The sequence below is a fragment of the Saccostrea echinata genome, unplaced genomic scaffold (genome assembly GCF_033153115.1).
Source record: "Saccostrea echinata isolate AGI-Se365-2 ecotype Australia unplaced genomic scaffold, CSIRO_AGI_Sech_v1 ptg000084l, whole genome shotgun sequence".
NCBI lineage: Eukaryota > Metazoa > Mollusca > Bivalvia > Ostreida > Ostreidae > Saccostrea > Saccostrea echinata.
Genome location: NW_026889833.1, coordinates 203,766 through 275,854, shown reverse-complemented (window position 1 = coordinate 275,854; position 72,089 = coordinate 203,766). Strand labels below are relative to the sequence as shown.

General features: G+C 32.8%; 3 protein-coding genes and 1 long non-coding RNA gene across 5 annotated transcripts; all 4 read left to right on the top strand.

Moving 5' to 3' along the window:
• Window positions 1–5,651: 5,651 nt before the first annotated feature.
• Window positions 5,652–7,276, top strand: LOC133176907 (uncharacterized). Its single transcript, XM_061311965.1, has 2 exons — window positions 5,652–5,849; window positions 6,879–7,276. The coding sequence occupies exons 1-2, from the start codon at window positions 5,663–5,665 to the stop codon at window positions 7,274–7,276; spliced, it is 585 nt and encodes a 194-aa protein (XP_061167949.1). The 5' UTR covers window positions 5,652–5,662.
• Window positions 7,277–34,200: 26,924 nt separating this feature from the next.
• LOC133176880 (uncharacterized) lies at window positions 34,201–59,507 on the top strand. 2 transcript variants are annotated; one of them, XM_061311935.1, is made up of 7 exons: window positions 34,339–34,400; window positions 34,515–34,577; window positions 40,243–40,345; window positions 54,065–54,300; window positions 56,382–56,526; window positions 58,288–58,443; window positions 58,995–59,507. In XM_061311935.1, exons 3-7 carry the CDS (start codon window positions 40,264–40,266, stop codon window positions 59,297–59,299), a joined length of 924 nt encoding a protein of 307 aa, XP_061167919.1. In that variant the 5' UTR covers window positions 34,339–34,400; window positions 34,515–34,577; window positions 40,243–40,263; the 3' UTR covers window positions 59,300–59,507. The 2 variants fall into 2 exon arrangements, with proteins under 2 accessions (XP_061167920.1, XP_061167919.1); XM_061311936.1 differs by lacking the exons at window positions 34,339–34,400; window positions 34,515–34,577 and adding an exon at window positions 34,201–34,230.
• On the top strand, window positions 46,747–49,874 carry LOC133176884 (uncharacterized). The gene is made up of 3 exons (XR_009719577.1): window positions 46,747–46,844; window positions 48,589–48,671; window positions 49,315–49,874. It is a non-coding gene; the product is annotated as an uncharacterized LOC133176884 (long non-coding RNA).
• Window positions 59,508–67,562: 8,055 nt separating the features above from the next.
• On the top strand, window positions 67,563–71,384 carry LOC133176906 (uncharacterized). The gene is made up of 5 exons (XM_061311964.1): window positions 67,563–67,650; window positions 69,348–69,580; window positions 70,176–70,320; window positions 70,469–70,618; window positions 71,009–71,384. The coding sequence occupies exons 1-5, from the start codon at window positions 67,563–67,565 to the stop codon at window positions 71,245–71,247; spliced, it is 855 nt and encodes a 284-aa protein (XP_061167948.1). The 3' UTR covers window positions 71,248–71,384.
• The last annotated feature ends 705 nt before the right edge of the window (window positions 71,385–72,089 follow it).

Sequence of the window (72,089 nt, the reverse complement as noted above, 5' to 3'; positions counted from 1 at the left end):
ATCGTATACAAATACTCAGAAGCAATCTTTCATATTTAATGAACGTATAGGTGAATAAATTTCCTCTCATCACTATACGTAAACCCCCATCCTCGAAATAAATAGAATGTTTTCCTTCGCAGTCGGTTGGTTTTACCAGGTACATGTCAGTACAAGTGAGGATAGAGCTTTATAGAAGCAGGTGATGAATTCCGAGAGAAAGGCACTGCCTATTTTATATACATGTACATTCTTCATGTTCTTAGGGACCTGGTTTTCTGAACCCATCTCACTGTTATTCAAAGACCTAGCTAGAAATTCTCTCTCTCTCTCTCTCTCTCTCTCTCTTTGAAATGCAGGCCCGTCGATTGTAAAAAAAATGACAAAATAATTTCAATTTTTAATAAGTATCTCATCTCCCAAGCCAAAGACCCAAGTAAGCTTTTGCTGTTCATAATTCTTCATCTTTGTTTGCTATATTGGTGTATATAAGCATTATCGTCGTTGTTGTTCTAAAGCTACTCGTAAAGGATCACTTCTATATAAATAGGGATCTGACCTATAGGGCCGGGCTTGGTTTTTTTCTCTACAAAAAGCTTGTCGATTTCCGTTCCGATTAATGATATTAGGCTGAATACATGTAACAATTTGTTTTTCATAAATCTTTATTTCAGTGAGTAGAGGTAGGAGGAACATTGATATTCTGAGTTTGTTATTTCCAAATGTAACAATTGAATGATATTTTTCTTTACTTCTCATTGTACATAATGGTAATGTCTACTGTCTCTGGAACTCTGTTTTTTATGTCTAGGCTATTTATTTTACAACACATTTCCGTTGGATATAATAAAAACATGCAATTAATGTGTGCAAATCATATGGGCCTAAATGAAATCCAAGGGAGTACAGTTACTGATATATGTAGCCCTACTGTTTCAAAACTTAAGATCTTAAAACACTGACTGAAAACAAAAGTACATGTATGTTATTCTAAATATATTAAGCTCAAATAATTCAAGCAATGCGTAACATTCATGTACTACATGTAACCCAGACAAGCACTAGTAGCACATACAGAATAAAAGCAATGTGATTAAATTCTAAGGAATATAGATACAATTGAAATTCATCGCAGCTCAATGCTGCCGAGAATACCTGTATCTAGTAACATAGAGTGAGTTATTCTTGTCCTCGGGGAAAGTGTGCTATACTGAGACTTGTTCCGCCTGACTGACAACTGTATATTGGATTGTTAAGATTTGATCTCTCTCTAGTGTTTCTTATATCAAAAAATGGGAATGCATAAAGGATAGATAATTGAAGAAACATACACAAGCCTATAACAAAATTAAAATAGTCTTTGAAAAGGCAAAAATTTAAAACTATAAAAGTGTGGCAACAGGTGGATTCGAACCCCCGACTTTAAAAATAAAGTACCCACGATATAAAAGCCAGCGCAGCGCATATATCAAATGAGCTATTGTGACTACAAGATTGAACGGTATAAATTTGAAGCAGATTGTCAAAATCAAGTTTACTTATTTTTTGTAGGTTTTTTGTGAATTTCGACCCAAGGGCAGGGGTGCCCCTAAAAAAATCCTATCTTAAATTATTCCTTACATCCCAACCTATCAAAATATCACAATTTTATTTAGGGGCAGGCCTGCCCTGAAGGACTTCTAGGCCAAAATTTATGCAAAAATCAACGCTTTAACGGACGAAATGGTGTTTCGGCCAACTTTGGAGGTTTATTCTGAAGTTGTAAATAATAAATTTTAGTTGTAAAATTCAAATTTGAAAAATTTAGACATATATACGGTAGAAAACAACAAATAAAGATTGATTTTTAAATGTCACTTTTTCCGGGAAATTGTTCTCTCCTATAGGTCAATTCTTTTGTAATAGTGAATACATCCTTTTTCTCATTTTTATCTTATCAAGAACCACTGGACCATAACAACGAAAATTAACACAGAATATTTTTGGTAAAGTTTTGTTCAAATGAAGGGTCACATCCTCTTTTAACGGATACATGTAGAAAAAATTAGATGGGGTCCAGGCGCAGATCAAGGAATTTTTTTCCACGGGGGGGGGGGGGGGTAGGGGAGGGGATCCCAATAAAAAAAAATATTTCAACCCAGAAATTTCTTGACAAGCCAAAAAAAAAAAAGAAACTCTTTTCCCAAACGTGAAAAACCTATTTCGTGTGTGTGTTTGTGTGTGTGTGGGGGGGGAGGGGGGTCGTTGACTTTTAAAGCTTCATACCTAAGACTTTTCATACCATTTTAACACAGATCCGCGTTTTCGAGGAAGGGTCCGTGTTTTCTAAGGGGGGGGGCATGGTCAGTTTTACTTGTTAGCTCACCTGAGCTGAAAGCTCAAGTGAGCTTTTCTGATCACCCGTTGTCCGTCGTCCGTCCGTCTGTCTGTCTCCGTCCGTCTGTAAACTTTTCACATTTTCAGCTTCTTCTCAAGAACCACTGGGCCAATTTTAACCAAACTTGGTACAAAGTATCCTTGGGGGAAGGGGAGTTTAAATTTTTAAAATAAAGGACCAAGTCTCCTTACAAGGGGAGATAATCAAGAAAAGACAAAAATAGGGTGGGGTCATTAAAAAATCTTCTTCTCAAGAACCACTGGGCCAGAAAAGCTGAAACTTACGTGGAAGCATCCTGGTATAGTGAAAATTCTAAATTGTTAAAGTCATGACCCCCGGGGGTAGGGCGGGGCCACAATAGGAAATCCAAGTTTTACATTGAAATATATAGGAAAAATCTTTAAAAATCTTCTTCTCTAGAACCACTGAGCCAGAAAAGCTGAAACTTATGTGGAAGCATCCTGGGGTAGTGTAGATTCTAAATTGTTCAAATCATGACCCTTGGGGGTAGGGCGAGGCCACAATAGGGAATACAAGTTTTACATTGAAATATATAGGAAAAATCTTTAAAAATCTTCTTCTCAAGAACCACTGAGCCAGAAAAGCTGAAACTTATGTGGAAGCATCCTGGGGTAGTGTTGATTTTAAATTGTTCAAATCTTGACCCCCGGGGGTAGGGCGTGGCCACAATAGGAAATACAAGTTTTACATTGAAATATATAGGAAAAACCTTTAAAAATCTTCTTCTCAAGAACCACTGAGCCAGAAAAGCTGAAACTTATGTGGAAGCATTCTGGGGTAGTGTAGAATCTAAATTGTTCAAATCATGACCCCCGGGGGTAGGGCGAGGCCACAATAGGGAATACAAGTTTTACATTGAAATATATAGGAAAAATCTTTAAAAATCTTCTTCTCAAGAACCACTGAGCCAGAAAAGCTGAAACTTATGTGGAAGCATCCTCAAGTAGTGTAGACTCTAAATTGTTCAAATCATGACCCCGGGGATAGGGCGGGGCCACAATAGGGGGAATCTCAAGTTTAACATTGAAATATATAGGAAAGATCTTTAAAAATCTTCTCAAAAACCACTGGACTAGAAAAACTGAAACTTATGTGGAAGCATCCTGGGGTAGTGTAGATTCTAAATTGTTCAAATCATGGCCCCTGGGGGTAGGGAGGGGCCACAATAGGTATTACAAGGGGGGAAGTCTGGTAATGAACAGCATGGCCAAAGTTACTCAGGTGAGCGATGTGGCCCATGGGCCTCTTGTTTAGTATATACATTTAACTGCCCCCAACCCCCTCTAGATCCGCGCATGGGATCATTTGAAAATAGTATTCTCAAGAATCCCTGGACTAGAATGAGAAAATTTCCAACATAGCATACATTCATTTTTTTTTTTCAAATATTGATTCCAGGGAGAAGGTTTGGGCCGGAAAGAGTGTTCATAATTTAACAAAGGAATTTATATATCCCCCCAAACGAAGTGTGTGGGTTTGGGGTGGGGGTGTTTTGAGTCTTTTGGAATCACACTGTCCGTCTGCCTAGCAGTCCGTCTGTACGTGATAGTTCGCCAAGGATATTATAACTTTGTTATGAAGAAACTGGAAGGTCATACTTGGTACAAAGATTACTAATGATCCGAAGGTGTGTCATGGTTTTGATCCAACATCATTCCAGCAAGTTCAAGGTCATTGGAAAAAAAATAGCAAGTATCATACTTGATACAGAAATTGCTTATCACAAAATTAAAGGGTTTGACACGACTTTCATCCAAGGTCATTCCTGTAAGTTCAAGGTCACTGACAGAAAACTGTAAGATTACTGTATGTGTTATAACTTTTGAAGCTCATACTTGGAACAAAGATTGCTTATGATCCACCGGTTTGAGATAACATAGTACTAGACTGGCAGAAGAAGTGGCAAAATTCGTGCCTGGATTATAAATTTATGAGGGGTGGGAGGAACACAGGAAAATTTTTCTCAGATTGCTTGAGATGGGTTTTCCTGACCTTGAACAAAGGTTTTTCCGGCAAGTTCAAGGTCACTGGCAGATAAATATTATTTTTTTTTCACATGCTATAACTTTGTTATATAAAATCACTGGAAGCTTTTACTTGATACAGAGATTGCTTATGATCCAAGAATGTGTTTTAACCTTGATCCAAGGTCTTTCTGGCAAGTTCAAGGTCACTGACAGAAAAGTGCAATATTCTTTTTCAGGTATATCTTTGTCATTGGGTATCACTGGAAGCTCATAATTTGTTCAAAGGTTGTTTTTGACCTTAACATAGGTCATTTAGGCAAGTTCAAGGTCACTGATATAATAAGTGTAAAATTCAAAAAGGTCTAGTCGCCCAAGTGGCGCAGTGGTAAGAGTGTCTGCTCTAGAGTCGTGGATTATGGAGTTAATCCTTACGTCGCAGGTTCGAATCCCACTGTGGGACACAGAGACTGATCCTTCAGATGAGACCGTACAAACTGAGGTCCCGTCTGGCAGTAGGTGCTGGCACGAAAAAGATCCCTCACTGCTAAATGGCCATGTGTGCCGAGTATAGGTCAAAATTTGCAGATCTCCACCGGCAAATGGTGGCGTCTCCATATAATTGAAAAATTCTCGAAAGGGACGTTAAACAACATACAAACAAATAAACAAAAAGGTCTATACTTTTGTAATAGAAAAAATTGCAAGCATTTGCATTTCACTGAAAAGATGATAAATATATCATCCAGAGTGTGTAATGGCCTTGACTTAAATTCGAGGTCACTTAGAATATGATGTTTTGGATGAATAGTCTGAAAGAATACGTGACTGTGATTTTTTTTTATGTCGGTGACATAAAGATGGTGTTTGCTCTTAACCAGCTGCAGAATGTGTCATGGCTTGACGCAAAGTTATTTGGACAAGTTCAAGTTCACTGACAGGGGAATTTTACATTCCTTTACTGTCTTTCTACTGTTGAAACATTGAAAGTTGATGCCCCTTACAGGATTGTTTATAACCTTAAAATGTTGCATGACCTTGACTCAAGGTCGCTCTGTCCTGTCCGGAGCTCCGACGGAAGACCTATTCGTTGCATTGCAACGAGCTCGGCTCTAGTTTCATAGTATCTTTCTGGCCATTTTTTGACATTTAACCAAATAGTACAGTTTATTGATAATAGCGTTTAGGAATGACTTATCTGTCTTCGTTCGAAAATACCTTCAGTTACCATATTTGATAACAACCACGCACATTATACATGTACAGAGAGGCACAAGAGACCTTTAACCATTTATTCCTCGATCCTTATAAGATAAGTACCATGTTAGCTACAAATTTCGTTGTTCTAAGTACAATTGTCCTTTGTCACGGACAGAGAGTCCAACGTCTTCTGGTCACAGGTCCTCCGAATTCAAACGAAAGGATTTCTCATTTAGAGACTACTGTTCAGAATTTGGCGGCCACCGTTCAACAACTCACCCAAAGACTTGCAACAGTTGAAAAATACAGTATGTAACACCAACTGTACATTTGTAGTTTGAAGTATAAAAGAAAAAAGATAATTTGTTAGTATTACCAGTGTCTTATGAGATGTTTCTTTATGACGATTGAAAGCAGTACGGTACAGAGTAGATTGTTTTATACAAACCATTTTGACTTGAGAATAGTATGCCTTTCTATGTGTCTGTAATACCTCTTATCATTTGAACGAAATGAAAGAAAGATTTAATAATTTTCGAATGTATTTAATTGCACAAAAGGTTTTGTAGAAAGCTATGACTACTAACTTTATAACCCCTAACTTTACTTTTGATCTACTTTTCGATAATATTTCATGATGTACCATTATCTTTTGAGCAGAAGACCATCAAATAATACATTTTGTCTTATCTTGGAACATTAACCTTGACCTCTAACCAACATTTTGTTTCTTCAATAAAATGTTTTGCTGTAATTTTTTTTCCTAAAACACGTAAAATGATTTAGATTTTGGCATGTGTAATGCTAAGTACTAGACCTAACGACATTGTACTATACATATTTACCCTCACAAATTATAATGACATTCTACCTTTCTTAACGATAGTAATTATGATTTGATATCTACATGACGGTACTTTTAACATATAAAAATAGCATTTACAAAGTACGCGGATTACAGATCTCGTGACCTGGAACTTAATCTTTGACTTACTTACAAAAAACTATTCCTCACATCGTTCTTTGCTTATTCTTTGCTTTAAGACATGTTTTGAGTTTAATGATCATAATATGACTAACTTTAGATTTTGTTTAAATCAACTTTTTCATGTTTAACGCGCTGTTCATGTGATTTTTTTTATGACTTGTAAGCTCTAGTTTTTTAATACTGCTAGCAGCTACATGCCTCTTCATTGTGCTAATAGAAAGATGAAAATAAATTTGTTTGAACCTCTCATATAGTGAAGAGCATTGATTATGAGACGATAATTAGAGATTTCAATTCATATACTTTATTGGTCTGCATTATTTGGCATTGATTTCTCTTCACATTTTAGACTCCAATCCAATTTACTTTTCTGCATATCTAACCAACACATTCACCCCTCCTCGTGACCGCCAGACTAATGTGGTATATAATGGTGTTCACTTCGACAGTCATAAAACCTACAACCCATCCACGGGGTACTTCACGGCTCCTGTTACTGGATTATACGTCTTTAGTTGGGAGAATCTGACAGCGCCGGGAAAAGTGTTTGACACGGAATTGCTAGTAAATGGAGTTAGTAGAGAGCGAGACAACTGTAATAACGAAGGATCAACCGCCGGTTATCTCAGCTGTACCCAGGTTTTGCCGGTGAAACTTAACGCTGGTGACCTTGTGAATATAAGAACTACCTATGGGAATTATGCTCATGGTGGATGGTGTAGTTTCAGTGGCTGGCTTGTGCGTTGACTTAAATAAATTAATCCAAAAAAGTCATACAATGTTTTTGTGGTTTGGTTTTATTTGGTATTTTACATAATCATGATATGATCAAATTGTTATTTTTTCATCGTATTTAGTGACAATTGGTGCACATACAAAACAGCACAGCCTTACCTCTTATATGTCAAAAAATATGCTGTATATCGACATTATGAGTTATTTTGAAAAGTAGGTCATATGTCAAGGTCAAGGTCACAAGGTTGGTATCCATGGCAATTTACAAAACCCATAGTACCAAGCAATATATGTGCAAAATATCAAATCCATAGCCCTTACAGTTCTTGGGATACAAGGTGTGACCGACAGGTAGACAGACAGACAAACGCAGGGTAAAGTGATCTTTAAGTGTTGCTCTGCTCTGCAGGCGACACAAAAAAGAATATGTTAAGCGCAAGCGCATGGCACGATTGTTTTTTTTCTGTTTGTACCTTTAGAGCTGTTAACCATCACAGGCATCTAAGGTATTAATAGTGTTACACCTCCACTTTCTGTGAATTTTAGCAATTTATCAAAATAGATCAATTTCTAGAATATAATTCTGCTATAGTTTTGTTAATTTTCAGAGATTAATGTCCTTCTACCGTTGAAAAAAAAATTGAAACGTATGGATGGTGTATCCCCTACCAACATCACTGGCGGATTTAAGGGGGGGGCGTGGGGGGCGCACGCCCTCCCTAAAATTTTCAAAGTATGATATGACTAATATCAATAATGCCATACTTTGGTATATAACAAACCAATACCGCTATTTTTGTGCCTGGTTTTACTCTTAAAATACACGAAAACCCAGGAGCTTCCGGGGGCTTCGCCCCCTGGGCCCCCTATATTCAAAGTATGATATGACTAGTATTAATAATGCTAAACTTTGGTACATATAAACTAACCAATACCCCTATTATTGTGCCTGGTTTTACTCTTAAAATACACGAAAACCCAGGAGCATCCGGGGGCTTCGCCCCCTGGGCCCCCACCCAGGGCTTCGCCCTGGACCCACTGGGGGCCTTAAGGCGGCCCCCAGACCCCCTGCCTGAACAAAGTTATCCACGCCCCCCCTAATCACAAATCCTGTATCCGCCCATGAACATCTGATGAGTTTTTAAAGACATGATAACTTAATCCCCAGCTTAGAATGCCATAATTCTGACACTTTTTTGTAAGTTGAACTATGTTCAATCTCCCTTGGTCATCACGCACTTTCTCTGCGCAGTAATTTGTATTGATTATATAGTGGCCGTCGGTAGGGTTTCTGTGTCAGCTAATTTACTAATAATCAATATAAACATGAATAAACATCCGACATAAAGTAGTTTATGTCATTTTCTGAAATAATCCAGCTTTTATAAAAGACATGTAAGTGAATGCAATTGTATTTCATTTAACTTAATTTGAACATTATAATTTTATCAAATTAATATTAATTATACAGAACCAAAAACGATTGAAAATTGTCGTAATGGACCTCATTTGCAGCGCAGCTACACCCATAAACACCGAGAGGGATCTTTGCATTGTCTGAGGCGTAGTAAAAATGAGTTCACAAGCAATTTTTGTTTCATATTCTTCGCGGCTAGGATAAGACTGTCCGATAAATATCACAGTGTACCAGCCGTTGTTACTTCTCTGAACTACCCAGATATGACGTCATAATAGAATATGACGTCAAGTCACAGCAAACTTGAGCAGTCATGACGGGGAAAGTGTCATAACTTTTACATTCCTTCCCATGGCATGTAGATTTTATTTCGACGTTGATGTTTAAATCAGGTGTCTGAATTGTTGTTTAAAGTTTCTATGTGCTGTAATGATGGTGATTATTTGCAATACAATATCGTTATTCCTTTCTCTTTCTGATAATGTACGTATTCAGACAATAACAAAAATGAATATGAAACGTTCCTCCTTACACGTCCGTAGACAGAGTTAGAATTTATAAATCACTAGATGAAATCCCGCGCAAGCGCGGGGAATTGAATCTATACTACTACCGACAGAAAATATTTTGTAGTTTCTACTGACAGCCTACAGGCTTATAGCAGGAAGAAATACTTTGTTCAAAATCTCGCTTGAAGTAAATGTACGTCTCCACCCCCACCCCACCCCACCCCCACTCCCCTTTGTAAAAACTTGAAAATTAACAATTTCATTAATTGACGTTTATTGTGAAATCTGTTATACTATGTTATGGATATTGTACTTCAGATGCTCTTATTTCATTTCCGTCAAGTATAAAAGCACTGAATCTGCACATTTTACTGGTAAATTGATTTGGGGGGGGGGGGTCAAAATTCACAGGCACTTGGGTCTTGGTTTATAAATATGTTTATACCTTACTGATATGTAAATAATGTACTATACTTTTTTACATATCAATAAGATACGTACATATTTATAAACCAAGATTCAAGTAACTGTGTAAAATTAGCTTTTAACGCCCTATAAATAGGCCGAGTATTTGATACAAAAAAAAACAAAAAAACAAGAGGCCCAAGGGCCTTAACGGTCACCTGAGTATGAGACAACAATTTGAAGGATGCATAGAGTATAAAATGAACTGAAAGGTGAAGCTTTGTTGCCCAAAAGCAAGAAAAATAGGGGGATCATGATCAACAAAATAATTGGTCTTAATATTCATTAACAGTTCATAAATTAGGTTCTAATCTGTTCCCCATTTATCACTATCATCATACAGTATATTAACAAATTATCAATGCTTCTGTACTATTTTAATCCTTTGTTGAAATCTCTTACATTGGCCTCTCTTGGTCTTTGATGAATATTTAATAAGACAAGTTATTTTTGTCTCGTTTTTATATATCTACTACTTACAAGTCTATCTGATCATTAAAACAATGAAAGTACTTTTTGTATTATACAATAAAAGTTTTTGCATAATTCTCTTATTCTATTTACCTTTCAAGTACATTATTTACAGTGATAAATTATCAAAAGTAAATGGCAAAGGGTTATAACTCCTCTCAGTAGAATACAAACTAATAGAGCCCTGGCCAGGACCAGAACACTTGACTAAATGGTCCAGATGTTCAAAAATCTGGTAAAAATTCCCTTCCTTATAAAAACTTTTACTCTGTTTGCCTCAGATATGCCCAGGTGTGGAGAGGATTTTTAAATAAATAATGCATTTTTACTACAGATTCACTATATTATCAATAGAGCCCCCAACCCAAACACCCAACCCCGAAACACCAGAGCCTCTGACCCTGGGACCATATGTTTACTCATCATAACTAATCCCTTTGTTTATTTGCTTAACACTAAGGAGCAAACAGAATTATTTAATAGAATTAATGCATTTTCACTACATTATCAAGAGCCCCACCCTCACACCAGCACATCTGACCCAGGGGTCATGAAATTCACTACTCTGGAAGAAGCACACTAAGTCTTGCTCATCATAATTATACACTTAGCTTCTTTGCTTTTTTAACCAGAAGAAGAAAAGAATATTTTCAAAGAAATTTTGCTTTTTCACTTTATAATCAATAAAAGTCCCCCCCCCCCCCCCACCAGAATCCTTAAACCTGGGGTCATAAAATTCACAATTTTGGAAGAGGCATTCTTGCGCATCATAACAATGTACTTTTAAATTAGTATGTTTAAACCCAGGGGCAGAGAGGAAGATTTTCAGAGAAATAATTCACCTTCACTATATGTCTATATAGCCCCGCCCTAGCACCAGAACTCCTGTCCCGGGGGCCATGAATTTCACAATTTTGGAAGAGGCATCCTTGCTTATCATAACAATGTACTTAGTTTGTTTAAATAATACCCAGGTGCAGAGAAAAAGATTTTTAAAGAATTAAAACATTTTCACTTTATAATCAATAGAGCCCCGCCCTAACACCAGAACCCCTGATCCAGGGGCCACGAATTTCACAATTTTGAAAGAGGCATCCTTGATTATCATAACTATGTATTTAATGTGTTTCAATAATACCCAGGAGTAGAGAAGAAGATTTTCAAAGAATTAATGCATTTTCACTATATAATCAATAGAGCCCCACCCTAACACCAGAACCCCTGAACCTGGGGCCATGAATTTCACAATTTTGAAAGAGGCACTCTTGCTCATCATAACTATGTACTTAGTTACTGAATTTAATACCCAGGAGCAGAGAAGAAGATTTTCAAAGAATTAATGCATTTTCACTATATAATCAATAGAGTCCCGCCCTAACACCAGAACCCCTGAACCAGGGGCCATGAAATTCACAATTTTGGAAGAGGCACTCTTGCTCATCCTAACTATGTACTTAATTAGTTAGTTTATTTAATACCCAGGAGCAGAGAAGAAGATTTTCAATGAATTAATGCATTTTCACTAATAGTATATAATCAATAGAGCCCCACCCTAACACCAGAACCCCTGACCCTGGGGCCATGAATTTCACAATTTTGGCAGAGGCACTCTTACTCATCATAACTATATACTTAGTTAGTTTATTTGATACCCAGGAGCAGAGAAGAAGATTTTCAAAGAAATAATGCACTTTCACTATATGATCTATATAGCCCCGCCCTAGCACCAGAACCCCTGCCCCTGGGGCCATGAATTTCACAATTTTGGTAGAGGACTCAATGCTTATTACAATGGTGCCAACAGTTTGACTGCTTGATGTCCAGGAGTAAAGAAGAAGATTTTTAAAGATTGCATTAATTTTGATGGCTTTAGCCCCACCCTCAGGCCCCAGGGGGGCAGGGACCATGAAATTCACAATTTTTGTTCCCCTTCACCCATAGATGCTATATGCCAAATTTAGTTGAAATTGGTTGAGTGGTTTCAGAGAAGAAGCTAAAAATGTTCAAATGTTAACGCACATCGCACGACGCACGTCGCACGACGCACGCCGACGGACAAAAACGGATAGCAATAGGTCACCTGAGTGACTCAGGTGACCTAAAAAAAATGTATTGATTATAGCACAAAATTTTACATCTTTAATTGTTTTTGAACAATACCTTATTCATTAATTTTCTCTTTACATGTAAGCAAGTTTATTACGAAGTACAAATTGAACTTCGGGTTCGTTGCCACGACGCTCTCAGTAAGGAATATATACAAATTTTACCGATAAATTTATTAGGAAAACCTACTACATACATGTATATATATGTAATGGTCTTTCGATATATAAATATATTCACAACTTATAGTGATATCAATGATTTACCATTATTTCAATGACCATTCACACAAAAGCTTTTTTCAGCTATAAGCGCCTCGTTTTTTTTTAACATCGGGCTCGATGCTATATGATGTTCTAGAAGCTTCCGTCAATATTAAGATTGGTGAATGACGAAAATCATTTGCATATTTCTCTTTTTAATCGGTTATCACAACTTATTTCTTTTATATCATTTAAATCAAGTTTTCATTGAATAATTCAGTGATGACGTTTTATGAAATAAATAGACAATTGCTTGTTGTCAGTTTCATTAAAAATTGCCAGTAACTTAGATCCGCCAACCGGAAACGCCACCGTACTCACGTTTTTGCTATTTCATGGCTGTTTTTATAGAAAATAAAAGTAGACTTTTAATTTAATGTACGATTCTTACTATGCAAGTGAAATCTAAATATAGTTTACGGACATCATCTTGTATCTAGTGTATTGTTAGAGGAGTAAGTAAGAACTCTGGTGCACCCATTTCGGAGTTTATTTGCAAAATTTATTAATTTATAACTATAGATGCATATATTAGACTGGCACAAGTGATTAATAAAGATAAACTGAAGATGTTCTATGTGAATCTACTGGAGAAGTGTGTCTTCTAACTGAATTTTGCTGGGGGATCGTATGTAATTTATCCTATTTTGTATAAATTGCAATGAAGAGTGGAAAATGCCCCCTTGTATGTGGGTAAGTTGAATTTCTCGTGAAATATTTTCTTAAGAAGTAAAACTCAGACTTGCCCCAGCACTTTATACGTTTAATTGATTTATGTAACAAAATATTCTCAATAATTTTGTTTTTCACTTGTGCCGATGGGATTTTTGTGCAACAATTAGGAAATTCTATAAGTGTCCGTAACGTGATCAACACAGCCTTGTTACATCACAAATATGCCTTTTCTCAATACGTTATCAAAATCTCTTCACAAATTTACTGCACATGTATACAAAAATTGCAAATTGAAATCAAAATCTAGCTCAAAATATAATATCGTATTTTTAATGCATATTAAGCCTTCGAACAGCCTTAACATAGCCGCGTTGTAGCCAATTATATTAATCTTCATCAATATTTGTTTTGTAATATAAAATAAAGGTAAAAGAATAAAACATTCATTTGAATGATTGCTCATTTAATATTTAATACGCTTATACTTGATTTGTTATTTGTTAGAGATCTAAAAGGGTCATATGCACTGAAAGGTGAAAGATAAATTACCTTACTATTTTTTTGTGTGTTTTCATGTTGTGGCATATTGTTTTCATGTTGTGCATAAAAATTTTAAGCATTTTATATACGAAATGCTTGTTAATAGAAGTTAATAGAAGTCTGAACAGCCAGGTCTGGCACCCAAACTCAATTTTTAAAGAGCGGAAAACAATAAATAATAACCGTTTCGCTTTAGGTTTATGCCCATGGCGCTAATTATCCCACGTTTCAAACTATCGTTGATTCCCTGGCATACCCGACAAACTAGACAGTGATTCCATAAATCAAGCTGTAGATGTACTTATGTGTATCGACAAGCAAGTTAATTTCAGCAATGTTTTTAACCTGAAGACGTATCTTTTTCCATTTCCATTGTTCTCCAATCGACATGTGACCGTTTACCGATTTATTTACCGACAACAAAGCAAGTTTCTACCTGCTTTATATTGCATTCACTTCGAAAATTGTGCGTGCAGATTATTATAACTTACATAATTGATAACAGTAAAATATTACAACGGATGACTCTTTATTTTTATAATATTTAAAGAAAATTATTCCCGCCTTGTGTACTACAGGCTATTGGATCCGTTCCCGAGAATCGCGTAATTTTCCAATCGATATATTTCTACGCATTTGTCAGCATGTGAATTTCGTGCACAATTTTTCGAAAAATTTAAATAATTAGTATGTATATGAAAAGTAACATGTTTGTCACTACAATTGAATTATAAACATCGACTTTATATATTATTTTGTTCATCGAGAAATGAATCTAAAAAACAAATCGCACGCTTTATAAAAGATTCATAGATTCATTTCTTGATGAACAAAATAATTTATAAATATAGTCAATCCTCTATTGTATTTATGTTATTGCAAATCACATGTCGTTCTAGTTATTAACAGTATTCATGATTCCTTGTATCCGGACATTATTCAATGATATACACATGTCTAAATACATGCACAACAGTAATTGTAAGATTAAGACGGCTTACGGATCCATCATGTACAAATACCCAGGTTAGTTTAAGTGTTCTTCTTAATAATATTCATTATTATACTACTTGTACTTTCTATAAGAGGGACTGATCACTCTGAAAGCGCTCCATATAATCATATATATCAATAGCATTTCTTGATATTGTCGTTTATTTTCAATCTGAAGGTGAATATAATTACATGAAAAATTATGACTTATCATATAATCATTTTCAATTAATAAACGGCAACATTATACCTAATATCAATATTTCTTAATAATGATAATAATATTAATTATTTCAAATCCTCCATTAATATTCATATCAATTTAAATTCGAAATTATATACCAATGATATTTATCTTGCCAAATTTGGAAAAGAAATTAATAATTCATGTACACAAATACCGACAATTTATTGGTTTAAAGTGCCATTGCTAGAAGTTGCTAGAGAATTTAAAAAAAATTCATTTAAAGTAGGTGGGGTTAAACTAGTATCCTTGTTGTACACATACATGCCTTACATATGATAATATATCCCCGTTTTCTTTCCGTTTATAACAGTTAAGAATGACATTTTAACTTTGCTGTTACAGGTATATTTAAGTTGCTTCTGGCTGCTTTATTCGTATCGTGTTTGTGTGATTCAGAAAAGCCTGAGCAAAAAACTCGTAAGTGACAGTCAGGAAACATTCAACTCAATATTACTATGAACAACAGTTAACGTATTCATTAAAACTATTATCATATGCTGAAGCACAGATTACAAATCAAATGTTATATTGCTGTTTTCTCAGTCTATGTGATTATTTTCTTTCAGATTTTTTGTTTTACAAAATGTTTTTTGATTTTCCTTACCTTTATACTGTCATCTGCTTTTAGTAATGTTTGGCACTGACTGCAATGTGACGTCAGCAAAGATAGACGACGAGATTTCCATTAATATCTTATACAATGGATCTGTTGTCAACTCCAGTTGTGATGAGATGTCTTTTGTTAGTAAGGATGATCGTGAGGTATGTGTAAAATCAACAAAATTCGATGACCCTGATTGTGCAGTCGAACTTCTGATCCAGAGACGGGATGATAAAAAGGTGTTGTTAACAAACCATTTATAATTATAGTTTATAGGTTTAATTATAAATTCGATCAGAGTGTTGTTGTGTAAACAATAATACACAAGGTGATTTCAATCAGTTGCCATATGATTTATTACTACCTGTAAAGAGTGAAATCTATATAGGCTCATTTTATATCTATCAAATACGTTAATCAAATTAATAACATGTACTCCTTCTTATAAAATTGATCATTTTCTTGTTCAATGTTTTATTTATGATTTTCAGGAGTCTAAATTTAACTGCAAAGCAACAAAAACATTTTGTTCCAAACCGAAAGGATCACTAAGACTACAATATAAACTCCGCAACAACACTTCTCCTCAGAATGTCTCTTTCTCCATTGTTGTTTACACTGACGAATTTGGTGAGTATACATTTACAAGCATTATATCTCAGAAATCAGTTAGATGTGTGTTTTTTTAACCATAAAAACCTTTACCATGAAACAAAATCAAATGGATTGGAGTAAAATGAATCATTTCTGTTAAAAAAAACTTTTCGCTTATGTCATATCAAAATGTACACCTTTCTTCTTTAAGATTTAACATCGATAAAGATCTATAGGAAAATTACGTATTCAGTGAGGTGACGGCTATTGAATTTTAAATGTTGAATATGTTTCTAGAGAATTTAAATTTTCAAAAATCACATTGAATAGGAATGATGCACACATATAAAAGATGTATTAAAAGTGTTCTACAGCTTGGTTTGATGATAAATATGCCATGAAGTAAATACTTTCGAATTCATACAAAAATAACTAATTAAAAGTTTGTAAACTCTTCTAGATTAATAAAATTTTATTTGTCAAATTCTATATTATTTACATCACCTCTTAAGTTTCTCCATCTAAAAGGAGGACAAAACCCGAATAGAATGTTCTTTTAATTTGTATCTTAAACTTGTTGTTCTGGAGTGTCAGTCAAACATACAAGATCTTATTTAACAAAAGACGACAGAAAATAGAATACTTAATCTTAAGCTGCATTTTTCCGCATTGAACGTTGATCATAGTGTCCTTGAGTACCAAGATGATATTTGATTTATTTTCGTTTTACAGATTGGGAGCTTTTACGTACAGTGTTGAGTATCCTCATTCCTTCGTTTTTGTTTTTGATTACCGGAATCTTTTTAGCTATCTGTTTCTTCTGTAGCAGACGAAGACGAGCACGTGCGCCAATCAATCCACCTCCCGGAAGTTACCCCTCCCAGTCTTCTCCTTATAATCACCCACCTACCGAGACATACTCCTCACAGCCTCCTCCATATACCCCATATAACCAATATTCCGGAAGCTTTGCAACACAATCCCCTCAACAACATTCATCTTTTGGAACATACACTACTAAGTAACCGACCGGAAATTAGTTTTCCTTCAAAAATACTTTTGTACTCGTGACAAAAAGATGAGGAAATAAATAGAGTGCAAAGAACATTTCCTTTGCGTTGCTATCAAATTAAAGAATACGTAATTTAAAACTATAATTGCCTTAGTAACAGACATAAATCAGCAGCGTAAAACACGGCTTATGCAGTTTTTAAAAACAGAATTTTACCGTAAATACAAAATGTTGAAATAAATTGTTTTTGTTTCGGCTTATCACATGATTGCATATAAATATGCAATTATTGTTTGCTTCAGAGACTGACATTTAAAACGAATTTGTGAATATTCACATTACATAGTATTGCATGTGACATTGATCCGATGATCCAAGAGGCTATCTCGAATGTCTATGTGATTTTTCCAGAGACGATCTTCATAGATAATAAATAATGCCTCCGAAATTTTGACTTAACTATATTATTTAATGGTAGATACAGGAATGGACCACTTGTTAATTCATTAATATGTAGCTCAAACAGGTCCAGAATTTGAAATACTGCTGTAGAAATAGATATTTTTGAGTTTTCATATGGAAACCACACACGAGATTTGACTCCATGTACTTATGACTTTCATCAGAGAGAAAAGATTGATTAATTGATTGTGTGTTCTTTACCGTCCCATTCCAGAATTTTTCACTCATATAGAGACCTCACCGTATGCCAGTGAAAGGCTTCAAATTTAGACCTATTCTCGGTACTCAGGGCCATCGAGCAGTAAGGGTTATTTATCGTATCCACACCTACCATGACACGGGACCTCGGTTTTTAAGGTCTCATCCGAAAAACCCGTGACTTTCACTTCTAGTGCCGGGAGCATGGCGAAGGAACAGTCACTACCCATGTTTACGTCTTAGGTTTGACGCAAGAATCGAACCCGGGTCTCCCGTTCACGAAGCAAACTCCCTACCACTAGGCTACCGTGTCCGGTAGAGAAACTTCTTCAGATCAAGGTCTTAATGCTGATATCAGTGTTTATTTTTGAAATTTCTTCAATATAAAATTTGTGCGTGCTTGAAATATACATTGTTTGGGGGAAAGTACTTTTTATTACATATTGATTAAAAAAAAAAACAAGTTTATTTCCCTTACATATGCAACATGCCTTTTATCACAGTATCTAAATTACGGATCCGCTATGCATGCCTCAATCATGTATTACGGATATGTAATGCATTTCTTGCGAAGTCCCTCTATTGCCTTTGGAACTTTTCTTTGTTTTTCAAACCTGAGTAAATTATATTTACAGCAGACTAAACTATCAAACATCAAATAAATGGATATATATGTTATATGAATCTCTATGTCCTATTCATTTATTACTATAACCTACATGTGATAAATACTTATTACTTGTGATTTAGTTTTCTATTTTCCAATATACCTACATAGTTACGTTTAATTTCCTTCTGTTAAATTCACACTGAAAACGAAATATTGGTTAAATTTCATTTCATATTCTGATTTTCATTTAAAATTGATAAAATATGTTGAGTTCTTTTTGATGGGAAATACCTTTTTTTCTATCAAAGTTGTAAGAAGTGTTGTCAACAGTAGTTAATAAATAAAATCATGCTGTATATTAATTATTTATTGTGCTGATATTAGTGTGTCGGGTTGATTTGGGGTGTGATATGGAAAAGAAAATGTATTATTCTGTATTTAAAATAAGCAACAGCTCTATGCAAAGAATATTTTTGTCATTGCAAGGACTGAGGCTCATATGGTTTTAAGCTTTCTCAGATTACTTCGTGAAAAACACCTTTTTTAAATTCAAAATTGTGAAACCAATAAACGTGAGTTGCATGAACACAGACCAAAAAATCATCCTTCAATATACTTTTCATTTTTGTATTAATTATTCTCTAGTCACGTGAACAATACAAGGTGTTTGAAAAGTGTATATTGTTTAACCAACAATTGATAGATCTTGTAAAATTTGAGTATTAATGAGTTTGCATACATGAACATTGTATTTGGTTCTTTACTCTTCATTAAACGAATAACACAGGAAATGTTGTTTTATGTTATGGAAAAGTGATTCCCCTAGTTCGATAACATATTGGAATAAATGGGATATAACTACACTCATGTATAGCTATGGTATTTTCAGTAGAATTCTAGACTGCAGCTTTGCAAACTTTGCAGCAAGAGATCTGCGAGCAATGAGGATCGGGAACGGAATTCAAGTGGACAATTTTTTCCAGAATAAAATTATTCTCAGAGATTTATATTGAAGAATGGCAAAATTTATGGTAGTTACAAAAGTATGATAATTAATGTTTGCTGCAGAAAGTTTAAGTTTAAATACAAGTAGATTCAATTGATTCTAGAAAAAAAAACTGAATACTACGTATATACATGTAATTGAACAGAAGATGGACTCCTAAATTATTAAGAATTGAAATAGAAATGAAGGTGTTTAGACATAAATTTAATGATTTGAAAGAAACTAATTAAACTAACTAACTAAGTATATACTGTTAACTAAGTGCCTAGGTTGGCAACTCTCCCTTCCCCAAACAGACCTCCACACAAGAATGTATTAACGTATTAAAAATATCTTACAACTTCTTAAAAAAACTACATTGTTTTCAAATCAGTAAAGTCGACATATTTTATCCTAAAGTCCGAACTTACGCGTACGTATGATATAAAATGTTGGTCTACCTTTAGTCTGGCGTAAATATACATGTACGCAATTAAATGATGAATCGCAAATATTTGCACTATTCTCTTTAAAGGACACAGCAAAGTCTGTCACATCTGTGTCGTATTTGGATGATTTGCTGACTATAGACGGTAACGTCTTCGCTAGCCAAGGGTTTCTGATCCGCTACTCCTCTCACAGACTCTTGGCCTATGGTGCTATCAAAAGTCGGGATTTTTTTTTTCCTCGAGTTGTGATTGGAGTTCATTGACATCGTTCGACCAATCAGCGATTGCTTTTTAAAATGATGATATCTCCGTCCAGGATATATCTGGACTCTTTAGTCTCGGGAATGGAAAAAAGATAAACAACGATCTGTAACATAACATGTCATTCTAAAAATATCTATGATGTCAATCAAGTTTTATCTGATATGCACATAATGTGATCAGAAATCAAAGGGTTGTCCGATAAAATTGTGGACAAGTTGTCTAGAGTGAAAAAAAAATCAACACTGGTCCCTAAAATCTTCCCTACTCTTTAGTAATTTTTTCATCAATATACATAGCAAATTTCAAATTGATAAATGCTCAAATAAACAAAATTAGCGATTGTAAGTTATGTTGGATATATCCTTACGGCGCATGGACGATCCCTAGCAAAAATACTATATTAAACTATAGTTAACTAATTTGTAAAATTAAATTAAGATATACAACAACCCAAACCCCATCCCCCCAAAAAGGCAAAATAAGCAATAAATTATTAAAATACTTTAATAAGTTGAAAAACTACAATGAAAACTTTGAGTTACTATAATGAAACTTTGATTCACTATAGTAAAAATTTTGATACTTTGTTTTACTATGGTACAAACTTTGAAACTTTGATTAATTATAATGAAAACTTTGATTTACTAAATTGCAACCTTTGAAACTTTGATTTACTATAGTAAAAACTTTGATTCTTTAATTTACTATTATAAAAACTTTGAATCTTTGATTAACTATTTTTAAAAGCTTTGAAACTTTGATTTATTATATAATAGTAAAAATTTTGAAACTTAGATTTACTAAAGTAAAAACTTTGAAACATTGATTAACTATAATTTTCTATAGTTTTTTTTTTGTTAGGGATAACGTCAAATGTCTAAAGCAACGGCACGTTTCATCTTGCCTTAAAAAGTTGGATAAACCCCATTAAAATTCCGGGAATTTTACTGCTGTACACACTCAAATTTCCCTTTATTCCTCTATGTCGTGGGACCAATCTCGCACACACATGACACCTTTTAAGATTTGTTTTCGTAAGAAATGGGAGGTTCTCTCACTTTCATTGAACTAAATAGGCAGGCTTTTTCGATGGTCTGTAGTGATAGTATCTTTCTTTATTGCCCTTGGCCGATTGTCTGTTTATTTTGTTCTACCTAGGGACTCGATCAAATCGCTTATGCTAAAAAAAATTTCCATCCACTTGTATACAAAAAACTAGTGAATTTTTTTTTTATTTCCTGTTATCTTTTATTATCATCTAAAGTCTCTTAAGGCGTCATTACTTAATCTACATATAATTGAACTGCCCCCCTCCCCCCCCCCCCCCGATGCGCCGTAACGTCATCAAATGTCGCCATTTTTTTCTCGTGGTGGTTTATCACTTTCCCGTTTAAATGCTCGGGAAATTGCCAAAAATTAAGCAAATGCCTTGAAAATTTCGAAATGACGAAACAAAGAGATAGTGAATTAAAAATAAGATAATTTTAATCTCAACCTTATCTATTTCATATTTTTATTTCAAGATATGTTCCCTGATAACTCCCTGATATTTTGGTCGTGCGTCGTACGATCATACCCTGTGCACATTCAAGTATAATAAAATCCTTATTTTTGCACAAAGTTTATTGAAAATATTAAAATGTACCTAAATATGATAAATTAACAATTACGGAAAATTTAAGCTTAGTACACGCATTATTTTTCAATAAAACGCGATTTACAGGACAACCCTCATACATAGTGCAGATAAAGGTTTGCACCCAAAATAACAATTAAAATCACTAGATACACGCTTGTTAGATATTCTCTAAATACCTTAATTTGTAATTTTTTTTTATTTTTGTCCATGACGCAAGCTCTGCATTTGCGGTAAGATTCGAGATCACGTAACGTAAACATTCCTTTTTTTCGTAACACCGTAGGCCAAGGGTTTGTGAGGAGAGTAGCAGATTAGAAACCCTTGGATAGCGAAGATGAGACGATAAGGGCCAACTAACAACTAAATTGTATGACAAAAATGTCCTAGTTTTCCGTCGTCAACTTTTCATATTCTATGTAGTATTATTATCTAGTCTATAGATAGTCCCTATATAATCAATAATTATTAATAGTTAATAATACAATTTATTATAACTCATTATTATTATTCTATACAACGTGTTATCTGGTTGGTTCTACAGTCTGACACATCTGTTTCATATTTGGATATTTTATTAGAAAAAGACGTCAATGGTAATCTAACAACAAAGCTTTATGATAAATGTGATGACTTTAACTTTTCAAACGTCAACTTCCCTTACTTATGCAGCTATATACCTTTGTCACCTGCATACGGGATTTATATCTCTCATTTAATGTGATACGCCAGAGCATGCTCTACGTATGAACAATTTCTAAAAGGAGGTAATTTATTGACAAACAAGTTGATGAAACAAGAATATCAGCAGTCTCGTTTAAAGTCATCATTTCGTAAGTTCTATGGTCGATGCAATGACCTTTCAGCTAATACAATCTATCATTAAGCCAATTGCTGACTGACTTTCTCCATACTAATTGTTAAACCATTATTTACACACTGAATTGTCGACGGATTTTTCCGTTATTTCCCAATCATGACAAGGAGCACATGGCAGGTGTGACCGGTCGGCAGGGGATGCTCACTTGTCCATGGCACCTGATCCCACCTCGGATGTCTTAGAGGTCCGTGTTTAATCTGCTCCTATTTTGTAATGTTTAATGGACTTTTGAGCTCGAATACTGTTTGTTATCTCCCCATATTTCTAGATTATCACGTTACAGGGCAGAAAAATTGCATAATTCCCTGAAGTCGTCGTCATGCTTTTCATCATATTCAACCTCTTCGTAGACTTAGTGCATTTTCCAGCAAAAGTTAACTTTCGTTGAACGAAAACTCCCGAGAGTACGAACCAGACTCAACCTGACACAAAGCGGTCCCAGAGCAGTCCCACAGCGGTCCCAGAGCAGTCCAACAGCGGTCCCAGCAGTCCCAGCGGTCCCAGAAAGCAGTCCCAGCAGTGCCAGAAAGCAGTCCCAGCAGTCCCAGTGGGCGGGGTTAATTAATTTAATGGGTGGAGCTTACTCAGAATGAGATTACCAATAAACAATGTAAGCATAAAAGGCAGTTGAAATTGATGATCATTTATTTCTGAGTAGTATCAACAAATATTTAAAATTCTTACGCGACAGTCTTTTCTGAACTGTTAAGAAAATCACAGTATGCGTATAGAAACAAATTATAATTATTGAACGAAGATGTTCACACCTATTAAAAACTTGACTATTTAAACACAATTATTTGGTGTATTCATTTTTCACCAAAATAAATCAATTTCTTTATTTTCTGTGATTGATATTTGTTTTATATTTATATAGAAAATTAAAGGTGGATTTTTTTTATTCTACCAGACTTAGCTTTATATAGATCTTATAATTAGAAAGCAAGGCCGATTCCCATACTATACTCTGAATGCATTTTTCTTAAGTATTGGAGCTTTTGAAAAATTCTTTTTTAAATATTGCCGAGTATTAAATTCAGTCAGGATTGTTTTCAAGGACTTGCCAATTTAATTAGCGATAGATTCTCAGTTTTAAGTGTTTTATTATTTAAATGTTCGAGTGTACATCTGTAAATCACGCAAATGGAACCCTCAGATTATGTTCAAAATTAATTAATCCCGAAATAGATTTATACACAATTATTGAAACAAAGATTTTTTTTTGCAGTACATACTAGTAGATTGAAATTAATGTCATTGTTGACCAGCGTGTTCAGTGATGAGTAACACTGATACCCAAATGACATGCATTGACTTTCTGCTAATTATACCCAAAGGCGATTGAAACCTCTGGTGTTGACACCATTTTATACAACTGTATTGCTTTTTATTAATCGGCCAGGTACACACAAACAAAACAAATAAGAAATAAGTCACAATTCCCGATATTTTCAAATGTTTATTTTTTAAATAAATGTACTCTTTTAATAACTTGTTTATGAATTAAAAACTAATTCATAAATAAACCCCCCAATAATTGTTCACCTTGTTTATATGACAAAAGAATGGTAGAATAATTTTATTTTATGGTCATTTAATAAATTATTAAGTTTTATTTGAGGGCAGTAAAAAATGGCATAGAATGCTCTTTTTTAAGCATGGTATTAGCTTTTTCAATTAAGGAAAAAATCAGCACAGTACGTCCCTCTGAATATCTGACTGAAATGACAAGTTTGTTTGTTGTTTTTTTTTTTAAATAGTTCTAATGCAAACTTTGAGGACATAAATTGACAGCATTAATTTATTAAATAGACCTAGATTTTTTTTTTTCAAACACCTGTATTGAAGTTTAATTTAAGGGATAAAAATTATCTACTGACTTCCCTTTTTAACTACCTGAAATTTCATTTTTTAAAATCGCAGGTGTGTTAAGGAAGCACTAAGATAATCTGACTTGACTAAATCAGTGATACAATATGACGTCATAGTGGGCGAGATGACGTCAATATTATAACACAAGTTTTCTTAAGATTGTTATTTAGAGATATAATTTAATTCCTGAAAATGAACAGAAATTTGCAAATATTAAAAAAAATAAAATGTTTTTATTTTGTTATGCTGTATCTGTCACTTGAATTAAAATCTCCGACCGATGATGTCATAACTGTTCAACAAGTAACTTGAGAATCGATCATGTTGTATAACGAGACTTTGGCCAAGACGGCATGTAAAAAGATACATAAATGGGGGCTTATAAGCAAATACCTTGAATATTGTGTGTTATTTATGTGAAGTTAAAGTTTGTTAAACAGGTATGTTGATTTATTTTCATCGATTATATCTTCTATTGAAGACAGTCAGCTATTTACGTATCCCGGTCGGCCTTTCCTCTGTCATTGACAACAATATTGCAAAAGAACAACACTAATTAAGCTGGATACTTATAAACATAAGATTTGTACATATCGAAAGCCTGTGTTCTATAATACTTGGAAAGTGCTGCTAGAATCGTGAGGTAAACATGGTTTGTAGAAATATCTCGGGTTATATGCATATAATGCAAAACATCTGGTAAGGTTTCGTGCATATATGTGGAATAATTATTTTCCCGATCGGACAGTGGGATTCTAGCAGCACTTTTTAAGCATAAGAGATGTTTTTCAACTATATTATTTATTCAAAGAAATTATTAAACCCCGGGGTAGTGTTGTTCTATGAACTTTTTCATTAAGGAATATTTTGCTATTAATAGCGGTCACGTGATGACGTCGAGGTGGTGCACTACTTGGCCTCGGACACTCCGTGTCTTTATGTAATAGTAAATAATAGTTTTCGTTTTATCGGGGACTTTGATAAATTATCAATCTTAATTTTCTTAGAAAGAGTCTTAACTTCCCGAGAAAAGATTTGTATGCTTCCTTAACATACCCGCGATTAATTCTTGACCACAACTGTGAAAATTTACAGCCCCTGAAGACATTGAGTAATTACATGTTTAACTATCTCTACTTATTTAATTTTTGTAGGAAATACTTGTTTTTTTATTAATATTTTTTTTTGTCTTAAACACCTCTCTGCAGAAAGTAAACAAAACAAAAACAGATAGCTGCAAATTCAGAATACACAAGGGGCGGAGCTATCATGTCACTCAGAACTTGTTTCACGCATGAGTGAACAAAGCAGTCCCAGGGACTGCCGGGTCTGCTTTCTAGAGCAGTCCCAGAGCAGTCCCACAGCGTTCCAAAGCAGTCCCGGGGACTGCTTTCTGGGACTGCTTAGGTATCAGGTTGGGTCTGGTTGGTACACTTTAGCATTCTATACTGAACATCAGGAAAAGAGAGATTGGTCAAATTCAGCTTTATTTCAAAAAAAAAAAAACATAAGGCCTGTTTAAGCATCAACTTCCGTTACAATACATGTACTTTAAAACCAATGGTATATTGAAACTGCTATGTCCCTTAGTTAGTGAATTATGTTGTTCAACTGGCTATTTGAAACAAATATATCTTTTCATGTTATTTTCCCTGAATTGTTTCTTTATCTTAGAATGACTGACTTCTCAACTTACCTGAGACAAAACCAATTTAAAAATATAACATTATTAAAGTCATATATGGTTCAGACTTATTAAAATTAAAACGTCTTTCTATTTGTTTTATTACTTTATATAAAGATAGGACTTTCCTGTAAATTACACAATTTAAATCAATCGCGTTTCATAGATATTAGAAATTTAAAACGATAACCAAATTATTTACCGACTCCGCATATAAATATCAGACATTGTTTAAAGTCAATTTAACTATAGAAACGTGGGGATATTCAAGTTCAAAATCGGTGAAATTTTAATTTGAACGTAAATAACAAATATCATGTTCATCTACACTCAATCTCGTATTTTTATTTTTTAGCTCAGATACGCCTTATATAGCTTTAAATATTCTGGGAAAAATCATCTAATGAAAAACGAAAAAAAAAACTAATTCATCCGGTCAGAACAAAATATTGAGTTAATTTTGAATCCAGGTTGGACCACTGGAGGCAAAAATGACCAGTTCAGATTTTAAAGTATGCCTGGTCAAACATAGAGCAAATACATACATTTTGTGGATTACCGAACGTCGTGAAATAGTAAGTTTAAGAGTCAATTATACATACGTCTCGATAGTATCTACTAAATGATCCTCTTTTTTTTCACACAGACATTCCTTAGAATTCATTTCCTAAAATAATATAAGATTGCTATATGGACAAAGGTCAAAATATTGATTCCTAGGGTGCAAACTGAGGTCAAGCATGTATGGGAATCTATAAATGTAATAATTCACTGTTTTCCGCCGTATACCAATTACATGTAATCATGTTTTTATTATTCTATCCTATTTTTCTATTTTGTCAGCTTTGATACCATCATGATAAACCTTAGATTGGAATATTATTCACGAATTTGTAGAATGAAGAAAGAAAATAGACACTTTTAATAGAAATCTTATTGTTCACAATAGATATATGCTTGCGTAATTTTTTATTTTAAATAACGTCAAGTCAAAACATATGGAGATATACTGATTATAAGTTACATAATCTTTTGACTATAGTTGTAACAATTTTTTACAACTTTATTTCTTCCTAGAATACTAAATGTGTTTTGTGTTTTTTTTTCTCCGTTTGCATTGATAGATGAAAACGTTTAAAATTATTTCGCAGTTAAGTGATAATTTTTTTTTGTTACATTAAAACATTGATAGACACCCCTCAATCCTTAATTGCTAAAAATAATCAATTTAGCTAATCTGTAGTTTCATGATTATCACAACTTTCCTTGCAGTAAGTAAGATAATTGTTTGGACGATTTGTTCTTATTTCAGACAATTACTGTTTTGGACCATTGAGGCCAAAACAGTATAACATGTATAAAAAGAACAGTAATCCATATTGTTGAAATTGTTGGAAAATATTGGCTCAATCTGTAAACATTAATATAGAACTTCATTTTGCAATGGCTATGGCGCCTATTGAAGATTAAAAAATAATCCATGATGAATCGCACAGAATTAATATTCATTGGTTATACTCTGATAAAAGAAGAAACTCTTACTGAGATAAATGTTTATTATTCCTTTATAAATGTATCCAACTTAATGCCTTTTTGACCATTTTTGTGCCGCAATATATGCTAAATTGTTTGCATTTTACATATAAAAATACTTTTAGAAAATCATAAGCATCATTAGAGCAAAATTTTATATGGGTGAACAAAGGCGTATGAACTTAACGTATTTTAAAAAAAAAAAAATACGGTGTTTGATGAATATGTTTGTCACTAATCCTGTAATGCAGCTGAAAGAAAGGTGTTTAAAACCTAGTTTTGCGTTAGTCGAAGGAGAAATTTTGTGGTTTGTGTGCGTTATACACTTGTTTTTATTCTCAGCTTTTTATACACTAAATATCTGCTTCTTTCACTTGCAGCTATTTATACAATTTATAATTTCTTCTTTCATTTACAGCTATTGATACAATTTATAATTGCTTCTTTCATTTACAGCTTTTAATAAAATTTACAAATCCTTCTTTCACTGACAGCTTCTCATGGAACCTATAAATGTTTCTTTCGTTTACACTATTTATGCATTTTATAGGCCATTGTTGGGCCATTATTTGCACACTGAAATTTCTACAGATGTTACTCGATCATGACCAGGAGCACAGGGCGGGTTTGACCAGTCGACAGGAGATGCTAACTTCTCCATGGCACCTAATCCTGTCTCTGATGTTTTTGGAGGTCCGTGTTTGCTCCGCCCCCGATTTGAATTGTTTAAATGGACTATGAGCTTGAATACTGTTCTCCATATTTCATAAATGCTTTTTTTTTACAGCTTTTTATACATTTCAATTTATATCTGCTTCTTTATTTACTTTATAAATTATTCTTTCATTTTCTGTTTTTTACAAATTATAAATGCCTCTTTCATGTGCAGCCTTTTATACAATTTATAAATATTTCTTTAATTTACAGCTTTTAAATCTCTGACAGATGGTGACCATCAATTGTTTTGTCACATTATTGGCATTATCATCGATTGCTAAGGTTTCTGCTAAAGAAAACTTTTGGATTCGTAAGTTTTATTATGATATTGATATAATTCTTGTTCTTTTTCTATGATACTTTTTGAAAATAATTATGTTTTTGAAATTTTAAACATCTAGTTCAACCAGTCTTTATTGGGGTTGTTGTGGCATGCTCTTCGATCGCAATTGTGATTGGTGTCTGCTGCTGTTGTACGTGCATGCGGAAATCATCGCAAGGACGAGTTTTAAACCCAACCCAAGATAACTCAGGTATACATCGAGTTTCAGTCCATTGCATCAATAAAACTACAAGGAATTTATAATCATTAAATGTCAAGCTGCACATAATAGTATTATTAACGTATGAGAAGTAGAGATACGATGTTTTAACATTACAATTGATTTATATATTTTTTTTATTAATGAAACAAGTCCCGAATTCTCTTTAATCTCGGTTAATTTAAAAACAGGACTTAATTCTAATAATTGTCAATTTAAGGTAGAGTCGTTATTTTTAACATCAGGTTTTAATTTGCACACTGATTGCGAACTTCCGATTATTTCTTCGGCTGTCATAACATGTATATTATATATGTGATAATAAATAACAATACAAAAATGCCCCGACCAATAAAAACAGCATGCTGCAAAATCATTGCACTACGTAGTGATTTGAGAGACTAGAAAAAGGACAAGTATATATATTTCTTTTCTCAAAGAATGTGCTTTTTTGTGCCGATTTTTTTTTACCATTTCCTCTTTTCATCTGATACTGCTTGATCTTTTTTGTCAACTAATCAATTTTGACTTTTAAAAAAAAATTATATATTGTTTGAAAAAGCTTAAGCTAATATTTGAAGATTAAACACATGGCTCAAAATTTTGGTTGCTGTTGATCTTAAATTGTTTATCATTTGAAAATTCTTTTTTTTTTTTTGTAGTTCCCTTGGTAAACCAGCAGGCGTATCCTTGTGCATCATATTATGCACAGCATCCGAACAATAGGGTTATTGTCTATCCACCAGAAAACTATGCAACACAAAGTACAGCTCAGTACAATACACAGTCCGAGTATAATACACAGCCTCAGTACAATACACAGCCCGAGTATAATACACAGCATCAGTATGAAACACAGCCTCAGTTTGATACACAGCCTCAATATGATATACAACCTCGGTATCAGTCCTCAGAAACAAGTGGATGGCACGAGACAGAAAAACAACTGTCAGCCCCTCCCCCTAGCTACGATGAAGTCATGAAGTGAAGTACTTTATACTGGAGTGTATTTGATTTTATCTGTCATAAGATATCAAATAGATGTCTTCAATTTAAACTTACCATGGCGGCCTTATACATATATGTTACGAAATAGCCAAACAAAAGTAGTAAAAAACATAGTAAGAGACAGAGACAGCCATTCAGACTATTTTGGAGGCAGCAGGGGATGTTTTCATGGATAGACACCTTCGACCACTATATTTTACCTTCAACTAAATTAATTGGTGTACTCTATTTTCATATATTGAGTCCTTCGACGCTAAACAAACTACTTGATGAAAATTATTATGGACATGTCAATGGAATGGATTCTTTATGGATATGATCTGAAGATATTCGTAGCCGGATAACAGGAGGGGAATTGTGATTCAGCACAAAAGGACCTTGGTATCTGAACCAGAAAAAAATAACACGCTTCAGCATGTAATATTATTTTATTGACCCCTACTCTACGTGTTTGTCTGTAATTTAAGCGATGCCTAAATATCGTGCGCAGTTTAGACAGAAATTAACACAAGAAAACTACACTTTACATTGTTTGCTGATCTCCCCAAATCGTGGTTAGACATAATGCTGAGGATCCTAAGTTCTCAGTTAACTTTGTTAAAGCTGAATGCGACTTGTGAACGAAAAAAATTATTTTTTTCTACCATGTTTCCCTTTAATTCCGCGATATTACTTTACATATGTCTTTATTTCTTGAGCTCAAACATAAGCTCTGTGTGACCAATGTTCAATGCAAACCGTTTTTGATATTTCTTTCATAGGGACATATCATTGTCATTGTTTAAAAAACCGCGAGAGAAATAACTTGTGAATGCGTTTGCAATGACATCTTATGCACAGGTCAGTCCTATACAATTAAATTAAAATGCACATGAAATGCAAAAATTGAAAACACGAATGCAATGAAGGATAACCAATACAACTAGACGGCGTCCATTTGAGCACATTAATGACATCAGAATCAAAGTCTGTCGCACTTGCAATTTCATATTAAAAACATAGGTAATCAAATATTACCTAGCTCACCTTAGCAAATCTAAGTAAGGCAAAGTTCTATACTTAACTTATAATCTTGTATAGTACATCCGTTCATGCAACATTTATGCAATTTTGGTACAGGTAGGGCTTGCAGTTACTTGAAATGGAATTGTCCTAAATACATAAACTGGTCATTCATCCAGAAAATACAGGTTAGATTTTACACACAATGCAAGTCTGTTAGTGTGCATCTCTTACTGCATAATCTATACATGTGTGGTCCAGGAAGGCTTTATACGTGTAGTCACCTGGGTATTAACCTGCTCATAAAGATTAACCTGGTCAGTCATTCGGAAAGCGTACTTCACATCCAGCATCCAACGTAAATCTGGTAGTGTTCATCCCTTGATGTATCATGAGGACAATTATCCTCTATGAAGGACTATAACTTGAACTGGGACAAAACTGCTCCAAAACCTTTAACTTATCCAGACATATAGTTCAAATCCAGCTTCTAAAGCAAGACTTGTAGTTTGCATCCCTAGATGCATCACCCATCGAAGTTTGGTCCAGGTAGGGCCTGAATCTTCACTGGAATGAACTTGGTGCAAAAAACCTTGTCACTGATCCAGGAAATGTAGGTCACATTTAGCATCCGACGCAAGGCTGAAAGTGTGGATCCCTACATGTAAAATACATGCATGCTTGGTGCAGGAAGGCCTTGAAGTAAGGGCCTGCTCCAAATTTATGACCTGGTCACTCATCCAGAAAATGTATGTCAAACCCATCATCTGAAGCAAGTCTGAAAGTGCATGTTCATCCCTTGATGCATTATCCCTGTAAGTTAGGTCTACGGAGGGCTTGGGGTTACCGCGAAGTGGATTATAAAACAGCGTAAACTCACCCAAACCAGGTTATACTCGAATAATTTGGCCAAGAATTAGAGACTTTTCTTATAATTTAATTTTAAAATCATTAAATAACTATGGGTGTAAAATTTCGTTGCTTTTTATTAGTTCAAATTTGCCGCTCAATAATACAACCGTAGTAACGGAAGTACCGGAAGTGATGAGAAGCGAGGGGAGGAAAATTGGTAAATAGGCCTAGCAGCCTTGTTGTTTGTTTACGTGTGGTAAGATCGAATTATTGTTTGGCACATTTATTAAATCTGGAATTTTCCATGAATTCCGAGGGCTAAAAATGAGAGGATTGTATGGATACAGATGATTCAGCTGGTTGTCAGGGGGGGGGGGGGTGTCCCCATACCAAACCAGGTTATACAGAAATAATTTGTGTTCCTTTTTGGATATTAACGAATCAGCGGCTAGAATACAAACAAAATTAAATTATATATATTTATTGCGCACAAAAAGCTGCGCTTGCTTTTGGGTTTATTTCTCCAAATTCTACTTCAACTGCACAAGAACTCGACTTCAAAAAATTCATTAGACCTCTTTGAACTACTCCTGTAGTTGACATCTGCACGAAGCGAGTTGGGCCGAGTCGTCTTGCCAAAAAAGTACATCTATAAATAGGCGAAATTTTGGATGTTCACAATTTCATCAGGTCCAGGAGGGCTATAAACAATGGTTATAGGAAATGTTTTGATATAGAAATACGCAGCACAGTTAAGGCTGCAGTAAGGAGGCGGGGCCTAATTTATACGGGAAATGCTTACTATGACATCACACAAAAATACAAGTTCTTCAAATTACCACAAAATGAAATGATTTGCTATTTTAAACTGTTGAATACTAGTAGCTTTAAACTACATCAATACTAACCAGTGCATGTATTATTGTCGTTGGTTAAATCCCACACAGCAATATTATAAACAATTCACTGATCGCAATGCACTTGTCAATGTGACGTCATATCGTAAAATTTGCAGCAGGTTCGCAGCACTTTTCACAAACTACAAAGAGTATTGAAAATAATTATATGTTAAACTTAGATTTATAACTTGGTTATGCCCTTGCAATATTAGAATTTATAGATGACCTCAATACTTCAGGTATATTTGCTAAAAACACGTGACTGCCACATCACGTGACAAGTCTAAATAAGAAATCTAATCGTCCTCAACATGTAGTTTTCAACCACATTCCATTTGTCCGATAATAGTAAAGTCCTAAAAAGAAACGCACATCCTTGTAAAGAATGCATTTTCTATCTAAAAACTTCGCCGATATTTCCATTTGGCACCTTAACTGTACTGTGTAGTGAATAGCAATCTTTCTTCTACAACAAGCCTGAGTCGAAAGTAAGAGCAAGTGAAACTTGGCTAGGAAAATTTCGAAAACGCTTACGAAAGTAATACTTTTAATTTGTTTCATTTGTTTCTTTTATTTGTTTATTTACTGTCTTGTCCCTTTGTGCTGCCTCTTGCTCCATACAAAAGTACTCTCCTTTTTGAATAGGAATAGGGTTTTTGAATATGACATACGACTACTCCGTAGTCAAAGTTATGATAAAAACATTTGGTATGAAATGGGACCCATTGATAGACTGTATGTGCTAACAAGGTCCTTAAAACAACCAAAGAATTTACAAAATGCTGACTGTGAACGAGGTTGATAAAATCACTAAAGCATCCACTTAATGGTCAGTAGCCCGTCTCGGTTAAAAAATTGATCGTACTCACTATACATGCTCTTTAGTATTGAATAAGCATGGAGACATAAGCACCACATACAGGTGAAAAGGAATATTACTATATTAATAAGGGAAGCTGACGATAGAAAAGCTAAAGTCATCTTGTTTGTCATGAGTTTCAGATTGAGATCGTAATCTATATTTAGGACGTCAAATCTTTCACTGAAATAAAGTTGTTTCTTTCCTATTTATTATCTATTTAATCATTTATTTAATTTTATCTTCTCCTTTAAAAAAATATCCACCCAAGTTATTACAAAATTAAATTATTAAATTTACCGAACGAATATACAAACATTCACATGTCGATGCCGCGGCATATAATTATCTATTTCTATACGCTGCATCGGTAATTAGAAAGAAACATCGCTATGAGTCTATGTATATATCATACATTTGATAACAACAGTTTTGTTTCAGAATGAATAATTTCAATGAAGTTTGAAATCTATATATATCACGGGCTACCCTGCTAAAATGTCATGTACAATTTGTGAAGTATATGTGGGTGTAAAAGGTCAATTTACTAGCGGTGATTGGTGTGAACGGCCAGCCATACATATTTTCCATAACCAAGGGATCATCGAACGTCGTAAAATAGTAAGTTTGTCAGTAATTTGAACCATTTACTTAAATTTTGTGCAAGATTTAAGATCTTCATGTTTTGATTAGAAATTCCGATTTATTTATTGTTGAAAAATCTACAGGCTGGAACAGATATTTAGACCTTAATATATTATCTGGTTGCGGATAAAGGTCAAGCTTGTATGGTAAGCCGTAAACGTTATAAATCTATTTACTAGCCGTGGATGCATATTTTTATCTTATCCTTTTTTGTTCTACGTTGAAATATATATCGCTCTCAATTTTTAATTCTTTTTCAGCCCTTCTTCAGCGTTTAAGTCAGTTATTAACAGCAAGGTATATACCATACAAAAAATAAAGAGGTAAAAAAAAATTAATATTTTAATTCATTACTTTTACCTTGTTCTCCTTATCGAAGATATGCCTGTGTAGAAAAAAATGTTGCACAGTTTTTCTCATCGATGCCGTGGTATTGTTGATGGATGACACATGATTGATACATAGAACGGAATTTTATAAGCTTCCATGAACATACCCCCCCTCCCCCCCAAATTTTAAAAGTTATTGCCGCATTTGTAGCCCCCTACAATTTGGGCAACTTCGAATCTCGTGTGTACATGTAGGCTCGATATTTTTATAACATTGGTATTCTTTGAGTGCAAGAGATATGAAAGTAACAATATGACAAAGGAAGCTCTTTTAAGACTAGCCCGGGTATACTTGAGGAATAACTGTCTAGTTTTTTTGTTTTTGTTTGTTTGTTTGTTTGTTTGTTTTTTTTTTTGTTTTGTTTTATGATGTGATCAATCAGTTTGTTCGCTTGATAATTTCCATAAATGCTGAAGGCGTTTATACGTAAACTTATCACGTGAGCAAATTGATTGATCTTCTTCTTTAAAAAAAACCCTCTATATTTTAATACATTCTTACCCGATCCTTTGCAGAAGCCAATTTACGAACTATCAAAATGTATTTTTGAATTCGATACAGCGAATTCAACGAATATGTTAAAATGAATTTAATAGGTTTTTATTAACAATTTTTTGAATTTGTTATAAAGAATTCAAAAGTTTGTTATACAGATGTAAGAGACTGAATTCGTTTTAACGAATTCTCAAATCTGTAATAACAAAAGTAATTAAATTCGTTTAAACAAATTCTAAAATTTGTTATAACGAATTAAGTCATTTAATCAAATTCGACATTTAGAACCTATAAATAAGTATTATTGAATTCGATATAACGAATTGTCGAAATCCTTTAAATGAATTAATTCATTAAAACACATTTAAGAATTCGTTTAAATGAATATAATTCGTTATTACAAATTTTAGAATTCGTTGAAACGAATTGAATTCGTTATAATAAATTTGTTGAATTTTACGAATATTCAACCGTTATTACGATTTAACAAATTCGACAATTCAAATTTTTTTATAGGTCCTACATTGGCTTCCGTATTAAGATCCTTGATTCAATAAAAAAAAAAAATATTTTATTCAATAATAAGTAATCTCAGTATCCCTTCCAGATGCATTACTAAGCAACTCGCAGCGATAAAGCCTGCAGCTCTGCGAAGTGCTGAGCAAATCTCTTTATGCGGTTATAAAGCTATTACCTTATTTGTATTTTTATCTCAGACCAAGACATTGTAAAATGTAAAAAATATATTGATCAATGTATACAATAAGTTATACAAATTATATGTCATACTTAATAAATGTTTAATACCTAAACATGAGTTGGTTTAATTCATTTTCATACATTTTTTTTATTACCATTATTATTTTTTGTACCATACTCAGAGTTATGATGAACTAAGTAATTTTCAAATTAAATTGTTTTGCATTCAAATGAAACTTCACTATAATTTAAAAAAATTACATAATAATTATTTATTAACAATAAACAAGTAAATAATTCTTTTTATTTTTGGATAAACGATACCCCCTGGATACCTACAAATTCATTAATTATAATGTTGTAATCAGTTATCTTTTTACCTGTATAATTGTGGTGATTCGAAATACCCGGAAGTGACCCATAATACACTATAAAGGTGGTGTAAATATAATCCTCGTCAAGGTCGCTATTTCGAAGATCAACTCACCTTGTGATGCAGATCTGATTTTTCATAGAACTGACTTTCCTTTAATACCAAACAACCTATAAATACTTGTTAATCAAACTGTTTGCAGTAAAAAATGTAAAAGGTGATTCAAATTACCCAAAATGACTATATTTACTTAAATTGATTTAAAAGAATTCAATGAAAGATTCAGTTATACTTTTGAACATAAATTTAAGTCGACGCCCTTCTACACGGATTATATAGATTAGAATATATTTCGTAGAGAAATTATAAGTCTATTTAAAATAATTAGTATTGTTATATCATTAAAATGCCTCCTTTATGTATATACCAGTACATATATATATTTACATGTACCGGTATATGTGTACAACATAACAGAAAAAAAAATCTTCGAAGTATAGTTTTTGGACGTTTAATAATCGTGTAAAATGGGACAAAAGTGTACAAAATTATTTCTGTACCTATGAATGAGTGGAATAGGGAACCGGAGTCGGTTATCTTATCTTGTATCGGTAGGGGGCGCCACAGGAAAATGCGGTCCATTACAAAATTGATATAGCCTGAGAAGATGGATAATCAGCATCCATTCTCGAATTCGATATCGCAGATCATACACGTTTCAATTACTATCTTTTACTTACTATGGCATCTAATTGTGGTGATATGACCATACCCGAACTTAGGAAAGAGTTAGAAAAGTTTGGAGCAAAGAAATCAGGAAGGAAGTGGGGACTTGTGGAGAGGTAAATAAACATACGATGTTTTCATGCAAATCCAATGTAAACATTATTAATAACACAGTAAATCATTATCAATGGTGTGTAAAAGGTTTAAAATTGGTCAATTCAATAGTGAATAACAGAATTACCTGCTTTAAGAAAGTAATTCTTAAATAATCTGTAGCTTTAGCGTATTAGATTTTTAACTCGAATTTCCTCATTAATTCCAACGTCGATGTCATATTGCTTGTTGCTTGCAGTAAAATAGGAATACTTCTCTACATTTTTATTATGATGCAGTATTATCATTTTCTGATTGTTTCCACTCTGTTTTACACAAAAAAAATGCATGAAAAAGAATTATAAAAGCTTATTTCATTACAGACTTGAAGCCTACAGAAGAAATGCACATTGTGCTAGGACCGATGTCTCTGGACCTGAATTTATGATGATGACGCCAGATCCACAACTCTACAAGGACCTTCATGGCGACAAGATTTTTCCAGGATGCACCGAGGCAGAAATTTCCACTTTCTTGTCAAAGTTTAATAAGACAACTGATAAGAAAGGAAGGGATATGTATAACGATGGGTTTATCCAGTATGTGAGGGTGACATTTCATGATTCACATTGGTTTGTTAGAAGCAGTGTAAAAGCTTCAATGATGAAGTCTGTGAAGTACGTTGTTGATATTATGATTGGAAAAGACAGAAGTGTTGTGGAGTCTCAATGTGAGTGTGCAGCAGGTATGGGACCCGATGCACATTGCAAACATGTCTGTGCTGTACTTTTTTCATGTGCAGATTTTGTTAAGCATGGGACTTATAACACGGAACTCACCTGCACACAGAGATTACAAACTTTTCATCGTGCTAAGCCCCATAAAGGAAGCCCTTTGAAAGCAAGACAACTGGACATGCCAGGCTGTGACGAAGTATGTAATAACGACTATGGCCCTCGTCCAGTTGAATTTAGAGGCAATCCGGGATACCAGTCTCACTTTAGAAATGTGTGTCTGAATTACCAAGGTATTAGTAGGACCCCAATTTTTCAGCTGTATGAACCAGTAAATACGAGAGCTTACAACCTGGACCATGACTATCTGAAAGATACATTTAGTGAGACTCATTTGAAACTTTTGAATGTTTCAGAAATTTCAGAGGAGAGTGCACGTCAAGTTATGGTAAAAACAGCAACACAAGCGGCCAATGACCTTTGGTTTGAGGAACGTTGCAAACGTCTGCATTCCTCAGTGTTCGGTAGAATATGCAAAGCAACTGATCGAACTGATAAAGTGAAACTTGCCGACTTCCTAACAACAAAGGGACAAAAAATTAATGCCAAACCTATTCTTCATGGAAGAAAATATGAAAAAGAAGCTGTGAAGAAGTATCAGGAAATTTCGGGACGCACAGTTTACGACAGTGGAATCTGTGTCAGTCTGGGGTCCCCTCATTTAGCAGCAACCCCGGCAAAAATTTTGGTAGAGCTAGAAACAGTTTCCTCAGATACTTGCAGATCATCAGTTGACGTATAGATGACTTCATCTACAGAAGGCAAAGAAGAAAATTCATCTGCTAGTTTTCGTTTGATGCCTCTAGACTTGGCTCTGTCAGCTCGTTCAAGTGAATGTTGACTTGGTTCTATCCAGGAAAAAAATGCTTGGCACTGCACTTTTCTTTAATCTTTTACTTAAAGGAGTAGTTCCTAAAAATTAAATGATTTATTCAATAATTTTAAATGGTTTTAATTTATTTATTTATGAATTTAATGAAGCACTAAATTTTGTATATGTTATGCATACTTAAATATTCCTTTGTAATAAGAAGTTTAAGTTTTCATAGAAAAGCAAATTAAGTTACTAAATATATTTAATACTATTATGAAATTGATATTTATGAAATATGCACATGTGTTGCTCAATTCAACTGAAATCTGTCAAATTTGTTTGTAAGCAGAGTGCTAATTAAACATCAATGTCAAAACACAGTATCTCGTACTAGCAGATATGCATAAATTATCAGACAACAGCATGTGTTCTTTTAGACATGCCTTGTGTTTATACTATTAAGAGATAATGGGTTGTAATAAGTGACCAGTAATTGAAGTTGTCAGTGGGGAGTCTGCATGTGGCAGTTTCTGTAGCATTTTCAGATTACTTCGAATGAGACGTAAACAGATACTAGTAAACAGACGATCCGATATTATTTGTGCATTTTATCTAAGTAAATGAGACATAAATATTGCACAAAATAAAATCTATAAACATTACTTTGCACATGTGTTTATCAAAAAGATTTCAAGATGATAAAAAAATGTTACCATGCTGAGTTTCCGTCAAATAGTCGTCTGATTTAAAATGTGCTCTGCAAACAACAGCATGAGTTGACGGAGTCCAGGTTTGGAAACGAGTCTCACCCCGTTTTATTGCATGTATCCATGCTTTTCTTCTTAACGGGTCTGTTGGAAATATATGACCACCCCGATTACTACAATTCGGCACACAACAAGAAGTTTCTGGCATGTTTTATAGGCACGTGTTTGACAGCAGATTGTTTACGTTTTTCTTCGATCGGTAACTACAGATAAGGCGCGAGGGTGTTCCGATATAGGACCGTGTTTGCCTGTGGCGCCCTCTAATGAAAAGATAACCGGAGCAGGTACCTTATTGGATTTGATTTTCATTTAATAACTGCTGTAAAGTAGAAAAGACATGTATGCAGGCTAGGACTGGGACGATATATTTATAATATTGATTCAATGTGAGGAGGATACGCATATCGATACGTATGAAGAAATATCGAAATATTGCAAAAAAAGTTCTGACTTATGTTTTTCTTTGTTTACTTCACATTTTGGGTTAGATTTATAAAATAAATAAGCAAAATATAAATATAAATATGAAATACATTATAATAAACACCACTTGTGTAAAATAATTTTGTTTTACAACAGATATACAATTTCTTTAAATAATTTTTTCTTTTTTTGTGAAGAAATGTTTTGTTCATTTAAATACAAAAAAATATAAAGTTCTACACTGTAATTTAACATATCGACTTCGTGATACATATTGTATCGTGATACGTATCGATATAGAAAATGTTGTATCGTCCCAGCCCTAGTGCAAGAGGTAGTTACCAATCAGAGTAATTACTTCTGTTGTTGATTCTACAAATTACGCATCCGTATAAATATTAGTTTCATTTTCAGACTGAAAATTTCGGACAAAAGATGATCCCCATCATAGGTTTTTTCCGATTAATGGTAATTTCTGTAGTACCAGTTTTTGCAGAAGGAACTCTTTCCTTTACATGTAAGTCTTGTTTATGATTATAACAGTGCGACATTTAACTCCGGACACGACATTTGTCCGGACTTTCGCCAACCACTTTTCCAAAGATACATGGAAACCATTTATGTCATCTGGTGGGATTTTTTTAATCGCACAACATGGACTAACCTTTACACCTGAATATCTTCTAGATTAAAAGATATCACACCTGCAATCAAGAAATCCCATGGGATTATGGTGGGATTTTCTCTCCTAACTAATATCCCACCATTATTCTGTGGGAGAAAAATGAGTTCTGTGGGATTTTTTCTCCTATAGAAGCAAAACTCCCATTTTTAACCTTACATGGGATTTTTTATCCCATAATTTGTGAAATAGGACAAGAAGTTCTATAATTGTCACTAATAGGATTAAAAGTTCTCTAACAAAATGATTTATAGAATATTTTATCCTACAGGAGAATGGAAATTGTTTTTATCTCTTTAATGTACAGGGAAAAACAGTCCATCTTCTTTTAATCTAATACAGTCAAGGGTCAAAATTATTTTTGAAAGCTTTTTGCCATATAATTCATTGCAAACTTAACATTTTAAAATCATTACTTTAATATTTCTACTCTAGCTTTATATCACTATGAAAAAAAACTTCACTGTCATATTATATACATGCTGTGGTCTAGATATAAAATTGTTATTCTTTACTTTTATCAGTGTTTATCATAAACCTTAAATAGACTTCTGCATGGATCTATCTTGAAATGATTTCATAATGAATGGTAACTAAAATATTTTTGTAAATATCATTGAAATAGGTTTGTAATGGGTTATAATTATAAGTGCTGAAATACTTCCGACCTTTAAATGTATTTTATGAAACCACCTTCTCGGGTGCTCCTTATACATAGGAGGGAATTCCATAACTGAACTGAACTAAAGCACCTTTCTTTTTGACTTATTAATTGCGCTGAGGTGATTGTGGACTAATTCAAGCATTACGTATTAAACCAATAGCTCAATAAAATGAATATAAATGAGACTAAATTGATTTAAAAGTACGTGAATTAATCCTTTCAGCAGACTGCATCTTTCCCTGTTCTTGCATCACAGTTGCAACAATGCATTTACAGAATGTGTAATTTTACTACGAATACAAAGCGCAGTGGAGATCTTGATCGGTATTGGGTGGATTCGTCGCGACTATTTGGATTCACTCCGGGCGTTTCGTTTCATTCTAAAAAAAGTATTCAATTGTTCTATAACGACTATATTTTTCTACTTTAAATGAATGTTGAATTATTTTTAATCATGGTAGCGTTTTCACTCGGAGAGCGTTATCAAATAAAAGTACTCAGCCAAGTGAATTTGCATGAAATAAAAGGAGAAAACTTGTAGTCCACTCAGGTTTCACAGATGAATTTAGGGGTCAAATAAATTCATATGTTATATGCATGCAGGTATCTGACTTTAAAAACTTAATTTCTATTTTTGAATAGTAATTATGACTGTATTTATAAGGCAGATAAAGCTCTCCCTTTTCAAATAATTTATTTAAATTTTAAAACCTGGTCTTGAGTAGAAAAAAAGTCTCCCATTGGTCATTTTCTTAATGTTTCAAAAAATATACACAAATTCATTTATTAGGTTTGATTTACTAAGTGAATGCTATGACAAAAAAATCTATTCCAAACTGGCTAAATTTCATTGAAAAGTACAAAAAGTTATGGTAATTTAATTAAGTGAACACACCAATTCCTATCGATGGAGTATACCATGATGATGGATTCTCCCTATGAAAATTTCAGTCCTCTTACAATTTATCATTTGACATTTAGAAAGTACATGCTATTGCAAGCAAAATAATATCAAACTGGCAAAATTTCATTGAGAAATAAAAAAGTTATGGCCATTCAAGAGAACACACCAGTACGATTGACAAAGTATAATATGATGATGGATTCTCCCTATGAAAATTTCAGTCCTTTTACAATTTATCATTTGACATTTAGAAAGTACATGCTATTGCAAGCAAAATAATATCAAACTGGCAAAATTTCATTGAGAAATAAAAAAGTTATGGCCATTCAAGAGAACACACCAGTACGATTGACAGAGTATAATATGATGATGGATTCTCCCTATGAAAATTTCAGTCCTTTTACAATTTATCATTTGACATTTAGAAAGTACATGCTATTGCAAGCAAAATAATATCAAACTGGCAAAATTTCATTGAGAAATAAAAAAGTTATGGCCATTCAAGAGAACACACCAGTACGATTGACAGAGTATAATATGATGATGGATTCTCCCTATGAAAATGTCAGTCCTTTTACAATTTATCATTTGACATTTAGAAAGTACATGCTATTGCAAGCAAAATAATATCAAATTGGCAAAATTTCATTCAGAAATAAAAAAGTTATGGCCATTCAAGAGAACATACCAGTACGATTGACAGAGTATAATATGATGATGGATTCTCCCTATGAAAATGTCAGTCCTTTTACAATTTATCATTTGACATTTAGAAAGTACATGCTATTGCAAGCAAAATAATATCAAACTGGCAAAATTTCATTCAGAAATAAAAAAGTTATGGCCATTCAAGAGAACACACCAGTACGATTGACAGAGTATAATATGATGATGGATTCTCCCTATGAAAATTTCAGTCCTTTTACAATTTATCATTTGACATTTAGAAAGTACATGCTATTGCAAGCAAAATAATTCCAAATTGGCAAAATTTCATTGAGAAATAAAAAAAGTTATATATAGCCATTTAAGAGAACACACCAGTATGATTAGGTGAGTTTAATTAACATGGCAAATGTTCCCTATGAAAATTGAAGTCTTAATTTTTACAATATCAGAATTTCTACTCTTTTCTATATCAGTATAACTTTAAATTTTGGGTCATTTTTAAATTTAAAGGATTGTAATTATATTGATAATTTTTTCAAGGAATGAATCAAAGAGCTGAGATGTATACCTATATAGTTTTTCTTCATACAAAAACTTACGATGAAATATGGCACAGTTAGATATTCTTCATTTAATTTATACACTTATTATTATCATTAAATTTCCCAAACAATTAGTTATGAAATGAAAGATACAATTTCTGGTAAATTGAGTCTAAATTCTGTAAGTGATTGTAATCTGCACCATAAAAGACAGTACTGAATGCATTGTAATAGGAAAGGTCATATTATATGTATGCATATATATAAATTGGTAAAATTAAATTGAAATGTTAGAAAAGTATATTTTATGAATATATATTTTTAATCTGTTAAATAAGAAAAAAATAAAATGTTGAATAAATGATGGTTTTTAATTATGAAAATGAGTTGAAACAGATCTTTGAATGAGCAAACCATGAAGCCTCATGTGTACATTCAAATACATGTATTTTGAATTTTTTTTTTTTTTGAAACAGATACCAATAACTGTTTTCATGTGATAATAGCACTAACAACATAATTAGTCCAACATGTTGTTACCTAAACTTAATTAACAAGGTTAACTATATTTACTAATTATTAGCCATTGTCATCTTCATTGTTTTGCAGTAAAAAAAAAAACTATTAATAACTATACATATTTTTGTATGTCCATTAATCAACACTTTAAAATGTTGTTGTTTTTTCTTGGAAAATGTTTTAAAATAATTTTTAGAGTAGGTACTCCAAAACAAAGTATATACACAAATTGATAATAAACAGGAAATGGCTCGAGTCATCATCAGTCGGTGTGGAGATGAATTGTTGAATATATGTGTATATCACTGTTTACATTGAAGTTCTGGGAAAAAAAAGGTGTGAGAATATTCCCTTCAGGCTAATTTTACAATATATTTTCAAAGGTGTGAAATTAGAATCCATTCAATGATTTCAATCTGATCACTCTTTTACAACATTATTATAAGATTTTCCAGAATCAATAAATTACTCTAGATCTCTTGAAAATTCTTCAGCAAATCAAAGATACTGAAATACAATCAAGCCTTTGGAAGCAATTTCAGTACTCTTTTGAGATGGGGTGGGGTACATGTAAGGAGGTGGGCTCAACTGATGAAGAATTTATAGAAGCATACAACTTTTATAATTTTGTTGCATAATATTCGTAGCGTAAAAGAGACGTCTGCATATGGGGGCAACATTTCTTCTGCTTGATTTTTTAAAATTGTTTTAATTTTATTTTTTGTTTTACTGAATAACGATAAAATGTGTGAATCGTTAGCTTTCCACTCTTACTCTGTATTTGGTGTTGATGTGCAGTGCTAAGTTTGTACAATCTCGTAAGATTTCAATACATGTCCATAAAAAAAAACCCTGAAATAGACTTGAAATTAAACAACAGTGGCCTTATCGGCAGACATATGGCTGCAATTAGCCCTTTGTTTTATTTCACAAGTCCTGCATCTAGTATCTGAAATGTACTGTTTGTACACAAGATTATTGATAGGAAAGTTAAGTATATGTGTATACTTTTCACACGGAATTTACATTTGGTACATCATTAACTTTCAAATATCAAATTATATATTTTTATTCATTTTTACTATTTACAATTTAATCAGTTTGGTCTTCCACGAAAGATATTTTTAAATGCGAATGTGATCTACAGGATAACATTAAAACAAGGTGATCGAAGTTATATAGTATAATGACATATTATCTTCTTTATATACCAACAGTCCTAAGGGGACCGCTTTGATTATTTACTATAATTTAAATCAAGGATCTATAAATTGTCATTTTTTTCTACTAAACTTTAAAAAAATTCCTTTTCGTCCAAAGTTTCTTAAAATAAAAGTTACATTGGCTATTATTGTTTAGATGAAAAAAATAAATCACGTAAACATAAAGACCATAAGTATTTAAAATCTATAACTTACATTCTAGAAAGGGACATAACTCTGTAAAGAGTATCGTATTATGCTATAGTGTCCTAGATCGGACATAGATATTCTTTAAGCTAGAGTTAAAGCTATAATTTTATAAATGATTTATTTTTATTTTATCAATAAAAAACAATAATAGGACATATTCATAAATGCGTCACAAGACCCACTTCGAGATATTGACTCTGCTGACTTCTAAACGCTTTAGCTTTGGACGGGACTATATTTTTGGACGGGGGTGTCGATCCCAAGTTAAGCTCAATCTGATTTTTTTTTTTTTTTTTTTTTTTTTGATATTTGTCATCTGAGTTTGATTTCACAGAAAAATAATCAACTTCTGTTGTATTACCTGTTTTTCTTAATCTTGCAGTAAATGTTTGAATACTAATAAAGCAACTTAAGTCTGCTGTTAAACCTACCCCCCCCCCCCCTTGCTAACTTCCAAGAAACCAATATCTTCACCCCAGATCTCCATAGGGTATGATACATGTATGTATATACCTAGAGGCATTTAAGAGTCTTTTGTTTTCCCCAGGTAGCAAAACTGTCACAATTTGCTTGGAACTAACAAAACATACACAAGGGATATTAACACACAGCAAGTCGATTTAACAAATGAATCTACAATAGAAATTCATGAAAAACAAACTCCATGCTTTTACTAAACCTTTGGATTAAGTCATAATTTTTTTTTTTTTTCATTTTCAATTTAAAAATTAAATCCAAACAATTTTACATCGTTCATAATTGATAGCAAACAATTAATATAAAATTGCATCCCCCCCCCCCCCTTAAGGACAGATGATACAAACAAACGTTTGTCAAAAAATTCGAAAATATAAACTTGAATCATGTTTATGAAAGTAAAATGAATGCTCGTATAGCTTTTGATTTTTCATTCTACGTTTCACAAAAATGGGATTTGAAGTGACAAAAATTTATAGGTTACTATTGATTATCACATGAAGGATGGTTGGTGAATGATACAATTTTGAACATCATAGAAAGTTAACAATATATCAAAATGTCGTGAATTAAAAGAAGAAGAAGGGGCTTTATTGAGTCTATGTACTGACTGGACTTTTAAACTTGTACTGAATATCCCACTGACCATGCAAATAAAATTTTCTTGACTTTTCAAGGGAAACATTAATTTTTATTTTAGAGATACAGAGAGACTACCCACCCGTCCACTACCCCTCCTCCTTCTTATCATGTTCTCAATGATCATGATGATGTCCCATTTATATAAAATGTTAATATTTTTGGTATTGGGCATTTTAATTACCATTATTACCCATGGCAGTATTTACAACAACAACAAAAAAATAATCTGAAAAAAATAGGCCTGATAATTTATTTCATTTCTTTGTTTTCTCGTGAACTATGCATTGTTTAAATTAAAAAAAGATAAACCAATAAATAAAAAGAAGCAGTAATATTCTGTCTATGGATTCACTTCTTAAAAATTCTGTGCAGACGGATGCATTATATTCCTAGAATTACCCAATACCAACCAAAGAAAAAAAAAACGGCGACAAGATTATGAGGATATTGGAATTTCCACATGATGTTTGTAAACAAAATTATGACGAAGACCTGCTCTATTTTTGTAAGTAGATCTAGAATTATTGAATTTGTTATTTATTTCATTTAAAGCATGTTAATACATGGCTCATAGATTCTTCTTTTTTTCTTTTTGAAGTCTAAAGATCTATAGATCATCCTGATTCCTCGTTAACTGATGAAACAATCTTATGAATTTCTGTCACTGTAAAGTGTTTGCAGAGCTACATGTGTAGCAGTCGATGGGGTTATTCAGTAGTACATTATACAAGTTAACAAAGTAAATAATCGTCAGAAAATTATACACATCGGAATATTATTCTTTCGTTCGAATTTCCTCAATGACAACGTTGTAGGCTAGTATTCGTTCGTTCGAATATTCTCAATGTGTACACTAGCTGATGATTGTACTGAAAAAATTATACTGTCATGTCTAAATTTGTCTGTAATTTGCAAGTTACAATTTATAAGTATCTTGATCACAGTCATCAGCATTACTGATTAGAAAATTAATTATCTTCTCTCAGACATGGTTAAAAGTATCCTACTACTGTAGTGTACTAGGGATTAACAAACATTGCATGTGTTGCAAGTATTTTTTTTTTTTTTTTTTTTGGTGTCAAGATAAATTTTGAGATATGGGGGGTCAGTGCTTATAGTACATGTCATGATGGACATAATTAATAACCCCCAAAACTCCTACTTATATTGTTTGGAAGTATCCAAATATCAAATTACTAATTCTCTGTTAGAAAATTGGTTGATCCTCTGAAGTTTACATAGGACATGTACCCACATGATTATTGATATAATCAATGTTTTTTTTTTTAATCTCTGAAAAACAGTCTTAAAACTTTGAGTGAAAAATCAATCTTTATACTGCTAAACTCATTTTTTATACCATGAATACATACTTAGGATTATCATTATTAAGTTATGTTCATGTTCTTTTGAGGGGAAAAAATATACATCATGTAGATGCTTATGTGTAAGTAAATTATAAAAGACAAAAATGCTAGGACTTTTATTTTACATATTTATTTGTAAAAATATTTTTTCTATTAATTGGAAATGTAATAAAAAAAAGTTCTAGCTTTATTACTAATAATATGATTTTTTATTAGAATTGATAGGATATTGGATGTTTAAGAAATAAAGACCGCATTCTTGTGCATGTTGCAGGATAACCTGCAATGTTAATGTAGACATAGATTTAAATTACACAAGGACTCCCATGCCAATTTCAATAGTCCTCACCCACTGAAGTCAAACACAAAGGTAGTCGCACGAGATTTACATGCATATTTAGCCTCCTTAGCGTCAGACACAGAGACAGGTGCGCACGAGATTTTCATGCATATTAGGCCTTCTTAGCTCCTGACCTATCGACCTGCCTAATTTACATTCCGATAGAATTATCAAGAAATCAATTCCGCTAACTTTCAAAGAGTTACCACAGAGAAAAAAAAAACGAACATGGAAATATTATGGCATGACATCATGAAAAATTCTCAAGGGCATAAAACTACTATATACAGATACCGGTAAATGAATGCAGAACATGCACAAAGTTTCATTTATGGTATATTGATAGATAAAAATAATTTATACTTTTATACTTCGACCTCAGTAGGGGTAAATTTTAGCGTCAGTCATTTTGGCTGGATCGAGAAATTTGAGTGATCGATATTCAATTCATTTTCTAATTTTAGTGAAAATTTTAATCCATGCTTTGTTATTGTACATGTAATTGGTATTGTATGATTTATTCTATTTTTTTTCTTTAACAGAAAATGAAGGTATAGTAGCTGACATATAGTGCACATGTACCACTTGAAGATTTGTCCCCCTTGTAGATACAAGAAATGCAAAGGTAATTCTTTGTGAAAATAGAGAGAATGAATAATAAAATTTTTCAAACCATACAACAAAAACTACTTTGAATAATTAGTATGCAACCAACCATTTACAATTTAATTTTGCAGTTTTATTTCTTTAACATTGAAAAAAAAATCAAATTTGATATTTTTTTTAGCTCTACTGGTCAGAGACCAGAAGAGCTTATGGGATAGGAAGGTGTCCCTCGTCCATCCGTCTAGCTGTCCGTCTGTCTGTCTGTCCATGGCGTCTAGTTGTCTGTCTGTCTAGCTGTCCATCTGTTTGTAATTTTTCAAAACACTACTCCTCCTACAGTTTTATTCTGATTTCAATATAACTTAGACTGCACTAAGGTACATTTCAATGAACGGTGCTGCCATGGTTACTAAAAGTAGAAATTTCTGTAAAATTCCTTTAAAACGCTACTCCACCTACAATTTTGGTATGATTTCAATATAATGTGGCACACAAGTAGACTACACTTAGATACATAATTCTATTTATTGCTGTCTGTTGCAAAGTTTCAAATCCAAGTGTTACTTTTTCTTTGTTATACATATAGACCAGGAGAGCTACAGTCTCATCAGAGACTTCTGGTTTATCCTTTTCATCACACAGCGACTTTCTTTTTTTTTCAGTGTACACAGATACATACACATAAAAGGAGACATCACCTCATGATCTGTGGATCCATTGAAAACTTTAAGGACAAAACTTTTGATAATTCATTCATGTATAGAGTGTTGACTCGAATATTGAATATCTAATGAATGGAAGCAAGAGAATTAATTTAAGAAGTATTATATTGTATATTACTCTTCTTATTCATCTGTCAAATTTCTTAATTAAAAATTAAACTTAAAGGCTTAAATAAGGATTTTTTTTTCATTATTTTAATTAGAACAAGTTCTTTAATTTATTTTTCTCTTATATAAACGGGCATTTAAGGTCATACGCAACGTAGTTTGCACTTTATTGGGTTCTTCCCTGGAGTTGAAGAGTTCCACTAAATGAAGGACCTGTGTGCAATATTTTTATTGTCTATATATGGATTTGTAAATCTCTTCTAAAACAATTTTGATAAAAAAAAATCTGGAATTTATGTTTTGTAATTTTTGTACATTTTTCTTTGAATAATGCAAAATTTTTCAAACTTTAATATCTTTTCAAAATCCCTGGAAATGCATGCTGATTTTTTGTTTAAAAATATGTTATATGGTACATGTATTATAAGTTTAAATTTAGAATATCTTGAAAAATTATCAGTAGGTAAGGTATCTTGCGTATGTCCTTAAATGTAAAATGAAGGTATGTGTACCTTTATTCAATGAACTAGGGAACTCATGAAGTGTGAATATTTATATAATAGTGTTGTATTTTGCATGCACTATTCTTAAAAAGTAGTCAGGGTTTGACACATGGTGCACAAGCCGGAGGCTTTAGGTATAATGTACAGATAGTTTTAGAGAATAGTAGTTGAGTGATGGGGTCAATTGCAAGAAACTATTTTAGAAGAATTATTTTGTTTATTTTTCATCTTAAGTGTTAGCTGCAGAACTGTAGCTCTCTGAAAAAATATATATTGACAGACGGGAGAGCTACAGTGCCACCCATAGAAAAAACTGTATATTTATTGTGCACTTTTTGTGCGCAGTTTCTCGATTTATTTCTCAGTGTTTTTAAAACTGTCATCTCAAAATATTACTAAACGTGTGTTTCTAACATATTCTTTCACTGTTTCCACAATAAAACATTCCTTATAATTGTTTTTAACAGCCCTCCTGGCCCTGAAATTGAAATCATTGAAAATTTTGCCTATTTATACTGCCATTTTGGTCTTCACGAGAATTCGGTCCAACGCACTTAGTACAAGTGTAAACTACGAAAGTTATAGAGGAGTAAGGACTTTTTTGAAATGTAGCTTTTTTTTCAATTGAGGTAAGAATTTCGAAGAATTAATTCAGAACCGAGCGCACTTTTTTGTGCGCAATAAATATACAGTTTTTTCAATGGGTGGCACTGTAGCTCTCTGGTCTGTCAACATATATTTTTTCTGAGAGCTACAGTTCTGCAGCTACTTAAGTGTAAAATATTTGAAACTAAGTTTATATATATTATAGTACATTGATATTTATAACGGCGTCTGTGTTGTAATCGGTAGCGCGTCGGAATGACAATCTCGGGGTTGTGAGTTCGCTCCCAGGCGTGGGCGCAGTCAGTTTTTCTTCAGAAAATGAAGTCGTGCACTATTTCGGCATAGTATGCTTATGCTATTTAAATCCTTAGAACACTATGCAAGAATAGTAGGGTATGGGTTATGTAGAGACAAACTGACAGGAAGCATAATAATTGACAATATGCATTTATGACAAGAAAATTGAAAATCTTCCTGAAAGAAGTTGAATAAATTTAAGCCACTTAAGTACCAATCTAGTTAAAATTAGATGTTAGATCCGCTCACATAGTCACTACAGTCAGTTTAGCGAGTATGCGTGCGGATCTAACATCTTATTTAAATTACACGTAGATTGCTGAGGTAAAAGTTTAATACATGTACCCAATATCATTCTGCTATATTTGCATCCGCGTGGGTATTAACAGTGAGCATTAACTAACTGTGGCCTGGACCTCTTATTTTATGTGTTATGGGGTGTCCAAAACAAGGTGCATGCTGACGTTTAACAAAGAAGAAACTTGCAATGGCCTAAGGTGACTTGGCTATTATCAGTTGAATACATGTCAATGGTGCATGGTTATTATATGTACCAAAAAATAACAAGTAAAAGATCAGCAGAGTGCTTTTATTAAAGAAGTAACAGAACTAAGGAAAACTTGTTTTCTACTGGATGATATGAAACAATGAGTAGAGTACCACCGCAAATATTTCTGGATCCATGCCCTTTCATCATGTTTATTTTTGAACGGGTTCAATGAACTGTCAAAAATTCTTGATATGTTAAGTAGGTGTAGGTAGAAAGTTTTGAAATTAGTGAAAAGGTTGTTAAATATTTTTAATGCAAACTACCAGTAAATGTGCATAATGAAGATGGTTGAATTTTTTTCAACATTATTTTCTGTTCATTTGTCAGATCGGGTTCGTTATGAGTAAAATAATTTCCAGCTGTCATTGGAACAAAACAAGGCATGATCAGGATCATACAAAGAAAATTAAAAGTAAAAATTAGGTAAATTATTACAGTTTGTGCATCTAAATAAGTTTTAAAACTCTCTTAAGAATCTCAGAGTGACTGATACGACCCAATTTCATGTGATTTTTTAATTGGAAACCTATCAGTTTAGTGCAGCAAACAGGCAAAGATCTAACAACGTGCATGGATCTGATCATGTTGTAAAGCTTGACAAATGGCACTTATGCAATAAATTAACCTAAATGATTAGGAGGAAAATAAACATAAAAAGATTTGTTCTTCCTTAATTGCATTTTTTATTTTTCCCATTCAAAATTTACATACAAGGAATAAAAGAAGGTAATCTACATACAAGGGAAATTGCCTTTTTACTTAAAAAAAAAAACAAAAAAAAAAAAACTGAAAGTTATAGAGATAAAACCACTTTCGATTTTTTGATCTTTAATCATTGAAAAAATTAAACATTACCCCAAAATTGGTTAATTTTAAGAAATTAAAAAAAAATGGTTTAGGAAACACATAACTTAAATGAAAATAAATAATTAATAGTAGTTAAACTGTTCAATAGTTTCTTTATTTGGTTTAAAACTGTTGTTTCTTTATCCCATGGGAGAATTTTTTTCTATTTTGTAATGAATATGGGATAAATCCCACATTTATAAAGAGATGGGAGATTATCTTCTATATACAAGTATATGGGAGATTTTGTCCCATTATAAAGCATTCATGGGATTTTCAAACTTCTATGGGAGAAAAAATCCCACAGAATACCTTTTTCTCCCACAGAATAATGGTGGGATATTGGTTAGGAGAAAAAATCCCACCATTATCCCATGGGATTTCTTGGTTTCAGGTGTAATATCTTTTTACCTAGAAGATAATCAGGTGTAAATTTTGGTTCATGTGTTAAGTTTTAAAAAATCCCATCAGATGACATAAATGGTTTCCACATATCTTTGGAAAAGTGGTTGGCGAAAGTCCGGACAAATGTCGTGTCCGGAGTTAAATGTCGCACTGTTTTATTCATACTTTATATCAATGACAATATCGTATTGGTTCGTATTTAGCTTGATGTTTCTTACTTTTTGTTGACCATACTTCTTAGGAAAATTTGTCAATGTTGCTTTACCAGTTAGATGAGTAAATACTTTTTTATTCGGGACATTAGTATGAGAAATAGTTGTGAACAGATGTGTCCGAGGGAATTTGTACATTGTACATGTTCATGTGTGGCCTCGGATAAATGATAAAAAGGGATCGATAATCTATCAATATACTTATATTTTCCTTGTACCAACTAATATTATTTACAGAGATTTAAAAAAATATATTACAATAAAAATGATCATCAAAAACTCTTTTTTTTCCTGATAAAAGTTAAGAAATATTATGGTTGATATTCAGTATCTTATAGTTGGGAAAGGAACTTATTTCGAGAATGGGACAGGATTTTTTTATATTTTCACAAGTGCGAAGCACGAGTCAAAATATTTAAAAAATCCGCCTCACGAGTGAAATAAAGTCCATATTCAACTAAAAAAAAATATTGAATTTTCTATTTATTACATTTTCTTTGATTTTCCTTTTTTCCGTAACACAGTGCCATAGTCTTTGACATCAAAGTTGAGCGGTTGATTCGTTGTGAGATTAAAAACATGGATTTCAACAATATATTTGGAGACATTTGATAGTTTTAGTCTCTCAGGATGGTTTATTTAGTCTCTCGTCTTGTATCAGATCAGGGAGTAATTTTTTTCTCTTCGCAAAGAGAAGGAAAATCAAGAATTTTGCCGCACTTCTGATATTCTTTCACATTGTGACAAAATATTACTTTTAGTCAAGAAATGAAATTTACAATATTTCACTGAAAATGAAATAAAAGAGCATTATTGTTATGTTTAAACAATTTAATGAATTTTCGTGTATGAAGTATTTCATCACTTTTTATGTCTTTATGTAAGACTTTAAGATATACTGGAAGTATGTTGATTTCTTCTATTCTACATATTGATGAATTTTAATGAAGGAATATAATAGAGATCCGCCAGGAAAGGAAAGGGAATATGTATTTCTCTTGCATTCATTTGCTGCAAATTCAGAAAAGCTATTTATGTTCCTTTATTCTTTAAGCAGTTACTTGCTACAATTTTACAAAACTTATAATGATAAAAAAAAACTTCATTCCCCGAAGAAGGAAACACTGATATTTGATATATTTTATATCTGCAATATTTAACAGATGAATTCGGAGAGGACTGCTCAGTGTCGTTAGAGGATGTGAATGAGAATCTCGAGATTTACGCTGAATATCATGGTAAAGATGTTTCGTCTTGGTGCGATTATTTTTCATTTAATGGAAGAGGAAGAAAGATCTTGGATGAATATGAAATCTGTGTTAGACCAATATATTTCAGGGATCCAGACTGTTCCCTAAGATTGGACTATAAATCTTCTTACAACGGTCGAACACTACAGGTACTCTTATAAACCCTACTTCATTCCAATGCCATACATAATACGAGGGTAATTAAAAAAATCCATAAGACAATGTCGCTCTTAGTCATGTATGTACATATATACCTTACGTATTTTTCAGGAATTCAAAGTCAACACATTATAATATATAAAAACATTCATTTTGTCGATGTTTGCAATTTCATTTTATTTGATCCAACGGAACTCTTCCGTCATCACGGAGAACATTTGATAATATTGTAACATCAAAAACATAACATCATGTCAGTTTCTCAAAGATAGCCCCTGTACATTTCACGAACAGCCTTACACATTCACTAAAAATGTTCTGTTGCCACTTGATATTTAGTTTGCTAACAATTGTACATGTTCTTTACCTTAAGTTACATGTAATTCATCAATGCTCTCTCTCTCTCTCTTACTTTATAACCCTGCTTTCACATGTTCCACATTAGAGAGGCGCTCATCACTTTACATAACATTACTAACTCTTGACCAGAGTTTTATTCCCTTAGACTGTCCATTGTCCGATGCAGACTTAAACCTTTTGCCACTTATACAAAAATGCATGGCTCACTTTTGAATTTTAATATCTGGTTCCCGCTTCTTCAATCATTGTAGAGTTTACTAGAGTGCAATTATTTACGAAATTGTACTGACACTCGCTGCTCCCTGACGTCCTGCAACGTCAATTTTTTTTTTTTTTTTTGGGGGGGGGGGCTTTTTCAATGAGGACTAAAATGTCTTCTGAAATTGATTTCTGCTCAGCAAGGCAATATATTAGTTCACAACTGCAGGGTTTGACACTAAGGCACGTCCGACCGACCCAGTCTAGTAAAAGAGCGGTCCGGTCGTGTCAAATGTTCGTGAACTAGACCGACTGGTCGTGTGGATGAAATAATGTTAACCCTCATTGCAGTCTTCCAAATAAATGTTCTAAAAACATTTTAAAGAAATTTTCTTAATTTTGCGATTGTAAACACAGCCATCGCTCTGAAAAAGAAAACTTCCCCGCATGACACAATCGCTGTTTTTAGCCCGGCTGTAATAGACAACTCGCGATCGAAACTAACCAAGTTATCGAATAATATATTCTCTAATTTATTTATATTTACGGTAATATTTTTTTTTATTTCCTTGAATGTTCTTTAAAGCCCATAATATTCGCATGTTCCGCATAACCCGATTCAATGGGCTGCGACCTATGGAAAGTGTAATCTTAACACGTGCTAGAGATAGTATGGTTTCGAACTTTTTTCATTAAAATACCAGGTTATAAAAAGAAAATTGTCAAGTTTAGTCGGGGCTTGTGATTTTATGGTCATGGCTAGTAAAAACTATGGGAAGTAGCCCGACTGGTCTAGTACTCATTAAAGTTAATGTCAAACCCTGCAACTTGACAGTTATACCCAGTTTCAAGGTTTAAATTTTATGCCGTTTTAGCGCCATTTTAAAGAGATATTACATTAGACATTATATACTGTATTTTTATATTGTAAATTATTAAATTGTGACGTGCTCCGTGACCCCAGTTTTGTAGTTTTCAATTTACAATTGCAATTTAATGGAATTTATCATGATATATTTAAGTTTTTATATTTCAATATGTATATATTTTGTTAAAATATATCTGTGGTATTTAGTTAAATTATGAATTTAACTATATAAAACAGTTATGACAAAAATTGCGTTATATTTGAAAGACCCTCGTATTTGGGAAAAATCATTGACGGTCAAAGGGAAAAGGGGGGGGGGTGATGCGACGTTTAATGAAAGTTTTTTGTTCTTGGGTAATTTTAACTCCCTAGGAATTTTACCAGCGAAAACTTCAAAAGTTCATTCAAAAGAAATGCTTAGGTGAAAAGTTTGTTAATAACAAGAGTAAAAAGTACTTCCCTAATTCTTTTAAATGTCATTTACAGTATAATATATCAGTCAATACATGTTGGCAAGTACACTGAGTACATACATGTACAAGGATGACAAGAAGGCAATGAATCATACCCAAATAAATACACGTAATAGACATTTTAGGAAAATAAAAACTACTATCATTATTTTTTATTCATTTATTTTTGCAGAGTGTAAGTTGCGAGAAAAATTCCAACACAAAATATTGTGGTTCTCAGGACGAATACTTGTACATATATTTTGAAAAGCGCAACGGTAAATCAACGTCAAAAGCCAGCTTTAGACTTCACATCACCGCTAGAAAGGTTTTTGATTGTAAGTTTCCTTTTTTCAATTTCCTTAAGGAAGAGATTGCAAGGGTACGTGAAAAAAATCCGCTCTATGAATTTTTCTCATTTTTACATATAACTTGCCTTACGTTAATGGTATCATAATATGAAAATGTCAACCATGGTCATCAGGGTTATAAGGAAGATATGGTTGCCATGGTAACCACCGTTTTTCAATATTTTGATATTTATGTAGTGAATTTTTAATTATGCCATACAGGTATCAAAATTGAAACAAATTAAATAATTTTCACCAGATATTGAATAATATGCTTTATATTCATCGAAAATAAAAATTGTATCGGAAACTATTGATAGATGTACTACATGTAATGCCACAGTTGCTTTGGGGAGTAGTCATTGTAAATTTGCAGTAATATTTTCACCCCTAGAGCAGTTTTCAACGTCTTGACAAAAATTGCCCAATGAATTTTCCTAAAATTAATATATTTTGTAACAATTATTATATGTGACTTATGGTTAAAATATGAAGTGGGGTCATCACATTCTTTTTTAAGCTACATGCATTTCAATACCCCCCCCCTTCCTAAAATATTGAAAGATTTCATAAATTTTAATCTGATGGTTTCTTGCTGAACCTTTAATATGCATAATCTGTTATAAACTATAGAAAATATGTATAGATTAATAAATATCATTTTTAACGTTGAATTAATATCTTATATACATGTAACGTTAAAAATGATCTTTTGTTATTCATACTGATCTCGACTGTACGGAGGCCCATTTAGGACCTATCAAAAATATTTTTGAATTCGATATAACGAATTGTCGTATTTGTTATAACGAATTTAATCCTTTATAACAATTTCTTTAAAATGGTTATAACGAATTATATTTGTTATAAGAGATTTTTTTGAATTCCTAACAACGAATTCAAAAAAGTTATTATAACAGATTAATTCGTTTAAACGAATCCGAAAATTTGTTATAAATAATTAAATTCGTTTATACAAATTCTAAAATCTGTTATAACGAATTATATTCATTTAATCAAATTCAACATTAGAAAAATTATGTGAATTTGATATAAGGATTTGTCGAATTCGTTTTAAGGAATTTAATTCGTTATAAAAAATTAAAAATTAAAGAAATCGTTTTAGCAGATTTAATTCGTTATAAAAAGTTTCAGAATGCTTTCTCATAATGAATTTACTAGTAATTTATGATAACAAATTTTTGAGTTCGTTTAACGAATTCAACAATTGTGTTTTAACAGATTGAATTTGTTATAACAAATTCAAAGAAATTGTTATAACGAATTATATTCGTTATAACATATTCGACAATTCGTTATATCGAATTCAAAAATATTTTTTGATAGGATCTAAATGGGCTTCCATACGACAGAGATTCGATTTGGCTGGATATTTGGACTGCATGGCGCCTGTCGAATACAAAAATTATAACGTCACAGAAATCATCATTTGAACGGAAAATATATTAAGTCCTGGTTTTTAACTTTACATACATACAGAGGAAGCAATGCACTTTTAATAGTAATAATGAATCACTTAAGCATTGAAATAACATATTTAAAGCGATTGGCAATCTAAAACCGGCTGAAGTTGAGTCTGCATGAATTTCAAGACTTGAATTATTAAACACTGTCTCGAGATTCGACAGGCATCAGTCCAAATATCCAATCAAGTCGGAGGTTAGATATCATAATATGTTTTGATTACTGATTTATTTAATTACTGCTTTTAAATGAAAAAAAAAATAGACGAAGAAAATCAGAAGAGTCTTGTTGGAGCGATCGTTGGAGGTGTCGTGGGGGGTTGTTTTTTCGTCGCAGTTGTGACGGGTATCTGCTGCTGGTGTGCCTGCAGGCGGAAGCCATCGCAAGGCCAAGTATTAAACCCAACGCAAGCAAATGCAGGTTTGCAATGATTTCCAGTCTTACAGAAATTAATCTTTAAGGAAAATTATTCATTTAATTTCAATCCGTATAGATTTGTTTATTTACTATTAGTGAAGGAGAAATTCGAGTTGAGAAATTATTTATGTATGTAATGAAAATTTCACATGCCCTATCTTTCATCCAATTAAACTAAATTTTCTGATTTTCATCATGGAATATTTTGATCATTATATATATATATATATATATATATATATATATATATATATATATATATATATATATATATATATATATATATATTATATATATATATATATATATATATATATATATATATATTAAAACATTACCTTCCATGAAATGAATCTTATGGACAATTCTCCTATGTGTGATGTTTATGATACTTCCCTTAAATTGTTTTTTAAATATTTCGTTTCCTCTTTTTAACCATAATAATTACACCATCAGTCGTTTATTTTTTTAACAACTTTTAGTTGATATTAAATTGATCGCTAAATAAAATTAATGGTGTCTTTGAAAAAGAACATTTTTTTCTTGTTTTGTAGTTCCCTTGGTCAACCAACCAGCTTATCCTTATCCATCACATAATGTACAACATACAGAAAACAACACTGGTACTTATCCACCTGCCAACTATGCAGCACAGTACACAGCATACAATTCACAGCCTCAGTACAATCCACAGCCTGGGTACAATACACAACCTCAGTACAACACACAGGCTCAGTATAATTCACAGCCTCAATATGATACACAGCCTCAATATCAGTCCTCAGAAACAAGTGGATGGCAAGAACCGGAAAAACAAGCATCAGCTCCTCCCCCTAGCTATGATGAAGTCAACAAATGAAATGATTTCCTATCTGTGTTGATTCAAATTTTATGCATAAAGTTCTCATATCATATCCGTCAAAAAATGTGCAAATGTTGTGGGTCTGTTGGTGTTTTTTTTTATTCTGAACATAAGAATATGTTGATTTTTATTGATGATTTTTAAATTTACAATTTACACTTATTTGTGCTTTGTTAACACGAGTATAATGAACTTACCTGTACTGTACTGTCGTTTTTACACTTTGATTATATGTACACTAAACAAAATTGTTAACGCACCAGTCAGTACTTTCATCTGCAAATGCGACATCTACTTCTTCCACATGAGTAAACTTCAAGGATATCAAACAAAATGTCAAGCAAGATGTTGCCTAGTAATAACTCTGTGCTTCGGAATCCTTACCCGGTCCATCGCACATCCGGTTGTCATAGTTTTATTTGTACAATCTTGTAATATTTGTTTGGTGACTATTAAATGCCGTGTTTGTCCACAGAAGACATTTTTATATTAATTAATCTAATCAAAGTACTTTTTATTCAATTAAAAACAATTTTTGAATGGCTTTTTTGAAACAAACATCTCATAAGGAACACCTTGCAGACACCATACCAACTACTCTTCTATGGTCAAACGCTGCTTACTCTGCAATGTGTTCTTTTTAGTTTTCAATGAATTCAAGAACATAAAGAACACAATTCCAGAGAAGAAAATGGAAATGTATTGCTCTAAAACGTTTGAGCACGGTTTTCATTTATTTCTTTGAAATGGTTACACTCAAGTTATCAGCTGTTTATTCACTTGTTTTGGCATTTAAACATCTTATTTCTAAAAATGGTTACATATTTGTATGTCAGATAACTCTAAAAGAACCTTTAAAAAAGTAAACATTACTTTTCTATGATAGTGCTTTAGCAATTTTGTCTAGTGTACAATGTACATATAATACAAGATAGTTTTATAAATTGCCATTTTAAGAGCGCGGTCCCTAAAATATATATATTAATGTGTTTTTAGTACTATTTTAAACTTGCCTATAGAATATTAGTATAGTCAAATTACTATATATATATATATATATATATATATATATATATATATATATATATATATATATATATATATATATACTTCTGAAATTATTTTCCTTAAATGAACTTATTGTTTAAAAAATAGTTTCAGTACTTTGGATGATAACCACGATTACCTCGTAGTTATCCAATTTACTATCGCTCTATTGGAATATTCGTCTCAAATGTAAATACAAGTAATAAATAACAAGTTTAAAAAAGTTCACTGGGAAATGAACTTGGTTGGTACGTGATCAAATCTACCAAGAATTCATTGTTCCACTGTATTCCCAGATTGTTTATGGATGGCTATTATGCATCTTTTGAATTTGTGTATGATCTGTTTTGTTTATTTGAAGTTTTTTTTAAAATTGTATGTGCTGTTTTTCACTAAATTCTATTTCAAACTTGTTCATTGTTACATCATTACATGTATTAATTCTAAATATTAATACATGTAATATATGAAAATATTCAGTTTGCTGATAAAAAACTGTACGCATGTTCAAAAGGAAGTTGATTTTTTATGATATTTAATTTGACAAGTACAATACTTGGTGAAGATGAATTTTGACTTAAAACTTTAATTGCTGCTATGCTATGCATATACAAATCTTACCCGCAATTATAAACACAGGCACAAAAAAGCACTTATTAGAAATATACATGTATATGGTGACGTGCTTTGGAAAGATCGCAGATCGATTTAAAAAAATATAGTGGTTGTAATGGGATGGGTACTCTTATTAATATAATATTATGTTATCATTCTTTTAAAACATTGTTTCCTGTATACATCTATAAAAAAATAAAATGTATAACATTTCTCGTTTTTTTTACTGAGCGGTCAAAAAAGCTGTTAATCCTCTAGATGAAATGTTGGACCGGTTGAATAGATCTTAGACTTCTACTAAAAAAAAGGTAGGATCAGTGTTCAACAGGTTTAGAATTGACCAAGTTAAATAGTCAGTGCGTATAAACAAAAGTAACATGAAAGTTTTGCCAATTTCTTCATAACATTTAGGTCATACTTTGCAATTCAAATTAAAAGTTAATCGTACAACAAAACATTTACTGAATGTGTTCTCGGGCAACATGCATTTTGCCGAACCCTCAAACCAAAGGGTTTTTTTTTTTGGTTTCTTTAGTTTGACAAAACACATGTTGCCCTTTAGGGCATTCAATAAATGTTTAGTAATATCGTCGTATGTATGTCCTACAGTAATTCATATGTAAAAAAGTATGCACAATTACATAATCAGTTAGGAGGCTACACTTTCATAATGGTGAGAACCTCGCGCGAGTCGGCCCTCTTGCTGAAATTTTTTCTCGCGTCTATTTGTGTAAAGATTACATATAACAATATCCAAAATTTGATACCTCTCCCCTGTTATAAATATCAAAGGAATACAAGATATAGCGAAAAATTGGTGATTAGCAGTAATACACCTCTAACGTGATGGAAAAACGGAAGGGCAAAATATGAAACTCTTGAAAAAATTATGAATCTTTACATTTACCTAAAATAAGTTGAATGAATTTTGAAAATACTATGGATGCACACTACCAGGCTTGCTTTGGATGTTGGATCTGACCTACATTTTCCGGATGAGTGACCAGGTTAAAAGGAATGACAGACACCTCGGCCCATTGACATCTAGGCTCAGACGGGTCGGCCCAAGATTTAAGACAGGTCGGCCCATATATAAGACACCGCGGCCCAAGCAAAATTTTACTATGAAATATTTTTTTTTCCAATTTTGAGAACTGAATTAAATATTGATTTAAAAATGTACATGAATAAACTATCAAGATGTTTTTAGGAAGACTTTCCACGATCGCGAGCACATTGAAGATATTCAAACAAAATGCCGCGGCGCATCCTTTGGAGGGAAGTGCGTGTTAACAGGGGGTTAATGACTTAATTGGGAGACTGTAATTTAATATTTTCTCATTTATTTCTAAAAAAAAAAAAAAAGAGAAAAAAGAAAAGAAAAAAAAAAAAAGAAAGAAACATACAATGAAGTACAGACCAAGAATGCAACTATTTGACATGTTTAAACATAGTTCTTTATACGATAATAGAACTATGTAAACAATAAAATGTCTTTCATTTCTTCTTTTTCTTCTTCTTTTTTAAATACAAGATTAACGGTTGCAACCCTGATATTGCCAAAAAAAAAAAACATTTCCCACAAGACTTAGATGTTAAAGAAAGAATGCTCTAATAAAGTTGGAAAAATAAAACGATTAGTTATCAAAGACCCCCATTTTTTTAATTTAAAAAATCGTTTAATCATCAGAATGAATAATTTCACCAATAATAATGTCAGTTCAAACGGTTAATCTGTTAATTTTGTTTGGGCCGAGGTGTCTTTTATATGTGCCGACGTGTCAACAATCTTGGGCCGACCTGTCAGGACCGAGGTGTCAAGTGTGTCGGGCCAAGGTGTCGTTGGGCCGAGATGTCCAGCTGCCGTTAAGAGTTTTGGAGCAGGTGCATTCTAAAGTAACTATTTGCCCTACCTGGACCAAACGTTCATTGATGTTGCATCAAGAGATGAACACTCTCAAACTTGCTTCAGATGCTGGATTTGACTTACATTTTCTGGATCAGTAACCAGTTTAAAGTTTTAAGGTAAGTCCATTCTCAAGTAACTGCAAATCCTATCAGAGCAAATTGCATAAATGTTGCATCTAGGGATGCACACTACTAGATAACTAAGTTTTATGTGGGACTTTGCCTTACTTAAAGACAACATTTGTTGAGGTGAGCTCTGTAATCTCTGATTACCTATGTTTCGCATAAGTGATAATATTCCTCTATTCAAAGGTTGGTATTCTTATATCAGGGTATGAAATGTATTCCAGTGACAACGATACATTTTTAATTTTCCTATTTCGTTGCGAAAGAAACCCCATTGTTTGTCATATGTGTTCTGCCTTTGTGTTCATTGATAATGCCAAAGTGATGATTCAATTTATTTAGTCATGTTAGGTTTAACAATTTTTCATGAAATTTAATCACAATTACGGAGTGCACACAGAAGGATAACTATTATCAATTACATCAAGGTAATTATACTTTGCGCAAATTCAGGGCTTTAGAAACATCTACTCTAGATAGCTTTTGCAATATGAAAATGTTTAAACCTCGTTTATCTTTTGGAATAAAAAAAAAACTGTTTCACAAAAAAGTAGAATTATCGGCATTCCCGTAGCTTTCTCTGGAGTTTTTTATTTTTTAGTTTTGATGTCATTACATTTTAGTAGTGTTAACGATTTCTACGTTTTAGGGAATTTCTGCTTTAGGTTATACCAAACTTTGAAAAAGTTTCAGAATCATGTCATAACGCAACAACATAATCCAAATGAATAATCTTTTCACAATGAGTACAAAAGCATATAGAATTGCATCCGACATGCTTTGGCCAATTCGTACCTCATCTAACCTCGAGGTATGATGAAGGCGACGAAATCATCCGAGTTTCGTCGAATGAGAGGATTGCTCAAAGGTGAAGGCTCCCTAATCCATCCTCTAACTATAAAGAGTTTAGATTTTAAAGTTTTTAATAATTATAAATACAACTCCATGAATAATACGGTTAGTCCTAATGCTATCCATACATTGTGTCATCAGTCACAGTTGAATGCACTTCTACAATAACACACCTTGAGGTAAGCTGGTTATAATTTCTCCGTATATTTATACTTTTCATATTTCATTAGTGTTACTATTTTCAAACCTAGTATTAAAATATAATCGCCAAAAATTATCAAAATGAGTGTTACAGTAATTGAAATCTGATTTAAACGTGAGATTTCCAGATTTTTTTACCAGGTATTTGAAAAATTTGTAAATCTACACTGATAATAAGTTGATAAACCACCTATTGGCTAAAAAAAAGAAATGATGATTAGAATAGAAATGAATCACAGAAAAATTAATAATGAATCTTTTAAAAAAAACTTAGAACCATTCAATTCTGTTTACTAAGGACAGGTCCAGAATGAAAAGTTATCAATTTGCCTCTAGGCATCCTGTTCTTTAATCATATCTTATCTACTTGAATATAGCATGAGTTCCGTGTTTAGAACATTTCCCACAAAATTCATTACAGTTACACATGATTTATTCTAATGAATTCATACCGAAAGCAGTTGAGGTTAATAAGAAAATTGGAATAAATCTCGTATTTTCAAACAACTGAAAACCTAAAGTAAATCTTAGTTACATGTAAATATACACGTAATTGTGGCGACATTTCAAGTATTTTATTATTATTATTATTATTATTATTATTTTCTTTTACAAATCCTTAGTTAAAATTTTTGCATAGGATTTCCATTCTAATTATAAACAATTAACAAATCATAAATGAACATGTTGCAAAGAATTTATTGGAAATATCAAACCAAAAAGGGCTAACGATGTATAATTGTATCATTATGTATCAATGTGTTTGTTATACGATGGGTGATCAAAAAGTTCGCAAACTATCTTTATATTTACAAAACCACCATTCAGACCAGAATGAAATTTGGCATACATATAGTCATACACATGTTCTATAAATAGCATATCATATGCAATGTTTTTCCCATGTTTTTGACATCTCAATGTGAAAATGACGTCAATATGTAGATGACTTGTGTCAAAAAATGGTTGACTCAATCGTACTCAAGTAACGAACGGCTGTAAAATTTAAATTAAATCTTGGAAATTCCTTTGTAGTAGCATATGATAATTTGTACAAGGTTTATGAAGACAACAAACTTGCCAGAAGTCAATCATTAACTTGATTTGTCTGTTTTAGTGAAGGAAGGAAGATGGTTAAAAATGATGTTTGTTCTGTTATCCAGTGAAAGCAAGCTGGAGAAGAGATGTGTCCTTAGTTGAGCAATTTGTTATGAAAGATCGCCAAGTTACAGTTAGAAATATAGTAGAATATCTTAACAATAATATAATTATTAAATCGATCCTAAAATATCGCTCACTTTAGACTTTAAACATATCAGATATGATAAAAAAAGGCGCCTATACGTTATCGGATAAACGACGCTCTGAAGACAGAAGACTCGGGCTGTGATCTTCATCATGCTCCTCCTGGGAAAGGATATTCTTATTCACCAATCCTATTACCGAGATTTAGCCATTTTTGACAAACAGACTGTTCTTGTTATAAAAAGTAAATTGCATGGTAAGAAATATAAGACTCGGAAAACTCTTTTAGCTTCTGTGAACAGAACGCTATGGAGCTGGTGACGTGACCACTTGGATCACGTGATTCGCTCATGGGAGAATGGTTTCAAATGTGCTTTAAAATTGGAGAGGACTACTTTAAAAATAATGAATACTGGAACATAATCTTATTTCTTTCATGGAAGTATTCAATTAGTTCGCGAACTTTTTGATCACCCCTCGTAAATATAAGCCATTTCATACTAATGAATTAAATTTAAAAAAAAAGAAGTGAAGAAAAAGAAAGAGTAGACTCTTAAACATCATAGCCAACCTCTTCCTCAATAAAAATGAAACTCGAAATTTGTTTTATATCTCATAGTTGGTCATCTGCGAATTTACTTTGTTAAAAATCATTGTGATTTAAGATACAAGTACTCTGAAGTTAATATTAAAAAGACGCTTTAATTCCTCATTGATAAAATCTGTTAAACAATTACAACCTGTTGTTAGGTAGAATATTGACTGGGGTTTTACTACAATTTTTTTTACTATACTACATGTGCGTTTACTCAATCAAGATAACGACCTCAAGGTGGGCGTGATGTGACCGATCGAGAGAGGAGCGCTTGCTACTCCATGGCACCTGATCTCACTTGTGATGTTTTCTGAAGTTCGTGTTTACTCGAGCTCTGCACTCAATTTGTATTGTTTAATTGGACTTTTGAGCATGATTACATGACTACTGTTCATTATATTCTAATTTCATACAGTCAGAGGGAGGACGGAATCATCAATCGATAAACCAGATTTTGCACCAACCCACTCCAACTCTACTAAAAATAAAGCAAAACAACATTTAAAAAAAAAACAAAGAGAAACTAATCCACATAAAAACACTTGAACTACGCAAAGAAACGAAAAAAAGGAGTTTTGGTTCTACATATAATAAAATCGAAGAATATAATTTTCACGAGGCACAAGATTTCAAGATGTAATATAAAATTGAAATATTGTAATCGATGATCTCCATGGAAAGTGAACAGTAACTAATCTCAGAAATCCGTTAAACAAAACAAATCGTGAACATTCAAAAGAAACCCGGAGGCCCCTGGAATTTCCAGAGGGAAATTTAGGGGGAGGAAATATTACCTTGGAAAAATAAATATATTAATATTATGTGTTATGGCTGTAAATTCAACACTAAAAGATCATGAAAGGATTAATAATGATGTAATAGTAATTTACATGTACGTCCGTAATTAAAAGCAAATAATGACATTGGAAAATCTGTTTCTGAAGTAAAGAAACTGAAATTAAAGTATATCAAGTTTTATTAAGCGCACTCAAGATTAAGGCTTTAGATTTTTAAGTCTGTAATGGGAAATGTTTTGTTTGTTTATTGTTTAATGTTTAATGTCCCTCTCGAGAATTTTTCACTGATATGGAGACGCCGCAACTTGCCGGTGGAAAGCTGCAAATTTTGACCTATACTCAGCGCTCAGGGCCATTAAGCAGTGAGGGATCTTTTTCGTGGCAGCACCTACTGCGAAACGGGACCTCGGTTTATACGGTCTCATCCGAAGGACCAGTCTCCACGTCCCACAGTGGGATTCAAACCCGCGACGTAAGGATCTACTCCTTACTCCGCGACTCTAGAGCGAACGCTCTAACCACGGCGCCTCGTGGGCGTAATGGAAAATGAATGGAACTTGTTCTCTTTATATAAGCATTTAGATCATTAAAACCTTTGATCGGCCTTTACATATATTGCTAGACATTTGTAAAGCAATAAGCTTGAATGAAGTATGAAGATCACGAACCTTATTCAATCTCGAAAGTCCAACGAAACGATAAAAATTTGGACCTCAAAATTTAGAGGTGAAATCAGGTGCCATGGAGGAGTGAGTATCCCCTGCCGACCGGTCCCAACCGTCGTGTGCTCCTTGTCATGATCAAATGATTTGATATTAATCAGATCGCAGGCAATTAATAATGCAATTATTATTCGACAGCTATGAGATGAAGAATGTGTTCTCCAGGATTCGCAAGCAAATATGTATTTGTTGCAATTGCATCCATTGTCAAAGTGTTTGCACAGATTCCTAGTGCAACATGTAAGTTTCCTTACTACTTGAACACTTCAATTTACTTTGTTTCAGTTTTTATACCTCCTGCAAAAGAAGATTAGGGGGGTTATAGGGGAATCAGTATAACCGACTATCCGCCTGTCTGTAGATTTTTTCTGATTTTTTCCGGACTTGTTCTCGGAGACTATTGCATTGATTTGTCTGAAAAGTTGCACACTCATTATTAACCACATGAAGGTGTGCACCTGGTATTTGCATCACGAATGAATAATTTTCTTCTTTTACAGATGTTTTCTTCTCATTTTTATTGACCTAGTCATTTTGGCTTTGTGTAAGTTTGAGACATCGAATCTAGAACTGCCAGTTGGTACATCTGACAATGTACAAAAATGCAGCTTAAAACTACTCATCTAAACTCAAAAAAAAAAACCCAGAAAGTATTAAACAATTGTTTTTGGTAGATAGTCGCTACAAATCTAAGAGTCATGCAGTAACCTTATTTAAAACATTGCATCAAGATAACACAGTTTTTGTCACAATATAAAGCTTTGTAACAAATTTAAACAAAAATCTTTGTTTTCAACAAAATGACACAAATGTGCATTTTCTATTGTGCTACAGACTCACGGTGCATTACATAGCAGATAGTGTTAATCCATTTGTCCCTATTAGGAGTAATGGGTGGACATGCATCCAGTTAAAGATTAATTGATGAGTTCAATGAGGAAAGCCGTCTGAGCATATCTGATCTAGCTAGCAGGTGTTATCTATACCTCCTGAAAATTATGTAGAAGAATTAAAGACTCTCTTAATTGGAATTTATAGTCTATCAAATTAAAATACTTAGTTACTGGATGACCATCCTTTTATGTTTAAAATGAATTTGATATAAACTTATCAAGATTAAGTTGATGTTGTATGATATAATTTTTTTTTCAGCAAATAAATGGCAGAGTGTCATGTCTCACAAAGATGACAGATACATGTAGTTGCAATTTATTTTTTTATCTCATAAAAAACAATATAATTATAACTAAAGTTTTGATGTTTTATTAGGTGGGCCTCAGTTAATCATTCATTAAAAATATAATGAGCAATTAAATTTTCACTGTTAATGTTTAAACAAATTGTGAACACCTGTTAGATCCATAAAACATGTTAAGTGAATTGGCACCTTTTCTGAAGATCCCAGCTGTTCATTTGTCATTTTGGGCAGTTCTAGTTAGAAATCCTTTTATATTTTACCTCATTCCCTTGTCTGTATCATGTAGAAATATAATCATTATCATCCATATCTTCATTTCTGCTTCCATTTTAAATTTTTGTATTATTTATGTAAGAGTTTTTACCTTGTAAACCTTGTGATACCTCATGAGAAAGATTTAAAATTTGAGAATCATGATCTATATGTAAATGATAGGAGAAATTAAAGTTGACATTTTTTATCATTACGTGAAAAAAAAATCCTAAAGAAAGCAATGCAAAACCATAATGACTGGTAAATTAGTTGTTAAAATCGTTTTAAAGAAATTATATATGTTTTAATGAATGCAACATTGAAAAAAATTCAAACCTATTCTCATAAATTAATTAGGAAAACGTAAGGGTTACTCACAAAATCCATAAACATTGATCCTCTCAGGAACAATGATAATTCCACAATAAATCAGAATTTGGCAATTTTAATGGATATTTTTGTTCATTTATTTTTTTTTATTTTGAAGATGAATTTGGAAGAGACTGCAATGTACATCTTGAAAACGTGAATGAGGATCGTCCAGTAGACGTAACATACAACGGAGAAAAAGTTTCATGCTCGAATCATTTTTCATTTAGAATTGAAAACCAAGTTAATTCGGATACCTATGCAATTTGCGTTACACCCAAATATTTCAAGGACCCAGATTGTGCTGTTGAATTAAGCTTTGAATATGCATTTACAGCTAATAAGCTTCAGGTGAAGTCTTTTATTTTAAGTACAATTTTCTTGTTCGTACAAGAGATAATTATATCACATTTTATCTTAATATCTCTAAAGGGGCCTGGACACAGATTTGAAGTTAATATTTTCTCAATTTTTCTGTATAATATCATGACTTAAATGTTGCTTTATCATTTCACACGGAAATACAATAAAAGTGTGTTCACAAACGTTTTTTATCTGGTAATTATTGAAACTACGAATTTCGGGACGCGTTTGATTGACACATCCTTGCACTTTCACAAAGTAGAATTTATTCTTAATACTTACGAAGAGTAGAAATTTTGTTGTGTATTAGTGAAAAATATTAAAACTATAATCTAGAAAATTCAGAGTAGAAATGAGAGAAAGCAAAACCAATTCCCCAGTATTGTCTGTTCATGCTCAGTGATGTGTGCAGAGTTAAACAAGTTGAACACACCCGGTGAAATGTAAACATTAACAATGACAGAGCTCGTGCCCTGTTTATAAAAGCAGATGTTTGACCTGATATCAAGAAGAATGCCGTTGTCATTGAATTTTAAGAATATTCATGGAATGTTGCAAATGTACTCATATCTTTATCTTTTAGTTTATTAACTGTACCAGTTATTACGATTCCAAATTCTGTGCCTCTGTGGGACGGGATCTGCACATACTCTTTGAAAAGCACGAGGGAAAAACCCCATCAAACTCAAAGTTCAAATTTCTAGTCACTGCTAAAAAGGTTCCTTATTGTAAGACATATCCTAATCTCATAGCAAGAGTTTGGTAATATTTTTGTCGAATTTTGTTAACTCTTACATTTATGGACATGTTATGTAGTTTCGTTTGATGCGATAATTCATCTATTGAATATGCCACCATTTACTTACTTTTTAACAGATCGGGAAGAACATAAGAATAACTTCGGTTTAATTGGTGGTGGTGTTGGTGGATCAATTTTTCAACTGATACTTTGTTTAGCTTGTTGTCGTCGTTTGAGAAGGAAATCTTCAGAAGGACGAGTATTGAGTCGGACACCTACAAATGAAAGTAAGTCTGAGCTTGTTTATATTTTCATTGAAAGAAAATATTCATATCTTCATTTTTTGGGGGGTGGGGGGTGGGGGGGGTGGGGGTGGGGGGTGGGAGTGTATTTCAAAACGTACCAAATTCATTATATGTATTACACTGCAACTTACATTTTCTTGTTTGATATTAAGGTTAATATAATGAATCTATTGCTTAGTTTCAACATATTTTATTGAATAAAGCGATAGAATAGTGGAATTAAGTTGTAAAAAAACTTATTGGTTCCTCTCCTTAAATGTCTCAAATTATGTTATACATACTGACGAAAAAGTTTGTTTTGTTGCTCTGACTTTTTAAGACTAATTTGCAAAGTTTTTAGAATAATTCTAACAAAACTCTCCTTTATTGTAGCTTCAACAGTACATCAAATTTCACATCCACCTACATCGTACCCCAGTCAATCAACAACACATGTTGTCCCATCATATCTGGATTCCCCAAGCTCATCATATCATTCAGCAGGAGATGATATGCAACATCATTTCCAATTTCGCCATCCTGCAGATTTTCATGTGCTAAATAACAAAGACAACAAATCTGCACCCCCACCAAGCTATGATGAAGTTTTCAACAACAAAATTCGTCCTTAAACTTTAATTGTTCAAATGTCCATTCAAAACAACAGAACATGGAATAAAAAATAATAATTTTTTGGGACTAGACGACAATCTCAATATGGTCACATGAGATTTCACTGATGTTAAAAAAGTTAAACTGCTTTTCCAAATTTATTCTTGTTGATTGAACACACAAGTACTCTGAAGTTGATATTAAAAGGATGCGTGAGTTTCTGATTGACAATATGCTTGTAGTAGCATGCATTTGAAACGTCATAAGACACATTTGTTGACGTTTAAATCTAGCTTCTTCGTTTAATTTCTCCATATAGGACTTTAAAAATTCACCGTAGCAATAGAGAAATATTCCCCTTCTCGTTAGAAATGTCAGAGAATATACCTCCCAGTCCAGATATTTGTTGGAAAATAAAACCTCCCCCTTCTTTGTTTCTATTTTCCAACAAAATTTGTCCTTCTATTATCGTCAAAATTGTTCAATTTGCCATCCTTTCTAAATTGTTTACATTAGTAAAATGATAAAGGCAAACTAACACACATAACTGTGTATTTGATACGCAATAGCATGTTGATTGTACACACAAGTACTCCGAAGTTGATATTAAAAAGATGAGTGAGTTTTTGATTGACAGTATCTCTGTAGTTGTTGGAGATCAAGTTTTCTAACAATCTGCGATCCATTTAATGGCGACCCCTAATTAGCAGACCTATTTTTATATTAATATGAAGCAGAATGTATTAAAAAAACCTGATACATGAGAAGAAAAAACTTGTGGCATTTAACTTAACATTTAGGTATATCTACGACGTATTATCAATTAACAACCGTTACTTCTATTTATATGTCGATTCGATAA

Excerpts from the sequence above, each read along its gene's own strand:
- LOC133176907 (XM_061311965.1), top strand. The coding sequence starts at position 5,663 with ATGTTAGCTACAAATTTCGTTGTTCTAAGTACAATTGTCCTTTGTCAC. Across the intron at positions 5,850-6,878 it reads TGCAACAGTTGAAAAATACA|ACTCCAATCCAATTTACTTT; the intron begins GTATGTAACACC and ends TTCACATTTTAG.
- LOC133176880 (XM_061311936.1), top strand. The coding sequence starts at position 40,264 with ATGATCCCCATCATAGGTTTTTTCCGATTAATGGTAATTTCTGTAGTA. Across the intron at positions 40,346-54,064 it reads AGGAACTCTTTCCTTTACAT|ATGAATTCGGAGAGGACTGC; the intron begins GTAAGTCTTGTT and ends AATATTTAACAG. Across the intron at positions 56,527-58,287 it reads CGCTAGAAAGGTTTTTGATT|ACGAAGAAAATCAGAAGAGT; the intron begins GTAAGTTTCCTT and ends AAAAAAAAATAG.
- LOC133176906 (XM_061311964.1), top strand. The coding sequence starts at position 67,563 with ATGTGTTCTCCAGGATTCGCAAGCAAATATGTATTTGTTGCAATTGCA. Across the intron at positions 69,581-70,175 it reads TTACAGCTAATAAGCTTCAG|TTTATTAACTGTACCAGTTA; the intron begins GTGAAGTCTTTT and ends TTTATCTTTTAG. Across the intron at positions 70,321-70,468 it reads TGCTAAAAAGGTTCCTTATT|ATCGGGAAGAACATAAGAAT; the intron begins GTAAGACATATC and ends ACTTTTTAACAG.